This window comes from Dipodomys spectabilis, unplaced genomic scaffold, assembly GCF_019054845.1.
Source record: "Dipodomys spectabilis isolate Male_0828 unplaced genomic scaffold, ASM1905484v1 ptg000118l, whole genome shotgun sequence".
NCBI classification, from domain to species: Eukaryota; Metazoa; Chordata; class Mammalia; order Rodentia; family Heteromyidae; genus Dipodomys; species Dipodomys spectabilis.
In genome coordinates, this window is record NW_024870795.1 from 6,801,607 (window position 1) to 6,870,199 (window position 68,593).

The following is a 68,593-nucleotide window of genomic DNA, read 5'->3' on the forward strand; positions in this document are numbered from 1 at the left end:
ATGTGTTGCTGAGGAATGGAACTCAGGCATGCAAGGCAAGCATTCTACCACTGAGCCACCTTCCCACCCTTCTGGGAAGGTGTGTGTGTGTGTGTGTGTGTGTGTGTGTGTGTGTGTGTGTGTGTGTGTGTGTGTGTGTGTGTGTGTGTTGTTTCATTTTGTTTTGTTTTGTTCTGAGACATGGTCTTTGTTGTTCAAGCTCTCCTGGAACTCCTAGGCTCCAACCCCCTTGCCTCAGCCTCACAGAGCCTGGTAAGGAAGATCTCAAACTACAGTATTTCAGAAGCCCTGAAAAGCTTCTGATTCCAGGATGGAATCATCCTCCAGAATCCCAGGGAAGAGCAAGATGGAGCCCACCTCACACGGGGGTCTGGAATAAGAATGACAGCAGACTTCCTGAGAATACATGTGTTACTCTGGGGAAATGGAGCCTTGCCTTAGCACAACTTTATGGACTTTCCTACCCAGGCTAGCTTTGAACCGAGATCCTCAGATCTCAGCTTCCAGAGTAGCTAAGATTACAGGTGTGAGCCACCAGTGCCCTGCCTTATGTTAAATCTAGTTCTTTTATTTTTTTGGTCAGTCGTGGGGGCTGAACTCTGGACCTGGGCGCTGTATCTCAGCTCTTCAGCTCAAGGTTAGCACTCTACCACTTGAGCCATAGTGCCATTTCCAGTTTTCTCATAGCCTTTCCTGCATGGGCTGGCTATGAACTGTGATCCTCCGATTTCAGCTTTCTAAGTAGCTAGCGTTACAGGTGTGAGCCACCAGTACCTGGCCTCTTTTTTTTTTTTTTTGTCAGTTGTGGAGTTTGAACTCTGGACCTGGGCGCTGTCCCTGAGCTCTTCAGCTCAAGGGAGCATTCTACCACTTGAGCCACAGCGCCACTTCCAGTTTTCTGGTGGTTAATTGGAGATAAGTGTCTCACGGACTTTCCTGCCTGGGCTGGCTTTGAACCATGATCCTCAGATCTCAGCCTTCTGAGTGGCTAGGATTACAGGCGTGAACCACCAGCACCCAGCTTTTTTTTTTTTTCTTTCAGGTACTAGAGCTTGAACTCAGGCTCCATGCTTGCTCAGCTTTCTTGCTATATGTACCATTGAGCCACACCTTCAGTCTAGCTGGTTAATTGGAGATTGAGTCTCTTGGACTTTTCTGTCTGAGATGGTTTTGAACTATGATCCTCAGAATCTCAGATTCCTTTTTTTGTGGTGGGGTCCAGTCGTGGGGCCTGAACTCTGGGCCTAGGCACTGTCCCTCAGCTCTTCAGCTCAAGGCTAGTGCTCTACCACTTGAGCCACAGCGCCACTTCCAGCTTTTTTCTTTTTGCTTATGTAGTGCTGAGGAACCGAACCCAGGGCCTCATGCATGCAAGGCAAGCACTCTACCAGTGAGCCACCTTCCCAGCCCAGAATCTCAGATTCCTGAGTAGCTAGGATGACAGAGGTGAGCCACCAGCACCTGGCTGAGACTCTACATTGAATTCTTTTTTTGTTTTTTTTGTTTTTTTGGGTCCAGTCGTGGGGCCTGAACTCTGGGCCTGGGTGCTGTCCCTCAGCTCTTCAGCTCAAGGCTAGCGCTCTACCACTTGAGCCACAGCACCACTTCGGCTTTTTTCTTTTTGCTTATGTGGTGCTGAGGAATTGAACCCAGGGCCTCCTCAGGCATGCAAGGCAAGCACTCTACCACTGAGCCAACATTGAATTCTTTTGGGTACAAATGAATTACCAGGTATTATATTAATTCTATTTTTTAAATATTACTTTGAGACAGAATCTTCTCATGTAGCTTAGGCTGGCCTTGAACTCATGATCCTGCTGCTTCTCCTGTCCCCTCCCCCCCCCCCCATATGTGCTGGAATTATAGGTGTGCCCACCACAACTGGCCAAAAGGTAACATTTTATACCAGCAATACATATGACCTAATATCCAAAATATACAAGGAGTTTAAGAGACAAACCCCTCCCAAAGCTAAAAAATCCAATCACTGAATGGGCAAAGGAGCTAAGTAGAGACTTCTCAGAAGAAGAGGTAAGAATGACAAAGAGGGGCTGGGAAGTTGGCTCAGTGGTAGAGCGCTTGCCTTGCATGCATGAGGCCCTGGGTTTGATTCCTCAGCACCACATAAGCAAAAAGAAAAAAGCCGGAAGTGGCACTGTGGCTCAAGTGGTAGAGTGCTAGCCTTGAGCTGAAGAGCTGAGGGACAGCGCCCAGGCCCAGAGTTCAGTCCCCACGACTGGACCCAAAAAATAAAAATTAAAAAAAAAAAAAAAGAATGACAAAGAAACACATGAGGAAATGCTCATCATCCCTGGCCATAAAGGAAATGCAAATCAAAACAACTCTAAGATTCCATCTCACCCCAGATAGATTAATCCAAATTGTGAGTTTGAACAACAAACATTGCAAGGATATGAGGAAAAAGGAAGGAACCCTATAGCACCATTGGTGGGCATGTAAATTAGTATAACCACTCTGAATAGCTGTCTGGAAGTTCCTCAAAAACTAAACATGACTTTCCCTATGACCTAGTCTTACCATTCCTGGGCATCTGCTCAGAACATCACAAGTCAGGATACTGTAAAGTCACGTGCACATCTGTGTTCATTGCTGCTCTATACAATACCAAATTATGGAACAGTACAGATACCCTACAATAGATGAATGGATAAATAAAATGTGACATACATACATAACGGAATTTTACACATTCATTAGAAAGAATAAGAGTCTGTCATTTGCAGGGAAAGGGATGAACCTAGAACAAAAGCTAAGTGAGATAAGCCAAGCTCAGGGAGACAAACGGTGCATGTTTACTCTCGTTTGTGGAAGTTAGATCGAAAATGTATGAGTCATGATAAATCACAGGCTCTAGGCATTCACACACACAGGGAGGCCAAAGAGGATGATTTTTTTTTCTTTACTTTTTTTCTTTTTTTTGTTCGGTCATGGGGCTTGATCTCTGGGCCTGGGCGCTGTCCCTCAGCTATTCAGCCCAAGGCTAGTGCTCTACCACTTGAGCCACAGCGCCACTTCTGGTTTTCTGAGTGGTTTATTGGAGATAAGAATCTCACGGACTTTTCCTGCTCAGGCTGGCTTTGAACCGGGATCCTCAGATCTCAGACTCCTGAATAGCTAAGATTACAGGCATGAGCCACCAGCGCCCAGCTTCTTTTCTTTTCTTTTTTGTTGGTTATGGGGCTTGAACTCAGGGCCTGGGCTCTGTCCCTGAGCTTTTTTTGCTCAAGCTAGTACTCTACTTTGAGCCACAGCACCACTTCTGGTTTTCTAATGATAAATTGGAGATAAGAATCTCATATACTTTCCTGCCTGGGCTGGCTTTGAACCATGATCCTCAGATCTCAGCCTCCTGAGTAGCTAGAATTGTAGCCCAGCAGGAGGACACTCTTAGGAGAGGAACACAAAGGTGTAATGTCTCTGATCACAGAAAATACTATGTATTGAAACAAATTCCAGCAAATGGAAGCATAGGGATTTTTGTTGTTGCTGCTGCTGTTGGTGGAGATGGTATTGTTGTTTTTGCATTTTGTCCTTTCATTTATTTATTTTTGGTTGTGGGGCTTGAACTCTGGGCCTGAGCGCTGTCCCTCAGCTCTTCAGCTCAAGGCGAGCGCTCTACCACTTGAGCTACAGTGCCACTTCCGGTTTTCTAGTGGTTTATTGGAGATAAGAGTTTCACTGACTTTCCTGCCCAGGCTGGCTTTGAACCACGATCCTCAGATCTCAGCCTCCTGAGTAGCTAGGATTACAGGCGTGAGCCACCGGCACCCGGCTGTCCTTTTATTTTTTTTGCCTTGTTTGTTCTTTTATCTTTTGATGGGTTAAAGGGGAGTTGCAGATATGTAGGGAAGAAGGATGAACAAATGCATGGTCCTCAATAGACATTATGTGGAAAATGAACTCTCCAAGTTGTGGCAGGGATGGGAGGGAGAAACTGGAGAAAATGACAAAAGAATCATACTCATTACCTGACTTAAGAAACAGTAACTTGGGCCTGTAATCCTAGCTACTCAGGAGGCTGAGATCTGAGGATCACGGTTCAAAGCCAGCCCGGGCAGGAGAGACGTGAGACTCTTATCTCCAATAAACCACCAGAAAACTGGAAGTGGCGCTGTAGCTCAAGTGGTAGAGCGCTCGACTTGAGCTAAAGAGCTGAGGGACAGCGCCCAGGCCCAGAGTTCAAGCCCCACAACCGACAAAAAAAAAAAAAGAAAGAAAAGAAACAGTAACTTGGGCTGAGAAGGTGGCTCAGTGGTAAAGTGCTTGCCTTGCATGCATGAGGCCCTGGGTTCGATTCCTTAGCACCATATATGCAGGAAAAGCTGGAAGTGGTACGGCTCAAGTGATAGAGCGCTAGCCTTGAGCTGAAGAGCTGAGAGACGGCACCCAGGCCCAGAGTTCAAGCCCCAGGACCTACCAAAAAAAGAAAAGAAACGAAACAGTAACTCCTCTATACAACATCTTCGTAATGACTTTTTTTTTTTTGGGTGAGGTCAGTTGTAGAGCTTAAACTCAGGGCCTAGGTGCTGTCCCTGAACTCTTTTGATCAATATTAGCACTCTACCACGTTGAGCCACAGCTCTACTTTTGGTTTTCTGGTACTTAATTGGTGGTAGGAGAGCGGTCTCACAGATTTGCCTGCCCAGGCTGGCGTTGAACCGTGATTCTTAGCTCTCAGCCTCCTGAATAGCTAAGATTACACATGTGAGTCACCAGTGCCCGGGCCAATCATAACAATTTTTAAAAATTAAAAAAAAAGAAAGCATTTTTTTAAACCTCTGAGACTGAAACATCAACGCCAGCTGCTTCTCTAAAACTCAGAAATTACTTTTGTGGTATTAGGTGACAAAGACCACACGTCTCCCAGCAGCAGAGCTACTTCCTCCTCGGGGCTGCGTGACACATGCCTTCCTGACACATCTAACATGGCAAGAAGGCTTGTGACTGCCACTCAGCCTTCGGCAGGAAGTTCACAGCTGGCAAAAGCCCTCTGCAGTGGCTGAGCCCTTAGCTTCCATGAAAGGAACTGGCCTCCCATGTGTGAGGCCCTTGGTTTCATGACCAAAAAGGGAAGAAAATATTTTAAAAGCTGTGCCCTTTTACCAACTTTTCTAGGCCCAAAGTCTCTGATTTCACTTGGGTTAGGGCCCTGCCCCTCCCTCAGGGTCTGTCCCCTGGCCTGGGCCGGCTCTGGCTGGCTCTGCCAATCCCGCATCTGCAGGGTGTATGTCTTGAGGCCTTTGGTACTGACCCACCACACAGTATGCCAATCACCAAGAGGAGAAACCACTAGTACATAGATAATATTGATGTAAACGAAGAATGGAGCTACCTGTGCTAGCACATGCTGCACTGAGTGCTGAGTGGGAAGGCTGAGGCAGGAGGATCTCCAGTTGGAGGCCAGCCTGGGCTGCAGAGAAATACCTTCTTTTGCTTCTCTCTCTCTCTCTCTCTCTCTCTCTCTCTCTCTCTCTCTCTCTCTCTCTCTCTTCTTTGGAGCATAGTTGGTCCTGGGGTTCTTACTGCCCTTCAGCAGGAGATGGAGCAGGGCCTTGTCAGGGGAGACCAGGCCTTTTGGCATTGGTGTTGGAATGAGCATGCATGAAGCCTGGTCGCCATTCTGCATGCACTGGTGCTATGGCTCCTGGCACAGGAGCAAAAGGAGGCAAAAGCTGTTCCACTTAGAGGGATTTGTGCCAGAGCGCGGCGGGCGTAGACGGGTTCCATGTACTAGAATCTCATCCCAGTGAGCGTGGTTGCCTGATGAGGCAGCTGTGGCTCTGTGGGTGACATCAACTACATTCCAAATCCCGTGGGTGGAAGCCAGCTGTGGGGTCACGCCTGTAATCACAGCACTCCAACAAAACCCCTTGAGTTGAGGGCGTTGCTGAGGGTGGGGCTCAAGCAGCAGCACACATGCCCAGCAAGCACGAGTCCCGGAGTTCAAGCCCCATACTGCAAAAGAGAAAGTAGGATTCAAAGCAAGGACAGCCTTGGAAGCAACTCTGGGAGATGAGCTGTACAGAAAGCTGACACATAGGCTCTAAAAGTATGAGTCTACATCCCACCAAGATAGCCCCTTGCTCACTGTAGTGAAGACTAGCTAGGGTGTTTACCTACTCACCGAAGACTCACCTACCTGCCATGCAATCATTTATACTATGTCTAACTTTCCACGGCCCCAAGTGGATTCTGGTTTTATGTCCATTTTACAGATGTAAAAACTGAGGGGCTGGGAAGGTGGCTTCATGGTAGAGTGCTTGCCTAGCAGGCATGAAGCCCTGGGTTTGATTCCTCAGTACCACAGAAAAGGTCAGAAGTGGCATTGTGGTTCAAGTGGTAGAATGCTAGCCTTGAGCAAAAGAAGCTCAGGGACAGTGCCCAGACCCTGAGTTCAAGCCCCAGGACTGGCAATAATAATAACAATAATCCTGAGGCTCAGAGACAGTAAGCTTCCTATGAACTCCCTGTTGTGAAGTCAGGATTGAAACTACTCTGAATCTAGAGGCTGAACACAGGTTTCCAGAGACTGGGAAGACAGAAGGTCTGGTACCTGCCTGGTCTCTGGCTGTCATCCATTGTACTCAGATAGAGATATTAAAAATGTAGCTGGTATCTGTTGCTGAGTTTTTTGTTTGTTTCTTTGTTTATGCCAGTCCTTGGTGTTTGAATTCGGCCTGGGCATTGTCTGTGAGCTTTTTTGCTCAAGGCTAGCATTCTACCACTTGAGCCACAGCTCCACTTCTGGCTTGTTGGTGGTTAATTGGAGATAAGAGTCTCACGGACTTTCCTATACAGGCTGGCTTTGAACCACACCATGAGATCGCAGCCTCCTAAGTAGCTAGGATGACAAGCATGAGACACTGGTGCTACTACACAGCTCTGTGTGCGTGTGTGTGTGTGTGTGTGTGTGTGTGTGTGTGTGTGTGTGTGTGTGTGTGTGTGTACTGGGTCTTGAATGCAGGTGCTGGGCACCATTGGTTCCTGGCAGTTTCTTTCTCTTGAACAGCTAGTATTACAGGAGAGAGCCACCAGCTCAGGGAAAGATTCTGTTTTCCTCACAAGGGCAACAAGGCTCAGAAAACCAAAGAGCTGGGTGCCTGTGGCTTATGCCTGACTTCCTAACTACTCAGGAGGCTGAGATCTGAGGATCACAGTTCAAAGCCAGCCAGGGCAGGAAAGTCCTTGAAACTCTTATTTCCAATTAACCACCAGACAACAGTGGCACTGTGGCTCAAAGTGGCAGAGAGCTAGCCTTGAGGGAAAAAGCTCAGGGACAGCTCCCGCCCAGGTCCCACCCCAAGACCAACCAAAAAAGAAAAGAACAGAACAGAACAGAAAAGAAAGAAAACCAAAGTGATTGCTAAGGTCATGTAACAAGCCAACCTGTACTGGAGCAATGGAGAAGCCTTAGGCCATCCTGCGGGGTCTGACATGGTGGTCTGTCTCTTTAGGCGGGATAGAATTCTTAACTAGAGTTGTCTAAAGGTTATTACTAAAGGGAAGGGGCGTGGCCTCGGCCGGGTGTGGTCTGTGGGGGCGTGGCCGCAGCTGCTCGCCCGTGCTGCTGCGGGGCCCTGTGGGGCGTGGCTCGGGGGCGCGGTCTCTGTGGGCGTGGCCTCGGTGGGCGTGGCCTCGGGCTGCCTCTGCCCGGACCGGGGGCTCGGGCTCGCCAAACGCGAGCGGGTCATTCGTTCTGCGCACACCCGGCGGCGGCCACCATGGGCACCCGGGAGCCGGTGGCGCTGCAGGACTTCGTGCGGGACCTGGATCCTGCGTCGCTCCCACGCGTGCTGCGGGTCTGCTCCGGAGTCTACTTCGCGGGTAAGTGTGCTCGGCTCCCCTAGCCTGGGACACGGAGGCCACGGTCAGCTTCTCCGCGCCCCACATGGCCGAGGGGCCCCTGAGTGGTGTCCGGGTCAGTGAGTTCTGCGGGGAAGGCGGGCGGGACAGAGCTCAGCCCGGGTGGAAGCACGGTGGGCTTTGTTGGCAGTGGTGGGGATCGAACCCGGGATCTTGAGCGCTTCCGGGCGGAGGCCGTCCTCCCCTGGCTACGTCCTCCCTCTCCTCCCTACACCGCCCGCCTCGGCTCCTCCCACGGTCCGCCAGCCCACCTCGGTCCGCTGCTGGCCAGTGGGCAGTACTTGATCTGATGGTTGCTTTAGCTTAAATGACTCTTCCTCCAGGAAGCCTTCCCTGCCCCTTTGCTTACCTCCAGCCTCCCTGGGTCAAGCAGGGATGGTTCACAGCAGGGGCTCAGAGGCTCCTTATTGCTGGGTGGGGCTGGCAGGGCAAGGATGGGGGGATTGTACAGTGGAAGGAGGCCAGGGCTGCCCTGTGGGAGGAATGGTTCTTCAGGGAGGAAGTGTGGCTGTGGGTGAGAGAGAGAGGGGTGCAGGAGAAAGGGAACTGAGAGACTAGGAAGGAGGGTGTTGGCCTTTTCCTGCTCTATCCTCCTTCCTGGCTAGAGGAAGTCTTGCTGCCACCCAGGCTTCCAGCAGAAGTTTCTGAGGGTAAAGTGGCAGCTAGACCAAGTGGAAGACACAAGGAGGGCCACCCAGGGAGCCACCACTTCCCCAACGCCTCGCCAGGTCCGTTTGGAAGTCCGATGGGTCTGGGTTCAAGTTCTGACTGCCTCTAGGGTTTCCTGAAGGCAGGTACCTGGGATGGGCTTGCTCTCTCTCTGACAAAGGACCAAGACCCTCTGTCCTCCCAGCGTCCCTTGCCTGTCTGTCACAATACCAGAGTTTCCTCATTAGGCCAGTCTAGGGTGGTGGGAAGTCCAGAAGTTGGAGTGACATCACTAGGGCAGAACGTGCCAGGGTATGGGTGTCGAGATAGGGGGACGTGGAAGGGTAGAGGGCCACCCAGTGAGGCGGGCAGGGGACAGGGTGCTCTGGAATGGTAGGGCTCAGGGTTAGGTGCACATTTTGGAGGCCGGCACCATGGCTTGATCCCCTACTTCTGTTACCCAATCACTTTATTTATTTTTTCTTTGTCGTGTTAGTGATTGAATTTAGAGTCTTTTTTAGGCCAGGCAAGTGCTCCAGAGTCTACCACTGAGCAGTATCCCCTACCTTTTGCTTAAAAAATTTTTTTTTTTTTTTGTCAGTCATGGGGCTGAACGCTGTCCCTCAGCTCCTCAGCTCAAGGCTAGCGCTCTACCACTTGAGCCACAGCGCCACTTCTGGCTTTTTTCTTTTTGCTTATGTGGTGCTGAGGAATCAAACCCAGGGCCTCATGCATGCAAGGCAAGCACTCTACCACTGAGCCACCTTCCCAGCCCCTGTTGTTTTATTTTTGTGTCAGTCATGGGGCTTGAACTCTGAGACTGAGCGCTGTCCCTCAGCTCTTCAGCTCAAGGTTAGTGCTCTACCACTTGAGCTACAGTACTACTTCTGGCTTTTTCTGTTTATGTAGTACTGAAGAATCAAACCCAGAGCTTCATGCATGCTAGGCAAACACTCTACCACTAAGCTACATTCCCAGTCCTGACAAAGTTTTTGTTGTTGTTGTTCAAGGCTAGTGCTCTGCCACTTGAACTACAACTTTATTTCTAGCCTTGTTGATAACTAATTGGAGGTAAGAGTCTCACAGGCTTTCTTGCCCAGGCTGTCTTCAAACCACATGGTCCATATAACTCAGCTGCCTGAGTACCTAGGATTACAGGTGTGAGCCACCAGTGCCTGACCTTATACCTAATTGAACTCTCTGAGGCTGTATCATTTTTAGGAAAGAAAAAATGCAAAGTAGCATTTTCAAGAAACAGAAACTGTTCCAGAGCAGTCACAGGGCGTAAAGTCAAGGATGCGTGACGGCACTTGGCCCAGGGGCCCAGTATATAAAGTTCCACATATATATATATAATTTGCATATATTGTAGCCCAGCCTCCTCCAAGCCTAGGATACACCCACCCCAGTAACTCCCATCTCTGCCTCCTGAATGGAATGGAACTCACAGCCCCACACAGCCTCCCAGGCCTCGAGGGCATGTAGCGCTCAACTCCATCACACAGCTGGGAAATCAGCTTTCTCTGTGTGTGTGTGTGTGTGTGTGTGTGTGTGTGTATATGTTTATATATATATATATGAATATATATATGTATGTATGTATATATATACACACATATAGGGGCTGGGAAGTTGGCTCGGTGGTAGAGTGCTTGCCTTACATGCATGAGGTCCTGGATTCCATTCCTCAGCACCACATGAGCAGGGGGAAAAGAAAGCCGCAAGTAGCGTTGTGGCTCAAGTGGTAGAGTGCTAGCCTTGAACTGAAGAGCTGAGGGACAGCGCCCAGGCCCCATGACCGGACCCCCCCAAAAAAAATTACACACATATATATATATGTCATCCCCTCCACAGGTCCACATCCTGACCTTGTTGATAAAACTGTGCTTTATAAGCTGGGCATTAGTGTCTCAAGCTTGTAATCCTAGCTACTCAGGAGGCTGAGACCTGAGGATTGTAGTTTGAAGCCAACTCAGAAAGAAAAATCCATGAAACTCTTTTTTCTTTTTTTTTTTCCGGTTGGTTGTGGGGCCTGAACTCTGGGCCTGGGTGCTGTCCTTCAGCTCTTCAGCTCAATGCTAGTGTTCTACCACTTGATCCACAGCGCCACTTCCGGCTTTTTCTGCTTATGTGGTGTTGAGGAATCGAACCCAGGGCCTCATGCATGCAAGGCAAACACTCTACCACTGAGCCACCTTCCCAGCCCCAAAGTCCGTGAAACTTTCATCTCCAATTTACCACCAAGAAGCCAGGAATGGTGTTGTGGCTCAAGTGGTAGAGCACCAGCCTTGAGCAGAAAAAGCTAAGGAGCAGCTCCTAGGCCTGAGTTCAAATCCCAGCACCAGTAGCTTTATGAGCCTGTGCATTCTCCTGGGGTCAGAGGAGGTTTCCGTCAGTTTCTCAGGGTTGGTAGGAGAAGCCCTACTGAGACTCTTCCTGGGGTGGGGTCAGGTGACCCAAGGGCCCAAGGTCCTCCATCATGTGCGCCCTCTGTGGTGAATGATCTTTTTTTTTTTTTTCTTTTTCTTGCCAGTCCTGGGACTTGAACTCAGAGCCTGGGGACTGTCCCTGAGCTTCTTTTGCTCAAGGCTAGCACTCTACCACTTGAGCCACAGTGCCACTTCGGCTTTTTCTGTATATGTGGTACTGAGAAATGGAACCCAGGGCTTCATGCATGCTAGGCAAACACTCTACCACTCAGCCACCCTCCCAGCCCTGGTGAGCAATCTTTCCTGTGTACCTTCCATGTTCTGCGAGCAACTTCAGCTCTTTGAGCGAGGACAGTGGCTGATGAGCTTGGGGTGGTGCCCAGAAACACCCGGCCTCCCCCTGCTGGGACCCTCTTTTCCCTCCTGTGCTTCCTTGTAAAGCAGCACAACTCAAGGAGTGTGGAGGGCGTGGTACCCGCTGGCCCTGTGTGGCCAGCAGGGAGCCACTGACCCTCTCTGAGCCCTGTGATGGAGGAGTTGAGTAGTGCCACGCACTCCAGGCCTGCCCTGGGTGGCTGAGTGGGGCTTTGAGTTCCATTCAGGAGGCAGAGATGGGAAAGAGGCAGAGAAAGGAATGGAAGCGGCAGATGAATTGAGTCCCAGGCTCCCAAGAGGCCCTACAGGCAGGGCATTGGGCAGGAAGACAGTGTGCACCAAGCCGTGAGCAAGCAGAGCTTGTGGGAAGCAGAGCACTTAGCACTTGGCCCTTGCCAAAAGGAGAAACTGAGTCCATGTCTCTATAGGCTCCATCTACGAGATCTCAGGAAGCGAATGCTGCCTGTCCACGGGGGACCTGATCAAGGTTACTCAGGTTTGCCTCCAGAAGGTGATCTGTGAGAACCCGGCCACCGGTCAGACCATGGAACTCGATCCCACCTTTCCAGGTAAGGTGGACATCTGTACCCCCCCATGGGCCCAGTACCCTACAGGCCACCCTGGGGTGGCCTCTCCAGCACCAGCATCTACCCCTGCTCACAAGCATCACCCATACTGCTCTATAGCCTCCAGGTTGGGGATGTCTTCAGAGTGGTCCAATGACAGCCTGAGCCTGTAAGGCCACACCCTCCCCTGTCATCTTTGGCCACGCCAGCCTCTGCTCCAGCAGTTGGTCCAGGTGCCAGGCTCTGTGTTTGCTCACATGGTCATTCATCAAACACCAGTCTGCACCCATGTGTCCTAGGAGGCGCTGTGGAGCTCAGGATGAGCCAGCAGCTTCTGGAGTAGCAGCAAGAAGAGGGCAAAGGCCCAAGTAGTCTCTGCTTTAGGCTCTGGGTGGAGTAACCTGCTCATCAGGTCAGGAAGACTTCCAGGAGGCGGCAGCTTCTGAGCAGGAGGAAAAGACCTCAGTTCCAGGGAATGGTATGTGGGAATCTAGTGTAAAAGAAACCCCGTTGGGCACAGTGGGTCACACCTGTAGTCCTACCTACTCAGGAGGCTGAGGTCCAGAGGATTTGCAGTTTGAGGCCAGACTGGGCAGAAAAGTCCATGAGACTTCATGTCCAAAATAAATAGGAAAGAGCTTAGTGGAGACATGGCTCAGGTGGTACAGTGCCAGCTCAGTGAACAAGCATGCTGAACAGGCAGGAGGTCTGAGTTCAAAACACTGATACCAGCAGAGGGGGTGGAGGTGTAGAGGGAGAAGGGAGAAGGGAGAAGAAAGAAGAAGGAAGAGGAGCCGGGCGCCGGTGGCTCACGCCTGTAATCCTAGCTACTCAGGAGGCTGAGATCTGAGGATCGCGGTTCAAAGCCAGCCCGGGCAGGAGAGACCCTGAGACTCCTATCTCCAATAAACCACCAGAAAACCGGAAGTGGCGCTGTAGCTCAAGTGGTAGAGCGCTCGCCTTGAGCTGAAGAGCTGAGGGACAGCGCCCAGGCCCAGAGTTCAAGCCCCACGACCGACAAAAAAAAAAAAAAAAGAAGGAAGAGGAGGAGAAGGAAGGTAAAGAAGGGCTGGGAAGGTGGCTCAGTGGTAGAGCGCTTGTCTTGCATGCATGAGGCCCTGGGTTTGATTCCTCAGCACCACATAAGCAGAAAAAGCTGGAAGTGGCGCTGTGGCTCAAGTGGTAGTACTAGCCTTGAGCTGAAGAGCTGAGGGACAGTGCCCAGACCCAGAGTTCAAGCCCCACAACTGACCAAAAAAAGAAAAGAAATGAAAGGTAAAGAGGAAACTCAAGGAACTCATGATCACAAGAGTGTGTGTGGCTGTGCTTGGAAGCCAGTAGGCTGGCTGGGAACTCCAGCTCTCCCAGGTGCTAGCTGTGGCTCCGCTTCCTCCTCTGTAACAGGCATGGGTTCTGATGGAGGCATTCTAGGAGTTGATGTGCATAAGGAACACAGGGCCTGGGGCTGGGAAGGTGGCTCAGTGGTAAAAGCGCTTGCCTTGCATGCCTGAGGCCCTGGGTTCGATTCTCAGCACCACATAAGCAAAAAAAAAAAGCCAGAAGTGGCGCTGTGGCTCAAGTAGGTAGAGCGCTAGCCTTGAGCTGAAGAGCTGAGGGACAGTGCCCGGCCACGACCGGACCCAAAAAAAAAAAAAAAAAAAGGAACACAGGGCCTGCAGCGCAGGCGTGCTGGTGAGTGGGTGTGGCTTCCGGGTGAGGGACAGTTGGTGGAGGCCCTACAGCCCAACGTGCACTGATGGTATACACTGCTTTAAGGAGCCAGTGAGGTTTGGAAATTTATGAGGTATTTTACTTTATTTATTCATTTGTTTGTTTTTATGCCAATACTGGGGTTTGAACTCAGAGCTTTTTTTTTTTGTTGTTGGTTGTGGGGCTTGAACTCTGGGCCTGGGCGCTGTCCCTCAGCTCTTCAGCTCAAGGCTAGCGCTCTACCACTTGAGCCACAGCGCCACTTCCGGCTTTTTTCTTTTTGCTTATGTGATGCTGAGGAATCAAACCCAGGGTCTCAGGCATGCAAGGCAAGCGCTCTACCACTGAGCCACCTTCCCAGCCCCAATGAATCATGATCTTTCTGATCTCTGCCTCCCAAGTATCTGGAATTATAGATGTATACAACCACACCTGCGTCATGGACATACTTGAAGAATTCAGATCAGCACTGTGATTTTCAGTTTTTAGTGGGAATGTTGGGTGGGGATGAAGCCCAGGGCTTCTCACCTGATAGGAGGAAGATCTCTCACTGAGCTACACTCCCAGAGCCCTAGACTAGGACTTTCATTTTTCTTTTTTTCCAGTCCTGGGGCTTGAACTCTGGGTCTAGGTGCTACCATTTGCGCCACAGTGCTACTTTTGGTTTTCTAGTGGTTCATTGGAGAAAAGAGTCTCACAGATTTTCCTGCCTAGGTTGGCTTTGAATCATGAATCTCAGACATCAGACTCCTGAGTAACTAGGATTACAGGCATGAACCACTGGCGCCTGACTGTAGAGCAGAACTTTTGTAGAAGGCCCCTTAGGCCAGATTTTGTGATCTTCCCCTGAAACATTTGGGGTTGTGGGGTTTAGGCAGGAAACTATCACTTCTGGAAGTGGGGTGCTCAGTCCGATGGCAGAAAAATGGCCAATGGCCTGACATAACAGTCAGGAAGTGTTGGCCAACAAGGTAAGGGGCAGAGGGGTAACTAGTAGCTCCTGGGGCCCTAGTGTGCAGAGAAGAACCATGGTACCACCTCGGTGGGTGTGGCAGGAGATTTTTAAATTTGTCACTGGGGCTTGTACTTGGGGTCTTTAGCTCTCACTCAGCTTTTCCTCTCAAGGCTGGCACTCTACCACTTGAGCCACAGCTCCATTTCTGGCTTTTTGCTGGTTATTTGGAGATAAGAATCTCTTGGAGTTGTATACCTGTGCTGGCTTCAAACTTCAATCCTCAGACTTCAGCCTCCTGAATGGCAAGGATTACAGGCACGAGCCCTAACTGGCAGCAATCGATGTTGGGTGTGGGAGAGTGGAGTTGTAGGAGAGATGACAAGCAGGCAGAATTAGAGGCAGATAGGATTAGGAAGTAGGAAAGTATGGAGGTCACCCATGTGTCTGTGGGGACATGTCCCTTGTCCCCCTGTGTCCCTCAATCCCGTCCCTTCATGTACTCTGTGCCCCCATCTCTCAGCCCTGAAGTCATGGAGGGTTGGGGGGTTCTGGCTGGGTTTCCTGCAGGGCCGGGCAGCAAAGGCCTGGCCGGCCCTCACTCTGCCACCTTCCACTTACCTCCCAGGCCACTTCAGCCCTGTCATCAGCCGCAGGAGCTACGAGACCTTGGAGGAGATGGTCCCGCGTTGGAGCCCCTCACAGCTGCCCATTTACTTCATGTCACCCTACAGCATGGTCACAAAGGCCGGGGTGGTGTTTGAGGAACAGCTCTTCACGCTGGAGGCCGTGGAGGTGCACCTCGGGACTCCCTACGCACGCTGTATCCACAAACGGGGACCCCAGCAGGTTGTCCTGCATCTGCCTCTGTCCCAGAAAGGGCCTTTCTGGAAATTAGAGTCTGGAACCCTCCAAACCCTGCCCCAGATCCTGCAGGACCCGGCTCTGAAGGACAGCATGCTGATCTGCCCCAACCTACCGTGGCCCTCCTTGACCCTGAAACCCCAGTATGAAGTTCAGGCCATCATGCATAGTGAGTTGCCTGGGCAGGTGTGGGGGGGTGGGCACAGGATGGGGACCCCTGGGAGCTGCTCTGATGGAAGACATCTCCCATTCTGGGCATAGTTTTGGGGGTCTTATGCAATGGAACAGAATATAGCTGCCTAGTCCAGTGGGACTTTGGTGTGGAGGAGAGGAAAGAGAATGAACATGAGCAAGGTTAACCTGTTTGACAGAAGTGGCAAAGAGCCAGGCACCTGTAACCCTAGCTATTCAGGAGGCTGAAATCTGAGGATCATAGTTCAAAGCCAGCCTGGACAGAAAAGTCTATGAAACTCATCTCCAATTAACCCCAAAAAGCCAGAAGCAAAGCTGTGGCTTTCCTGAGCAAAAAAAGCTCAGGAAGTGTCCAGGCCTGGAGATCAAAGGTTGGGGCTGGGAATGTAGTTTCGTGGTAGAGTGCTTGCCTAGCGTGCATGAAGCTCTGGGTTCGATTCCTCATTGCCACAGAAACAGAAAAAAACTGGAAGTGGTGCTGTGGCTCAAGTAGTAGAGCACTAGCCTTGAGCACAGAGAGGCTCAGGGACAGAGCCTGGGCCTTGAGTTCAAGCCCCAGGCCTGGAAGAAAGAGAAAGAGAGAGAGAGCGAGAGCGAGAGAGCGAGAGCGAGAGCAAGAGAGAGAGAGAGAGAGAGAGAGGAAGAAAGAAAGAAAGAAAGAAAGAGGGGCTGGGAAGGTGGCTCAGTGGTAGAGCGCTTGCCTTGCATGCCTGAGGCCCTGGGTTCAATTCCTCAGCACCACATAAGCAAAAAGAAAAAAGCCGGAAGTGGCGCTGTGGCTCAAGTGGTAGAGGGCTAGCCTTGAGCTGAAGAGCTGAGGGACAGCGCTCAGGCCCAGAGTTCAGGCCCCACGACCGGACCCAAAAAGAAAGAAAGAAAGAAAGAAAGGATGGATTGGTAGGAAGGATTAGTAGGAAGGAAGGAAGATTGGTAGGAAAGAACAGATGGAAACAGGAAGCAGGCCAGCAGGCTGCTCTCTGCTCTCTAGCTGGGGCGAGGGTGTACAGTGGGGTGGCACAGGCCGCACCCCTACACTGACTTTGCTCTCACAGTGCGCAGGACCATCGTCAGGATCCCGTCCACCCTGGAGGTGGATGTGGAAGACATCACGGCCTCCTCCCAGCACATCCACTTCATCAAACCCATGCTGCTCAGCGAGGCCCTGGCCCAGGGCGGCCCCTTTCCCCTGCTCACGGAGATCCTGGAGGTTCCCGAGGGCCCCCCCCTCTTCCTCAGCCCATGGGTGGGCTCCTTGAGGAAAGGCCAGAGGCTGTGCATCTACGGTCCATCCTCAGCACCCTGGAGGCTTCTGGCCTCCAGCAAGGGCCGGAAGGTGCCCAGACACTTCATGGTATCCGCGGCCTATCAGGGCAAGCTGCGGCGGCGGCCCAGAGAGTTCCCCACGGCCTACGACCTCCTGGGTGCTTTCCAGCCAGGCCGGCCTCTCCGCGTGGTGGCTACAAGAGACTGTGAGGGCGCAGAGGAGAACGCTGAAATTGCCTCCCTGGCTGTGGGTGACCGGCTGGAAGTGTTGGGGTCCGTCCAGATGCTTGGGGAGCAGGGCCAGGACGTGGACATGTTGATGTGCCAGCGGCTGAGCGAGCAGGCTGCGGAGGACGAGGCGGGCACGGATGAGGAGGTGGAGGAGGACCAGGAGCAGATTCTGCTGCCGCTCTTCCTCCCTGGGGGCTTCGTGGAGGAGCTGAATGATGGCCGGCGCTACAGCCTCGCCGACCTCATGGCCCAGTTCTCGCTGCCCTGTGAGGTCAAGGTGGTAGCCAAGGACCCCAGGCAAACAGATGACCCTCTGGTCTCCTTCGGGGCCCTGCGGCTGGAGGAGAAGATCACAGAGCCCTTCATGATGGTAGGGCTGGACGCGCAGCCGGGCCTGTGCTTTGAGATCCCTCCACGGTGGCTGGACCTGACTGTGGTGGAGGCCGAGGGGCAGCCCGGCCAGCCGGCTGAGCCTCTGCTCGTGGAAGAGCTGACGGACGCCTTCTACTACAGCCTTCGCAAGTTACCAGCTAGTAAGAGCCAAGCCCCACCGCCCAGGCCCCCCAAAAGACAGAGCCTCCGTGAGCAGAAAAAAACAAGCAGCAAAGAGAGTATGGTAAAGGTAAGGTGTGGGGCCCTGCATGGCTCTGTGTGTGTGCGCGTGCGTGTGTGATGGGGCTTGAACTCAGGGCCTCACAGTCTCACTGGCTTTTTCTTTTCTTTGTTGTTGGTCTTGGGGCTTGAACTCAGGGCCCAGGCACTCTCCCTGAGCCTCTTTTTTTTTTTTGGGTCCGGTCGTTGGGCCTGAACTCTGCGCCTGGGCGCTGTCCCTCAGCTCTTCAGCTCAAGGCTAGCGCTCTACCACTTGAGCCACAGCGCCACTTCCGGCTTTTTTCTTTTTGCTTATGTGGTGCTGAGGAATCGAACCCAGGGCCTCGAGCATGCAAGGCAAGCACTCTACCACTGAGCCACCTTCCCAGCCCCGTCCCTGAGCCTCTTGGTACTAAGGTTGGGTGGGCTGTGGATGTGCTGGAGAGAATGACAGCTGAAGCTGGGCACCGATGGCGCACACCTATAATCCTAGCTACTCAGGAGGCTGAGATCTGAGGATCACAGTTCAAACCCAGCCCAGGCAGGGAAGTCTGTGAGAACCATCTCCAATAAACCACCAGAAAACCAGAAGTGGCACTGTGGCCCGAGTGGTAGAGCACTAGCCTTGAGCTGAAGAGTGCAGGGACAGCGCCCAGGCTGAGTTCAAGACCCACAACTGATTAAAAAAGAGAGAGAGAATGATGGCTGAGACCCGAGACTTACCCCGTGGCCCAGTTCATAAGTAGGAGGCTGAATGTGAGCGCGAGTAGTCCTGCTTTTCCCTCTGCCATCCTGCAGTCACTCCTGAGCTGTCTCATTATTTGTCACCTAAACTCAGTCTCTGGTTAATGCCTCCACCCCCTTCCTGGACAGCTGCCAAAATGGCTTCGAAGCCAGGCCAGGGCAGGAGTCCAGGTTTACATTCGTCATGGGGTAGCTTGGATAAGGCCATCCACTCTGCAGGAACCTTTTCTTGCGGACCCTGGGGTTTGGTGCTTCCTATTAGGCGCTGACTGAAAGGCCCCTCAGCCACTGTGCCATCTACTGGAGGGCACCATGTATTCTTGCAGCTAAAAATACAAGCATCAGCCGGGGGCTGGTGGCTCATGTTACTTGCTACTCAAAAGACTGAAATCTGAGGATCAAGGTTCAAAGGCAGTCTAGACAGACAAATCCAGGAGTCTCTCATCGCCAATTAACCAGCAAAAAGCCAGAAGTAGAGCTGTGCTAGCCTTGAGCAAAAAAAAACCTCAGGCAACTCTTAGTCCCTGAGTTCAAGTCCCAAGACTGGCACAAAACAACAAAAACTAGGAACCCAGGGCTGGGAAGGTGGCTCAGTAGTAGAGTGCTTGCCTAAAATGAATGAAGCCCTGGGTTCAATTCCTCAGTACCACATACATAGAAAAAGCCAGAAGTGGTGACTCATGTGGTAGAGTGCTAGCCTTGAGCCAAAGAAGCTCAGGGATAGTGTCCAGGCCCCGAGTTCAAGCCCCAGGACTGGCAAAACAAAAACCAAAACCAAAAAACCAAAACAAACATACACAAAAAAAACTTAGGTACCCAGTGTTAGAATGCTAACCTTGAGCCAAAAGACTCAGGGAGAGTGCCCTGGCCGAGTTCAAGCCCCACAACTAACAACAAAAAGGCATCCACAAGGAGTTTGGCTGAGTTACACAGGTACATGGCAGGGCTGGAACCAGACTTTGCGAAGTGTAGCAAGCATACTTTTGGGGAGCAGGGAGACTTGCGTTTAGTGATATGCAGGCAGTGGAATGGTAGAGTCTTGAGCGCCTGAGTTCTCAGGGAGCTCCTATGGGGGGAGGGGGGCATACACAGGCCAGGGAGGCACTGGAAAGCACAGCACAGGATTTGGAGTCCTCAGTCCCAGCCTGGACTTCAGGCTGGTAACTTTGGGCCCAGTCACTGCTGTTACCCTTGGGTGGTGCCTGGTCCTTCACATCCCCTGCTGTTAGCAGAGGTGGTACCAAGTTTCCTAGAGCACAGAGCACAGAAAGGCCTTTGTCTTCACAGGTCAGTTGTAGTTCTAGGACCAAACTTGGCTCAGCTGATCCTCCCTCCATGGCGGAGTAGACTACTAGTAAATTAGAATTGGGGGGGGGGGAACTGGGGCAGGTAGGATTCCATGAGCAGACACACATAGCACGTGGCGGGAGTTGAATAGAAGTCCTCTTCCTTCTGGCATTCCTTTCTGAGGCTTTGTGACATGCATGTGTGTGTGTATATGAGAGAGGAGGGAGGGAGGGAAAGGGAGAGGGAGAAAGAATGTGTGTGTGTATACTGATCCTGGGGCTTGAAACTCAACCTGAGTCCTGTGCCTGAGCTTTTTCTCAAGGCTAGTGCTCTACCACTTGAGCCAGTGCCACTTCTGGCTTTTTAGTAATCTATTGGAGATAAGAATCTCACAGACTTTGCTGCCAGAGCTGGCTTCAACCCTCAGATCTCAGCCTCCTGAGTACCTAGGACTACAAGCATGAACCACAGGTGCCTGGTTGTGATTTTTTTTTTTTTCAACGCTAGGATTTGAAATCCGGGTAGGCAGGTGCTCTACCATCTGAGCCATAGTACTAGCCTTTTGCTTTATTTTTCGAATAAGGTCTTATGATCCTTCTTATGCCTCCCAAGTAGTTGGTATCACATTCCACCACATCCAGCTGTTGGCTGGGATGGGGAGGGGGGTCTCACTCTTTGTCTAGGCTGGCTGCACTACAGCTCCTATCTCTACTTCTCAATAGTTGGGATTACAGTGTAAGTAAGCCACAGCACCCAGCCTGTGACTGCTTTTTTTGCTTGTGCTGGTACTTGAACTCAGAGCCTGGGCACTGTCCCTTAGCTTTTTTGTTCAAGGCTGGTACTCTACCACTTGAGCCACAGTTCTACTTCAGCCTTTTTGCTGGCTAACTGAAGGTAAGTCTCATGGACTTGTGTCCAGGCTGGCTTCCAACTGTAACTTAGATCTCAGCTCCTGGATAGCTAGGACTACAGGCATGAGCTTCTGTGACTACTTTCTTGATTTATCCCTTCATCCCACCCCCTATCCTTAGCATGACCAGGACACTGTCTGTAGCCATTAACCCTATCTTCACCCCGCCCACCCCCGAGTCTTTATTCCTCTGCCAGATACTTTACATGCTTGTAGTAAAAGTACTCAGGATCCTGAAAAACATACGCACAGGGAAGTGAGAAATTATATTTCATAGCTTCTGTGGCCATGTCTTGGGACTTGGGTGATTCCTGTTTTTCTTCCCAATCTTCTCAAATCTTGGAAAACCAGCAGACTCCTGCACTGTGCAGACCCAAGGCAAACACCATGCCAGATACTTCCAAGGACAAATCAAGTTTATATAGCAAGATTGATACCTTGGTCTCCAAGAGCCTCAAACCCAAGGTCTTGCCACAGGACAGAGGTAAGTGTCCCTTCAATGTAGCTCTGTTCTCTTCCCACCCTGCCCCAATGATGCTCTTTGCCTCCGATGGCCCTGCATACCAGATCCTTTGAGTTGTTGGACAAGCCTCTGTAGGGTGGGTCAGGGGAAAGGCCCTCAGTCTGTGCTTATGGGCTCCAGAGCCCTATGTGGACCAAGTTCAGTTCCAGCACACTCTCCTGCCCATACCACATGACAATTAAATGGCTGGGAGTTGAGAGAAAAAATTGTGGTTTCTGCATTGGCAAAGGCCTTAGAGCACTAGGTTACCCACTTCCCCACACAGGCGAGGAAACCACAAAAGGGAAGGAATTTGCTCAACACCCAAGAGCCTCACCAACCCTGATGTTTTTTTCTTCAGGGAAAAGGATGGAACCTAAGGCCTCCAGCATGCCACGCAAGCACTGTACTTCTGAGCGAGAGCCCGCGCCCGACCAGGACCCTTTTCTAGATGTGGATGCCCACAACTATGAAGAAATAGTTGAGAACTTTCGGAAAACCATCTAGATGCCAGAGAAGCCGTGCCTCTCAGCTGCTGCTCTAAACACCTGGGGTAGTCACCCAGAAATGAGAGCGAGATTGGAACAGAAATGGATACTGCTCCAGCTTCCTTCAGACTCTAGGGTCCTGCCCTTGGAGGCTGGTTTGTTTGAACCCTGCATGCCACCCTTTACTCCCTGAGCTTCAGACCCTTGGTATCCAGAACAAGCTGGCCCCACGAGCTGTTACTTCACTGGATGAAGAGTCTGAGGCCAATGGAGCTGGCTCAATGATCATCACACAGCCTGTCACCCCTGGCCTTAAATCCTGCTTCATCCCAGGCTCTGTGTGGGAGACCAGGACTGTTTCTTCATTTTAGGAACCTCTAGCACAGAAATGGGGGTTGCATAAGTAATGGTGGCTATTTGGCTTCAAGAGCAGTCTCTGGGGTTTAGGTCTCAAAAGCTAATGTTGGAGCTCAAGGAGCCAGTTTAACCTTAGCAAGGCCCAAAGCAGCGGGAAACTGGCAGGTTGTCAGATGGTGCTAAGATATCGTTAAAGTTGTAAATGATTATCCAAGATTATTTCATTGTAAAGCCACAGAATAAAAATGACATTTGAGCTTCTGTATGAGTATCATTTAGTTCTGCCTGTGTGCTAGAACCATCCGAGAGGCTTAGGGACAGTGTGCCTATACCCTGAGTTCAAGCCCCAGGACTGGTTTAAAAAAAAACAAAACAGGGGCTGGGAAGGTGGCTCAGTGGTAAAGTGCTTGCCTTGCATGCATGAGGCCCTGGGTTCGATTCCTCAACACCACATAAGCAGAAAAAGCTGGAAGTGATGCTGTGGCTCAAGTGGTAGAGCACTAGCCTTGAGCTGAAGAGCTGAGGGACAGCGCCCAGGCACAGAGTTCAGGCCCATGACCACCACCAGCAACAACAAGCTCCAGGACTGGCAAAGAAAGTCTCATCTAAGCTGGGAGCCGGTGGCTCATGCTCATAATCCTAGCTACTCAGGAGACTGAGATCTGAGGATCAAGGTTCAAAGCTAGCGTGGGCAGGAAAGCCTGTGAGACTCTTATCTCCAGTTAACCACCAGAAAACTGGAAGTGGCGCTGCAGCTCAAGTAGGGCCCAGGCCCAAAGTTCAAAGCCCCATGACTGACTGCCCCCCTCCCAAAAAAAATTTCAACCTGAGATCAAATGGTACTCAATTTAGTTATATGATCACACACCATAAAAAAAGTCAACAGTAAGGTCCACGTTTCAGTCACTCATTTACTCAGTAATGATGGGGACTGAACTCCTAACATATGCCAATCAAGTGTTCTACCACTGAACTATAGCTACATACCTTTCGCCATTTTAATCTTTACCACAAATCTCAGAGGAAAAAAAATTTTCTCTATAAATGTAGAAATGTAGGCTCCACAGGTGACTTAAAATCAAGATCCTAATTAAAAAGTAGAAGCCAGGATTCAAATCCAAGTTTTATTATAATTATGCTACACTGTCTTAGATGACAAAGTGGCAATTGCATCAGCTCAGAAAAAGGGAAAACATTTCACTCACAAGCTATTGCAATAACAGAACAGTTCATTAAACATTTGGATGTACTCTTTTCTTTTAATAATACAAAACATAGTAACATTTCTTCCTTTCCTCTGGCCCTTGAGGCCACCCCAATCAAGAACCTCATGTTTACACAAACCTCCTTTACAGCAGCATGGAAGGCAAGAAAGGAAGGAAAGTGCAATTTTGAAAAGTAATGTTACAGAACCAGAGTAACAAAAATAGGGCAGAAGGTAGTGGGTCCCTCAGTAGATTCTCTGCCCACAGGTCGGTCCTGATCAGGCTCATGTCTTCAAAAGGAATATGTTTTAAGAATAAACCCTGACATTAATACTGCCCTATTGTCTCTGTAGCATTCCTCTTATAAATCTTTTTTATTCTGTAAGCTTATGTGGAACTTCTTTAACGAACCCCACCTTGGTTTACCTCCCTGTCAAGTGCTCATTTTCCTTTCAGTTTCTAAACAACAAAAACAAAAACAAGAGAGCAGGAAGCCATCAGCACAAAACCTCCTTCCTAGAAATCACCTGGCCAAACACGCACAGCTGGAGCAAACAGATTGTGAAATCTCTCAGATACTCAAGGAGATCCAGTTATTCTGCATCTGTGGACTTAAAGTGATCATCATCCACAGTAGAATAAATATGTCCCTCGTTGCTAAGAAAATCCACAGCTTGCCTAGAAAGAATAAATAAAAGAAGGGTCATTTTCAAACTAGTAAGGGAAGGAAATTGCCTTCTGGATGCTGTTTTTATCCTAGCTCAGAAAATTCAGTCATTTCTTCATAGAAGGCACTAACAAAAGTGCAAAATTGATAATGGCTACTAGGGCTGGCTTGAATTCCTCTCCCAATTCAAGAACATACGGCCTTATTTAAATAAGCAAAGTGAAACAAGAATCTAAAGCTACAGTCCAGATTGCCTATGAAATCTCCTAGCACATGAAAGTTCTACACGAGACTCTTATCTTCAAACACCACTAAAAACCACAAGTGGTGCTGTGAGCACTTGCCTTGAGCTAAAGAGCGCAGGGACAGTGCCCAAGCCCAGAGTTCAAGCCCCACGACAGACCCCCACTCCTTCCCCCCCCCCCCCCGCAAAAAAACAAACAAACCAGAAATGGCTCTGTCGCTCAAGTGGTAGAGTGCTAGCCTTGAGCAAAAGAAGCTCAGGGACAGTACCCAGGCCTAGAGTTCAAGCCCCACAAAAAAAAAAAAAGGCTTTCCACAAAGAGTATGTTGCCATCAATCGTTGAGGTCCTTTGGGTCATGCCAGTAACATGTTTAGTAATAGCCCAAACTTATAAAGAACCTACTACATGATAGCAATTCTGTATCTTACCATTATGGGTTGAAGTTGACAGCTTATGTGTATGTTGGGATTTGAACTCAGGGTCTGGGTGTTGTCCATGAGCTTCTTTTTGCTCAAGGTTAAGTGCTCTATTATTTGAATCACAGCTCCACTTCAGGCTTTTTTTGGTAATTAACAGAGAGCCAGACTTTCCCACCTGGGTTGGCTTTGAACCAAGATCCTCTGATCTCAAGCTAGGATTACAGGTGTGAATCACCAGTGGCCAGCTAACTACTACTTCTTTTTTTTTTTGCCAGCTAGTCCCAGGATTTGAACTCAGGACCTGGGCGTCCCTAAACTCCTTTTGCTCAAGGCTAGCATTCTACCACTTGAACCACACAGCACCACTTCTGTTTATTTCTGTGTATGTGGTACTGAGGAATTGAACCCAGGGCTTCATGCATGTTAGGCAAGCACTCTACCACTAATCCACATTCCCAGCCCCAACTAACTTCTTGTTTTTGTTTTTTAAATGCTGGTACTGGGGCTTGAATTTAGGGCCTTGTGTTCTTCCCTGGCTTTTCTTTTCTTTTGTACTGGGCTTGGGACTTGAATTCAGCTTGGGCACTGTCCCTGAGTTGTTTTTTGCTCGAGGCTAGTGCTCTACCACTTGAGCCACAGCTCTACCTCTGGCTTTTTGAGGTTAGTTGGAGATAGTTTCACAGACTTTCCTGCTCAGGCTGGCTTTAAACTGTACTAATCCTCACCCTTCTAGTAGATATGAGTCACAGGACCCCCCCCCATAGTCAGCTTTACTTTATAAACTTACTTTTGTTAGTAGAAACTATGAAGAGGTTAAAGATAGAAATGGCCCACGAAGGACAAAAAAAAAAAAAAAAAAAAGATAGAAATGGCTCACAGAAAGCACTCACTCACTTAATTGTGGCTATAGGCATATGCTGGAGCTGGTTCCGGAGATCCTGAAAGTTCAATCCTTCAGGTCTTGGGCAAGCCTTAATCAAGTTCAGCACCTGAAATTCAGATTAGAAAGATTTTAATTAGTTTACCTTTATAAACAAACAAAAAACCAGGATCCAGGCCTAGGTTAGCCTTAGATCATTAAAGTAAGAGAACTTCAGGCCTGTGTTTTGCATTTCTGGAGTCACACAGGCAATTTACCTGATTCTGAACCACAGTGAGGCCATTGGAGGGCATGAAGCTATTCCCACTGAAGCTCCCTGCATCGCTCATTCCTGGGTTGCTGAGAGAGGGTCTTCCTGCCATGGGCTGAATTGAAAAATAAGTAACATCAGAAAATTCACCATGTTAAACTTTTTTGCTGTTTTAAATAAATTGTTAATAAGCAGCTAAGAATTTAAGTGTGTTCCAGTAACAATTGCTTACGTGAGAAAGCTATTATATAATGAGAATATCAGAGGGAGGTAAAAGAATCGTTTGAAGCACATATTAAAAATAAACATATGCATAATGACTAGTTTCTTCTTCAAAGCTGCTTCCGTGTTACAGTTCATCTTAGTTAGTAAATCCAGGCTCCAGCCCAGCTTTGTAGACCTGACTCATCTGTCATGTCTCCATTCCCTCCCAAAATCTACTAATCCCCACAGCCCATGAATCCAGTTATCTTTCTCATTCTAGTCTCCTAACTGGTATCTCCTCTACCTCAGCTCTTGAATGCTAATCAAGCCTCCCCTCATTGCTTCAAGTGGTAAGTCCTTATAATTATGCCACTCCTATATTTAAAAGCTTTCAAGTGGCTCCCTCTACCTGTGAAAACATTATACAACACCTAGATATTCAACACACACAACTAGAAGTCCAAATCTGTATTCTCTTTATTTTTTTATTGTGAAAATACCGTACAGAGGGGTTACAATTACATGAGCAAGGTAATGAGTACATTTCTTATCAAGCATTATTGCCTCCTCCTTTGTTTCCCCTTACCATCCCTGCCCTCCCATCTCCCTGCCCCCCCCCCCCCCCATTTAATTTTTTGTGCATCACATTGGAGCTTGTACTTAAGGCCTGAAAACAGTCCTTGGCTTTTGTACTCAAAGCTAGCACTCTACCAATTGACCAATCTCACTCCCCCTGCCCTTTTTTTTGGAGGTGGGAAGGGATTATTAATTGGAAACAAGAATCTCATGGACTTTCCTGCCCTGGCTGTCTTCAATCTGAGACTCTCCAATCTCAGCCTCTTGAGTACTTAGGATTACAAGCATTAGCCACTGGGGCCCAACATGTGTTTTTTCTATTTTTCTTTTGGCAGTCCTGGGACTCCAATTTTGAGCCTGGGCTCTGTCCCTGAGTTCTTTTGCTCAAGGCTAGCACTCTACCACTTCGAGCCACAGCACCACTTTTGGTGGTTAGTTGGGTCTCACAGCCAGGCACTAGTGGCTCACACCTATAATCCTAGCTACTCAGAAGGGTGTGATCTGAGGACTGCAGTTCAAAGACAGCCTGGGCAGGAAAGTCCATGAGACACTTGTCTCTAATAAACTACTCAGAAAAAGCCAGAAGTGGCACCATGGCTCTAGTGCTAGAGTGCTAGGCTTGAGTCAAAGAAGCTAAGGAACAGCACTCAGACCCAGAGTTTAAGGCCCATGACTGACAAAAACAAAAAACAAAAACCGGAAGTAGAACTATAGCTCCAGTGGTAAACACTAGGCTTGAACCAAAGAAACTCAGGGACAACTCCCAGGCCCTTGAGTTCAACCTCAAGGACTGGCAAACGAACAGCTAGGCTCATGGAGAAATTGTGAACTTCTTGTGGTTTACCCTTTAAAATGTTAAAGAAATCAAAGGCAGAACACAAAAGCAGCCATGTGGGGGAAGGTCAGGGAAGCTGCTTACCTGGCTATTGGACTTGGTCAGCAACATGTGTGCGTTGACCACTTCAAGAATATGTGTGGTGAACTCATTCATGTCCTCCAAGGGCATGATCTTAAACGCCACAAGGCTCTTTTTGTTCTATTAAAATAAACAGGAAAATATAAAGGATAAGCAGGTTAAAGCTAACACTCTTTACATGGCTATAGTATTTGCTAATGCGTTAATATAGTTAAAAACTAACACTGGAGCTGGGTGCCAGTGGCCCATGCATATAATCCTTGCTGAGATATGAGGATCGTGGTTCAAAGCCAGCCCAGGCTGGAAAAATCTGAGACTTATCTCCAGTTAACTACCAGGAAACTGGAAGTGGTGTTGTGGTATAGCACTTGCCTTGAGCTGCAGAGCTCAAGGTGCAGGGATAGCACCTAAGCCCAGAGTATAGGCCCCACAACCGACAAAACAAAAAAAACACTGGAGTAATTAAAATATAATCTACAATGAAGGGACAAACAAAACTAATTCATAGATGTTATTTTTCCAAAGTTACAATGTTTTCCATTCTCATGGAGCTTGAACTTTGGGCTTGGCGCTCTGTCCCTCAGCTCTTCAGCTCAAGGAGAGCACTACCACTTGAGCCACAACATCACTTCCTGTTTTCTGGTGGTTATTGGAGATGAGAGTCTCGTGGACTTTCCTGTCTGGGTTGGCTTTGAACCGTGATCCTCAGATCTCAGTCTCCAGAGTAGCTAGGATTATAGGCGTTAGCTACCAACGCCTGACCAGTGTTTTCCATTCTTTATCTAATGGATGTTACTCTGTAGCACTCTGGTATTTCTATATTAAGGCAAAAACTAGTTATTTCCTCTTAAGAGAATGACAATAACATCCCATCAAACATGGAGTCCTACAGCTAAGTAAAACCTACACATAAATCCAGAAATCTCTTCACTCAAGTACATTTAAACTGCGCCATTTTTCTTCTGACTTTACCTGAAAAGATCTGAGGTGGCCAGCCACTTTCACGTATGTTTCTGGAGGAACCACAGTGTTTTCACTGCTGGCATCCTAAAAGATAAACACATACATACACGTAAGGTTTTAGTGATGCTGGTGAGAGTCTCTTCAAATTTCTAAATTACAGAAAGAGAAAGATATACAGTAGATGCACGAAACCCTCATGTGGCATTATCTAGTTTGTCCTGACTTTTAGAATCCACAGTGTGTATGTATGTGTACTAAAAGATGCAATAAGTCCTTGGGGCTTGAACTCAGGGCATGGGTGCTGTCCTGAGTTGTGCTCAAGGCTGTGTTCTACCATTTGAGCAACAGCTCTACTACAGGTTTTTGGAGATTAACTGGAAATAAGGGTCTCATGGATTTGAACCAGGCTTGCTTTGAACCTCCATCTTCAGGTCTCCGTCTCTTGTAGCTAGGATTATAGATGTACGCCATCAGTGCCTAGCTTCTATTTTTGTTTGTTTGCTGGTCCTGGAGCTTGAACTCAGGGCCTGAGTGCTGTCCCTGAACCTTTTTGTGCTCATGGCTAATGTATCACTTGAGCCACAGCCCCACTTCTGGTTTTTTCTGAGTAGTTTACTGGAGATAAGAGTCTCATGGACTTTTCTGCCTGGGCTGGCTTTGAACTGTGATCTTCAGATCTGAGTAGTTAGGATTACAGGCATGAGTTACTGGTGCCTGGGCTGCTTCTAGGCACCAGCCAGGCAAAAAACAAACAAAAAACAAAAACCCTAACAATTTCCTTCAGTGTTCTAAGGCAAACATTTTTTCCAGCTAACTTTAATTAATTAATTAATTAATTGGTCAAGCCTCACAACTGGCAAAAAAAAAAATTTACATTAAAAGCTGGGCGCAGGTGGCTCATGCCTATAATCCTAACTACTCAGGAGGCTGAAATATGAGGATGGAGGTTCAAAATCAGCCTAGTTCAAATTCCATGAGCCCCTTATCTCCAATTAATCTCCAAAAAGCTGGAAGTATAGAGGTGTGACTCAAGTAGTAGAGCATGAGCCTTGAGCACAAAAGCTCAGGGAGACCAACTAGGCCCAAAGTTCAAGCCCCAGAACCACCCCCCCCCAAAATAATGACATTAATCCCAGTGTAGTTTAGAATAGTAAATGAGTGTCAAGCAGGGCGCCTGTGGCTCATGCCTGTAATCCCAGTTACTCAGGAGGCTGAGATCTGAGGATCGAGGTTCAAAGCCAGCCTGCGCAAGAAAGTCTGTGAAACTCTTTATCTCTAATAAACCACCAGAGAACCAGAAATGGCGCTGTAGCTCAAGTGGCAGAGCGCTAGCCTTGAGCTGAAGAGCTGAGGGATGGTGCCCAAGCCCAGAGTTCAAGCCCCACGACCAACACTAAAATAAAAATAAAAATAAAATTAGTGTCAAATCATATAAATATGTAATGCTCGAGTAGGCAAAAAGCTAATGTGAACTCCACCTTAGATATGTAAATGGTTCAAATATCAGAACAAGAGCCCAGGCTGTTATGTAACTAAAACCCCTCTGTACATCACCTTTATAAGAAGAATTAAAAAAAAAAAAAAAAGTCCAAGCTGGACAGGGCAAAAAGGCAAGCTCCTGTTTAGGTGCTCGGACTCATACTTATAATCCTAGTTACTCTGGAGTTCTTGTTTGAAGCCAACACAGACAAATCTGGAAGACTCTTATCTCTCTCTTTATTTTGTTGGTGCTGGGGCTTGAACTCTGGGCTTGGGGCACTCTTCAGCTTAAGGCTAGCACTCTACTGCTTGAGCCACAGCACCACTTCTGGTTTTCTCGTGGTTTATTGGAGATAAGAGTCTCTCAGTTTCTTGCCCAGGCTGGCTTGAACTGCAATCCTCAGATCTCAGCCTCTTGAGTAGCTAGGATTATAGGCGTGGGCCACTGGCAATATAGGGCTTCAGACTCTTATCTCTAGTTAACCAGCAAACAGTAAGAGTGGGATACTCTGAGTTCAAACTCCAGTACTGGCAAACACACACACACAAAGATTCTGTCACTGGCACTGTTCTAGATATCAGAGATACAGTGGTTAACAAAATAAAAATTATTCTTGTGGAATTTAAATTCTATTTCCTTTCAGTTTTATAGTATTTTGTAAAATTTATAAACATTTATGCAAAGAATTAAAGACATAATAAAAGTTTAAAAATAAACTGGGGGCTGGGAATGTGGCTTAGTGGCAGAGTGCTTGCCTTTCATGCATGATGCTCTGGGTTCAATTCCTCAGTACCACATAAGCTGAAAAAGCTAGAAGTGGTACTGTGGCTTAAGTGGTAGAGTACAAGCCTTGAGCAAAAGAAGCTCAGGATGGATGCCAGTAGTTCATGCCTGTAATCCTAGCCACTAAGGTTGAGACATGAGGATTGTGGTTCAAAGCCAGCAGGGCAGGAAAGTCCATGAAACTTTTTTTTTTGGTCAGTTGTGGGGCTTGAACTCTGGGCTTAGTCGCTGCCTTGCGCTCTTCAGCTCAGGCCAAGGCTCTACTGCTTGAGCCATAGCACACTTCCAGTTTTGGGGTAGTTTATTGGAGATAAGAATCTCACGGACTTTCTTGCCCAGGCTGGCTTTGAATGGCAATCATCAGATCTCAGGCTCCTGAGTAGCTAGGATTACAGGCGTGAGCCACCAGCGCCTGGCTTCCATGAGACTTTTATCTCCAGTTAAACACCAGAAAACCAGAAGTGGCCTGCGACTGAACTAGTAGAACACTAGACCTTGAGCTGAAGAGCTCAGGGACAGCGTCCAGGCACAGAGCCCCACAAATGACAAGGAAAAAAAACAACAACTCAGGGACAGTGCCCAGGACCTGAATTCAAGCCCTAGGACTGGCAAAAAATAAAAACTAAATAAATAAAAATAAAAGTAAGCTGGGCAGTGCTGGCTCATGCTTATAATTCTAGCTACTCAGAGGCTGAGATATGAGGATTGTGGTTCAAAGGCAGCTCTGGTGAAAAAATCCAAGAGACTCTTTTGTTGTTGTTGTTGTTTATTTTTTTGGGTCCAGTCGTGGGGCTTGAACTTTGGGCCTGGGCACTGTCCCTCAGCTCTTCAGCTCAAGGCTAGCGCTCTACCACTTGAGCCACAGCGCCACTTTCGGCTTTTTTCCTTTTGCTTATGTGGTGCTGAGGAATCGAACTCAGGGCCTCAGGAATGCAAGGCAAGTGCTCTACCACTGAGCCACCTTCCCAGCCCCCCAAGAGACTCTTATCTCCAATTAGCCACAAAAAAAGGCAGAAGTAGAGCTATGGCTCAAGTTGTAGCATACTAACTAGTCTTGAGGAAAAGAATTCAGGGACAGTGCCCAGACCCTGAGTTCCAGAACTAGCACCAAAAAGAAATGTTTAAAGGTTAAGATTAGAAGATTCCATCATCTACAAAGTCCAAAAGTAATTCCACCCTAATCCAGAGTCACTTACATCTGTGTCAACCCACTGACGAACATCCATGGGTGAAGCAGTCATGTCATCTACTTTGTAAACAATATTGGTTGGAGCCTTTTCTGCATGTCTGATTATTCCCACAATAGTGACCTAGGTTATAGATAGAAAAAAAAATTAAAAGTTAGTTTTCCAGGAAACCAAAGTAATATTTATGCACTTTAAAATGAAGCCTCCACCATGCACTAATATTATTTCAAAGTGGATCAAAGAACTCAACATCAGACCCCAAACTCTGAAATTACTGCGAGAGAGTAGAAGAAACATTAGAACTTATAGGTATAGGTAAAAGTTCTTGAAGAGTCCGAGGGGCACAAGTAGGATATCAAAATAAAATTTCAGCACAGCTAAGGACATAGTTTCTAAACTAGAAAGACAGCCACAACTATAAAGGCTGGTAGAAAATCTTTTAGAAGCCGGGCACTGGTATCTCATGCCTGTAATCCTAGCTACTCAGGAGGCTGAGATCTGAGGATCACGGTTCAAAGCCAGCCCGGGCAGGAAAGTCTGTGAGACTCTTATCTCTAATAAACCTCTAGAAAACCAGAAGTGGTGCTGTGGCTTAAGTGGTAGAGCACTAGCCTTGAGCTGAAGAGCACAGGGACAGCGCCCAGGCCCAGAGTTCAAGCCCCACAACCAACCAAAAAAAAAAAAAAAAGAAAAGAAAGAAAGAAAATCTTTACAGACAAAGGCCTAATATCCAATATATACAATGAACCCAAGAAACTAACTCCCTACTTCCCCCCCCTCAAATCTAATATCACTAAATCAGCAAGGAAGCTAAGAAGAAACTTCTCAGAAGAAGAGATAAGAATGACAAAGAAACACAAGCAGAAATGCTCATCATCCCTGGCCATAAAGGAAATGCAAATCAAAGTAACTCTGAGATTACATCTCACTCCAGTTATATTAGCCAACATTGTGAATTTGAACAAATGTTGGCAGGGATGTGGGGGAAAAAAAGAGCCCTACTGAACTGTTGGTGGGAGGGAATATAAACTAGCAAAACCACTATAGATAGCAGACCAGAGATTCCTCAAAAAAATGAAACCTAGCTGGGCGCCCTAGGCGCCAGTGGCTCACGCCTGTAATCCTAGCTACTCGGGAGGCTAAGATCTGAGAATAATGGCTCAAAGCTAGCCCAAGCTGGAAAGTCCTTGAGACTCATTTCCAATTAACCATCAGAAAACCAGAAGTAGTCCTGTGGCTTAAGTGGTAGAGCGCTCTCCTTGAGCTGAAGAGCTCAGGGACAGCATCCAGGCCCAAAGTTCAAGCCCCAGGACCAAAAAGAAAAAGAAAAAAGAAACATAGACCTTCCCTATAACGCAGCCATACCACTCTTGGGCATCTACCCTGAACATCATGAGCCAGGATACGATGAGGACACTTGTACATCCAAGTTTACTGTCCCACTATTCACAATAGCCAAGATACGGAAACAGCCCAAATGCCCCACAATAGATGAGTGGATACAAAAAAATGTGGTACCTTTATACAATGAAATTTTTTTTTTTTTTGTCGGCCGTGGGGTTTGAACTCTGGGCCTAGGCGCTGTCCCTCAGCTCTTCAGCTCAAGGCGAGCGCCACTTCCGGTTTTCTGGTGGTTTATTGGAGACAGGAGTCTCACGGTCTCTCATGCCCGGGCTGGCTTTGAACCGTGATCCTCAGATCTCAGCCTCCTGAGTAGCGAGGATTACAGGCGTGAGCCACCAGCGCCCAGCTATACAATGAAATTTTACATCACCATTAGAAAGAATAATGTCATCTGCCTGGAAATGGATAGAACTAGAACAAATCATGTTAAGTGGTATAAGCAATGCTCAGCAACAAATGGTGCATGTTCTCTTGATATGTAGAAATTAAATCTGAAAGACACTGGGATGTGATAAATTATACAGGATTCCAGATACTCTAAATACAGTGAGTTTCTATTAGGAGAGAACAAAAAGCAGCAATGTCTACATGGCTTTTCATATATGTGTGTATGTGTGTGAACAAACTCCAAGATATAGGAACAAGAGATGTCTCTTTTTATTTTAATTATTTGATGATTTTATTTTATGCATGGTGTATTCGAGTGTATATCTCAGGGAGAGTGGAGAGAAGGCACAAACTGAGGAAAAAAAGGGTGAAAAAAGATGCAGCAGTGGAACTCACTGGACATAGATGAAAATGAACTGTACAACTCATGGGTAGAGACAGGAGGGAGGGATTGAGAATGAGGGAACAGAATTCACTGTAAGAAAGGAACTGTAAGCCAGGCACCAGTGGCTCATGCCTGTAATCCTAGCTACTTAGGAACCTGAGATCTGAGGATCTCACTTCAAAGCCAGCCTAAGCAGGAAAGTTTGTGAGACTCATATCCAATTAACCACCAGAAAAGCGGAAGTGGCACTGTGGCTCAAGTGGTAGAGTGCTAGCCTTGAGCTGAAGAGCCGAGGGACAGCACCCAGGCCCTGAGTTCAGGACACATAACCAACAAAAACAACAACAACAAAAGGAACTGAACCGGGCGCCGGTGGCTCCCGCCTGTAATCCTAGCTACTCAGGAGGCCAAGATCTGAGGATCGAGGTTCAAAGCCAGCCCAGGCAGGAAAGTTCGTGAGACTCTTATCTCCAATAAACCACTAGAAAACCAGAAGTGGTGCTGTGGCTCAAGCAGTAGAGTGCTCGCCTTGACCTGAAGAGCTGAGGGACAGCGCCCAAGCCCAGAGTTCAAGCCCCAAGACCGACCAAAAAAAAAAGGAACTGTACTCATTATACCTGACTCAAGTAATTGTAATCCTTCTGTACATCACCTTTACAATAACAATAAAGTAAATCAATCAAAATAAAATGAAGTCTCATTTCATTCTTCTGTTGAGTAAGTGTCCCTTCTTTTTTTTTTTGCCAGTCCTGGGACTTGAACTCTGGGCCTTGGCACTGTACTTGAGCTCTTTTGGTCAAGGCTAGCACTCTATCACTTGAGCCACAGCATCACTTCAGACTTTTTCTGTGATTAATTGGAGATAAAAAGTCTCACAGACTTTCCTGCCTAGGCTGGCTCTGAACTGTGATCCTCAGATCTCAGCCTCTTGAGTAGCTAAGATTATAGGTATGAGCCACTGGTAACCAGCTTAAATGGTTCTTCTATAAACTCTTTTACATACCTGTGAAATTTCAACATTCCCAATTTTGAATACTTCATCTGTGAGAGTGGCAGAAAGCAACTGAGATATAGTACAGGGTACAATGTGCTGGGCTCGGGTTCTCTAAAGAGAAAAAAAGTTGTGTGAATAAATTCAACTGAAAACAACCATCATTCATTTAATACTTGCCATGTGAGGAGCACTTTGAATATATTTCAGCCTTAAAATTTCAAGACAAACCTTGTTGTCCTCACTAGAGATAGAGAATAAGGTCACAAAGCTAATGAATGCCATACTTTTCAGTTCAAACCCAGCTTCATAAGACTCCAAAGTTCCTGCTAAATGGGTAAATTTGTGTAGCACTGTGGCTTAACCAAATGCCAGAGTGGAGAAGGGATAAGGTGGGAAGACCTACTGCCATAGCAGACCTTTAGAGGGAATCCCAGCTTCAAGGTGAAGCAGACTGCTCAAAACTCTGCAGAGGTAACATGGTATTAGAAAAGGGTTTGAGAAATGGTCAGCAGAGACAGGACTCCCATTGCTCTATGTTTCTAGATAACATATTACAAAAAACTAGTACACAGTTTCCTTTAATACAAATGTTCTGACGGTAAAATGCAGCCCCATGAACACCTGAAAAATGGGATTTGATCTGTAATGTTATCTTAAAAGTATAGGAGGGCCAGGCGCTGGTGGCTCATGCCTGTAATCGTAGCTACTCAGGAGGCTGAGATCTCAGGATCATGGTTCAAAGCCAGACCAGGCCCAGAGTTCAAGCCCACGACAAGTGTGGGGGGGTGGCAAGGCGATATAGGAGGAAGTGGCTCATGCCTGTTATTCTAGGTATTCAGGAGGATGAGCTCTGAGGATCACAGTTCAAAGCCAACCCAGGAAGTAAAATCTGTGATACTTTTTTAAATTTTTTTGTCAGTTGTGGGGCCTGAGCTCTGTCCCTGAGCTCTTCACCTCAAGGCTAGCGCTCTACCACTTGAGCCACAGCACCACTTCCAGCTTTTTCTGCTTCTGTGGTACTGAGGAGTCGAACCCAGGGACACATGCATGCAAGGCAAGCACTCTACCACTGAGCCACCTTCCCAGCCCCACTGTGATACTTCGTTTCCAACAGAAAGCAAGAAGTGGAGCTGTAGCTCAAGTGGTAAGGCGCTAACCTTGAGCAGAAGAAAAGCTCTGGGACAGTGCCCAGGCTCTGGCTTTGGAGCATTGGTACCAGCACAAAAAAGAGGGGGGGAGAAAGTGAGTGACTTGTAGATAGAAGAAACATAAAGTAGCTTTTGCAGGAAGACAAATGCAGAGTTTGACAAGACTGACTCGTTAGCTACTAGCAATGACCGAGGACAAGGAAGGAGGGCTCGTTTTTAAAATGGAAAATTAGCCGGGCGCCTGTAATCCTAGCTACTCAGGAGGCTGAGATCTGACGATCGAGGTTCAAAGCCGACAAAATAAAACAAAGTGGAAAATAACGGCCTTTAATAACTCCGTCCTGGCTTCACCCCTTCCCCCTTGCAAGCCCCTCGGGGCCGGCCAGGGGCTCCCAGCCAGGGACGGACGCGCCGCGCCGCGGAACTTACTGACTTCCTCTCGGCCTGCGTCGGGGTGGGCGACCCGAAGCCCCCAGGGGACTGAGTGTAACCACCCGCTCCGCCGTAGCTCGTGCCGCCGAAGCTTTCAAACCCACCTGGTGTTGAACAAGCGCGGGTTATGGGGGCCGCGGCCCGAGCCTACGAGCCCGGTCCCTCCCCCACACCGCCCGTCTGCCCGCGTTCGCCGCCGCCCCTCCGACCCCCCAGCCCGGCCCGCGCTGGGTCCCCCGCCGCTTTCCTCCTTCCCCTCCTTTGTTCCCTTAACATTACTATTCCACATCTTTTTTGCCGGTCCGTCAGGCAAGGGGCCAGAAAGTTCGGTCTGGTGAGTTCTCCGAACACCTCAGAACCCGGCTACGGCCAGTCGTGTCTACTTTGCCCACGCGCCACAAACTCCTTCCCGCGATTGGCTGAGCCAATCAGCGCGCTTGAGACTTCACGCTCCAGCCAATCAACGGCCGTGTAGCGTACGCTTTTGCCCGCCTCCTCAGGCCAAGCTTTTGAACAGGCGCACTACCCCAGGTGGGCACCGAAGCCTCTGCGGCCACTTTTACTAAGGGCAAACCCCTGCGCCACCGATAGGGGAAGAGAGAGGAGAGAAGCGAAAGACAGAGGTGCTGATTGGGCAGGATCTCAAGAACGTAACCAATCAAAAAATACTTCTACAGGCTGGACTAAGCGTCGCTTTACGTCACTGTCGTTAGTCGACGGTCTCCTTTTCCCGCCAAACTAACGCCAGTCGGTCCACGTTTAGGGCGTTGTGGTAAAATCCTTACCTCAGAGCCATTTTGTGTTTCTTTTTTTTTTCTTTTCTTTTTTCTTTTTTGTCGGTCGTGGGGCTTGAACTCTGGGCCTGGACACTGTCCCTGCGCTCTTCAGCTCGAGGCGAGCGCTCTACCGCTTGAGCCACAGCGCCACTTCCGGCTTTTTGGTGGCCTATTGGAGATAGGAGTCTCACGGACTTTCCTGCCCAGGCTGGCTTTGAACCGCGATCCTCAGATCTCAGCCTCCTGAGTAGCTAGGATTACAGGCGTGAGCCACCAGCGCCCGGTTTCCTTTTGTTTTTTTGAGACAGCATTTCCTCCCACCTCAGCATGGCATCACCGTAAAGGTCTTATTTCCTTTTTCAAAAACTGCAGGCACTGAGTCAGGCGCCGGTGGCTCACGCCTGTAATCCTAGCTACTCAGGAGCCTGAGATCTGAGGATCACAGTTCAAAGCCAGCCCGGGCAGGAAAGTCCGTGAGAGCCCAATTCACCTTACGTTCAGTGAGTAACCAGCCCATGAAAGCTTAGGTGTCTGATAAGGTATGACCTTGACAGTGATTGCTTCCTCTTCCTCCCCTGCCATGCCACCCGCTCTTTTTTGCTTTAAAAAGCGCTGCTCTGTGTTAATAAATGAGTTTCTAGGCTGGGAAGGTGGCTCAGTGGTAGAGCGCTTGCCTTGAGCTGAAGAGCTGAGGGACAGTGCCCAGGCCCAGAGTTCAGGCCCCACGACCGGACCAAAAAAAATAAAAAATAAATGAGTTTCTTCCTGCTTGACTTGACTCCTGGCTGTGTCTGATTGTCTCCCGGGCTGAGGGAGGCAATAATAATAATTTCTTTTTTTTTTTTTTTTTTTTTGGGTCCGGTCGTGGGGCCTGAACTCTGGGCCTGGGCGCTGTCCCTCAGCTCTTCATCTCAAGGCTAGCGCTCTACCACTTGAGCCACAGCGCCACTTCCGGCTTTTTTCTTTTTGCTTATGTGGTGCTGAGGAATCGAACCCAGGGCCTCAGGCATGCAAGGCAAGCGCTCTACCACTGAGCCACCTTCCTAGCCCTAATTTCTCTTTTTTTAAGAAAATAATTTCCTTCCTTCTTCCTTCCTTCCTTCTATTGTAAGGTGAATCATCCCAGAAGTCACATTTTAAAATATAGAATATTGGAGTCTTTATTATACAGTTAACAGGCTGCAGGCCGCCAGTTGTTACAAAGGCCTGCAGCACTCAAATACACATAACACAGCTAGGAAACATGCTAAAGAGGAAAAAAATAACAAAATACCAACAAGCCAATTCAGAGCTGAATTGGGATGCCATGATGACTGGAGATGAGCCGGGAGACAGGTGGCATGGAGTCTTGGCTGGTAAGCTGGTCTGGGCCTAAATAGGTCAGCGCAGAGGGCAGATCTTCAGGAAATTCCCAGTCCCAGGCACTGGACTGACAGATTCAGTAACTTATCAGCCAAGTTTCCACCTTGGTCTCCAGGGATCCGGGCACACCCATCACCTGGGAGGCAGGTGATATCAGGGGCATTTCCTTCCCCCAGCATGAAGACAAGATGCCAGACCCTATCATCCACCACGTGGCCAATATGGCACCAGCCAGACCTGACCTCCTTCCTTCATTTCCTCCCTCCCTCCCTCCCTCCCTCTCTCCCTCCCTCCCTTCCTTCCTTCTGTCCTTCCTTTCTGTCTTTCTTCTTTCCTGGGGCTTGAATTCCAGGCCTGGGCACTATCCCTGAGCTTTGTTGCTCAAGTCTAGCACTCTACCACACAGCAGCCTCCTGTGTAGCTAGGATTACAAGCTTGAACCAAGGGTGCCCAGCTTTCCATCCCCCTGCCCCTGCTTGGTGCTGATATTAGGCTTGACCTCAGAACCTAGCTAATCTTTTTCATTCAAGGCTGGCTGGCACTCTCCCACTTGAGGTACAGCCAAACTTTCTGCTTATTGTTTGTTTGTTTGTTTTTGTGTTTTGTTTTGTTGGTCGTGGGGCTTGAACTCTGGGCCTGGGCGCTGTCCCTCAGCTCTTCAGCTCAAGGCGAGCGCTCTACCATTTGAGCTACAGCGCCACTTCCGGTTTTCTGGTGGTTTATTGGAGATAGGAGTCTCATGGTCTTTCCTGCCCGGGCTGGCTTTGAACTGCGATCCTCAGATCTCAGCCTCCTGAGTAGCTAGGATTACAGGCGTGAGCCACCAGCACCCGGCTCAGTGACTGAAGTTTAGTGAGTTCCCTGGGGCTTATAGTTGCTGGTTTCACAAAATGGCCTCCAGTTCTATTCCATTATTTTAAAGCAAATAACAGAGGTTGTGTCATTTGACCAAAATATCTCTAAAGGATTAGACTCTTGGCCAATCATATCATGCATGCCTGTAATTCCAGAGGCCTGGGGAAAAATTAGTGAGATCCCATCTCAATCCATAAACTGGGTCTGGTATCCTCATTCCAGATTTGTGGGAGGTGTACATGGAGATTGCTGGTTTTGACCAACCTGATTCCAAAACTGGAAGACTTGATTTAAAAAAAAATAACTAGGGGGGGCTGGGAAGGTGGCTCAGTGGTAGAGCTCTTGCCTTGCATGCCTGAGGCCCTGGGTTCGATTCCTCAGCACCTCATAAGCAAAAACAAATAGCTGGGAGTGGCGCTGTGGCTCAAGTGATAGAGCGCTAACCTTAAGCTGAAGAACTGAGTGACAGTGCCCAGGCCCAGAGTTCAGGCCCCATGACTGGACCCCCCCCCCCAAAAAAAAAAATATATATACTAGGGGCTGGGAAGGTGGCTCAGTGGTAGAGTGCTTGCCTTGCATGCATGAGGCCCTAGATTCAATTCCTCAGTACCACATAAGCAGAAAAAGCCAGAAGTGGTGCTGTGGCTCAATTTATATAGTGCTAGCCTTGAGCTGCAAAGCTGGGGCACAGTGCCTAGGCCCAGAGTTCAGGCCCCACTACTGGCAAAAACAACAACAACAAAAAAAAAACTAAAGGCAAAGCCCCACTACTGGCAAAAACAACAACAACAAAAAAAAAACTAAAGGCAAAAATACCTGGAGGTGTGGCTCTGTTACAGCAAAAAATAAAAGATCTCACAGGGGAATTAAGCACCAAAAAAATGCCATTAGTGGAGGAGCTGTGGTTCAAGTGGTAGAGCGCCAGACTTGAGCAAAAAAAAGCTCAAGTACAGTGCTCAGGCCTTGAGTTAAAGCCCCAGAACCAGCACAAGTACAACAGTTTTTTTGGGAGGCTGGGAATGTGGCTTGATGGTAGAGTACTTGCCAACTATGCACAAAGCCCTGGGTTCAAGTCCTCAGTACCACATAAACAGAAAAGGTCAGAAGTGGCACTGTGGCTCAAGTGGTAGAGGGCTAGCCTTGAGCAAAAGATGCTCAGGGACAGTGCCCAGGTCCTGAATTCTGGGCCCAGGACTGGCAAACAAAAACAAAACAAAACTGTTAGACACAAAACACAAAGAAAAGTTTTTTATTGCCAGTAAAGGGACGGCCAAGCCCTCTTCTCACAAGAGAGAAGTATGGGCTATTGTCTGAGGTGACCTATATAATCTAAGAGGTTTAGGAGGTGGAGACCCTGGTGTGGACGTGAGGATCAGAGCTTCATCATGGTGGACTAGCATTTATGGGTGCTGCCCAAGTAGTAGATGATAAGGGGTTCTGCAGCTGCCCAGACCTGAAGGTCACTCTAAGGGGCTCTTGCTGCCTTCTATGGTGATAGCTGCCCCAGAGGAGTGCCATCCCAAGGGAAAGGGGGTTGATTATTTACTGCCTTTACTACATGGGCCTAGTGTTGCCTAGGAAAGGAGCATGCTAAGCTATGGGCTAACAAAAACAAAACAGAGATGTCTTATTTTCCTAACCCACAGCATCTGGCTAGACAGGTGTGGCTTCTATCAAAGAGGGCAAAGACCTCCCTCTAGTGCTGACTGGCACCTAATCTGGGCCCGGCCCAGGTCACACCCTGCTGGGCAAAAGAGGAAAAGCAAGAGATGCCAGAAGCCCTAGACAATCCGGAGCCGGGAGCAGAGGGGAAGTTCTCAGACACGTGGCCAGCTACAGATACAGAGAGGCCTGCTGTAAACACCTCTGGGGAACCCGTGGCATCTGGGAGCCCAGGATGAGGCTGTTCCCATGGCTGATTTTTCTGGCCCACTGGGGAGTCACCACGGCTGAAACAGGTAGGGCCCCAGGAACACCGGAGGTATCTTTGTTTTGTCCTGTGAACTCAGGTTGGAGCTGGAGCTGCTCCCAGAGGGAGCCGCAGAGACAGAGGGAACAGCTTAGGCAGGCTGCGTGAGTCTTTCCTAGAGTTTAAGTAGGGGCCACACTGGGCCAGGGTTGTCATAGCATTTGTTAATTGAAATAACATTTGAATAATGAAATATCATTTGAATCCTGAAACATAGCTAATAAGAAAACTATACTGGGGCTGGGATGTAGCTCAGTGGCAAAGCACTTGCCTAGCAAGTACTAGGGATCTGATCCCCAGTTTAAAAACAAAAAGAGCTATATCTGAATAAGATATAGCTAGACAATACACAAAATGAGGAGCAAGAAAAAGAACACTTAGAATGTGCCAGATACTGCCAGTAGTTATCATCCCTTATCTCATCTCCATTGTGTATAGGAAAATAAAGCATCAGGGAAACAGCTATGTACTGAGGCAGGAAATGATCCCCAGCTGTTCAACTATATTCTGTTTATAACAGAATGCTCACTGCTAGGTGCCGGTGGCTCATGCCTGTAATCCTAACTGCTGTGGAGGCTGAGATCTGGGGATCAGGGTTCAAAGCCAGCCCAAGGAGACAAATCTGAGAGATTCTAATTTCCAGTTAGCCACCAAATAGCCAGAAATGGGGCCGTGGCTCAAGTGATACAATGCTAGCCTTGAGTGAAAAAACTAAGGAATAGTGCCCAGGCCCTGAATTTAAGCCCCAGGACCAGCACAACCCCCGTTCTCACACATACACACAAAAGAAAGTGGAGGGCTGGGAAGGTGGCTCAGTGGTAGAGCGCTTGCCTTGCATGCTCAAGGCCCTGGGTTCGATTCCTCAGCCCACATAAGAAAAAAGCTGGAAGTGGCGCTGTGGCTCAAGTGGTAGAGCACTAGCCTTGAGCTGAAGAGCTGAGGGACAGCGCCCAGGCACTGAGTTCAGGCCCCACGACTGGATCCAAAAAAAAAAAAAAGTGAAAGTGGAGGTTGTAAGGTTTTAGGCCAGGAAAGAGCACGCAGAAGGAGGTAAAGGTGAAGAAAGAAAAGTTTATTGGGGTATATTTCCCGGCGAACTCCCTGGTCTGGATCAGAGAGGTTGTGCAGAGTCTGGTTGTAGCAGGGTTTATATGGCCGGGGTCAGCAGGAACTTTTAGCCCATAACTTGTTTTGCGAGTTTGAGCAGTTTTGGGCTAGTGCCCCCAAAGGATGATTGGGAAAGGTGGTGTCTAATTGGGACAGGTGTATAAGGAAGTGGCTTTCTCGGTTGCCTCTGCCCTCCACTTGTTAGAGATGTGGCTCAAGTGGTAGAGTACCAGCCTTGAACAGAAACGCAAGCCAGAGTGTGATACCTTGAGTTCAAGGTCAAATACTAACAGACACACACACACACACACACACACACACACACACACACAGAGTAATTTTTTTTTGGGGGGGGTCCGGTTGTGGGGCCTGAAGTCTGGGCCTGGGCTCTGTCCCTAAGCTCTTCAGCTCAAGGCTAGCGCTCTACCACTTGAGCCACAGCGCCACTTCCGGCTTTTTTTTTTTTTGGGTCCGGTCATGGGCTTGAACTCTGGGTCTGGGCACTGTCCCTCAGCTCTTCAGCTCAAGACTAGCGCTCTACCACTTGAGCCACAGTGCCACTTCCGGCTTTTTTCTTTTTGCTTATGTGGTGCTGAGGAATCGAATCCAGGGCCTCAGGCATGCAAGGCAAGCTCTCTACCACTGGGCCACCTTCCCAGCCCACTTCCGGCTTTTTTTCATTTTGCTTATGTGGTGCTGAGGAATGGAACCCAGGGCCTCAGGCATGCAAGGCAAGTGCTCTACCACTGAGCCATCTTTCCAGCCCCAGTAATTTAATTTTTTAAATTTAATTTAATTTCATGTTTAGATTTAGGCTCTCCTGTGTTGCCCAGGCTGGCTTTGAATTTCTGGACTGAAATGTCCTCTGGCCATAGCTTCTTGAGTTGCTGGGACTAGAGGCAGGCTCTACCAGCCTGGCTTCATTTGATTTGGTAGTCCCTGTAAAACAGGTACTATGGTCATGATGCCCATTTTGAGGATGAACACGAGACCATGGCTGGGAAGTGGCCTTTGTCTGCTGCTGTGAGATCTATGTCCCTCCACATGTCTTCTTGGAATGGTGGGGGTTATAGGTGCTAACTTTTCTCTTTTCCTCCAAGCTTGCTGGAATGTTTGCACATCTATACTTTTAAAGCTGAGGTAAATTTATTTATTCATTTATTTAGTGGGTCATGGGGGCTGAACTCTGGGCCTGGGCTCTGACCCTCAGCTCTTCAGCTCAAGGCTAGTGCCGTAGACTTAAGTAACAGCGCTTCTTCTGGCTTTTTTTCTGCTTATGTGGTGCTGAGGAATCGAACCCAGGGCCTCATGCATGCAAGGCAAGCGCTCTACCACTGAGCCACCTTCCCAGCCCACCTGTACATGTTTTTCAGATCCCAAGTCTTCCCTGGCTAGCCTTACTATGCTGGATTTTGCTCTACAGTCCAGTCCAGGATGGCCTTGAATTTTGATCCTCCTGCCTCAGCCTCCCAACCATGGTTCAAAGTCAGATTTTAGTTTTGGTGATACTGGAGTTTGAACTTAGTACCTTGTACTTGAACTCAATGGCTCAGCTATATTTCAGCCCTTTCTGTGTTAGGCTATTTTTCAGTTAGGGTCTTACATTTTTTATCTGGACCAGACTGGGACTGTGATCTTTCTATTTATGCTTCTTCTTCTTCTTTTTTTTTTTTTTGCCAGTCCTGGGGCTTGAACTCAGTGCCTGGGCACTGTCCCTCAGCTCTTCAGCTCAAGGCTAGTGCTCTACCACTTGAGCCACAATGCCACTTCCAGCTTTTTTTTCTGCTTATGTGGTACTGAGGAATCGAACCCAGGGCCTCATGCATGCAAGGCAAGTGCTCTACCACTGAGCCACCTTCCCAGCCCCTACTTCCATCTTTTTTTTTTTTTTGGTCTGGTCGTGGGGCCTGAACTATGGGCCTGGGCGCTGTCCCTCAGCTCTTCAGCTCAAGGCTAGCGCTTTACCACTTGAGCCACAGAACCACTTCTGGCTTTTTTCTTTTTGCTTATGTGATGCTGAGGACTTGAACCCAGGGCCTCGTGCTTACAAGGCGAATGCTCTACCACTGAGCCACCTTCCCAGCCCTACTTCCATCCTTTTTAAGTAGTTTATTGGACCTTCCCTGCCCGGCTGGCTTTGAACCACGAACCTCAGATCTTAGCCCCCTGAGTAGCTAGGATTGCAGTGCTGAACCACGAACACTCAGCTAATCCTCACAATTTACTCCTCTCCCTCCCACAAGTAGCGTTGATTACAGATGTGAGACACAGCATCTGCCCTTCAGATCAGATTTTCCTATATTTCACTAGTGTATGATAGAGTCTGGCTTTAGAGATGGGCTCAGGGAGTGATGTAGTTCACACAACTCGTATGGATCTAAAGAAGTGATTCACCTCTACAGGTCTCTTGTCTTTGCTTGAAACCAAGAACATCAAGACTCAAAGAGTCTTGAGACTCCTGAGGCTCCATGCCTCGTGCTGCTGCTGGGGAGCTGTCCTGGGCAATAGAAAGGGCATAGCCAAAGGTCTTGGTTTTCCCTGGACAATGCCTCGTTCCCAGCCCAGGATCCTCCAGATCCACTCCTCATGCAGGCTGAGGGGCACCAGCACTGACTGTTTCTTTTCCCTCCAGGGAAGTTCTGGCACATCTCTGACTTACACCTGGACCCCAACTACACAGTGACCAAAGATCCGCTCCAGGTGTGCCCATCAGCCGGCTCCCAGCCTGTGCCCAGTGCGGGGCCCTGGGGTGATTATCTCTGTGACTCTCCCTGGACCCTCATCAACTCCTCCATCTATGCCATGAAGGAGATTGAGCCGAAGCCAGACTTCATTCTCTGGACGGGGTAAGAGCAGCCCTTACTGAAGTCCTTCTTCCCTGGTGACCTGCTGTGCCATGCACCAGCCAGGCTGTAACTCATGTGTCTCCCGACTCTCACATCGGCCCTTTGTCACTTGTCCAGGCATCCCTGGTGAGTCTCCAAGATGGCCTGTGACCTGTGTCTACTGGCTGCAGCAGCCATGGCCAGGGATGCTGGGGATGTGAGCGAGCAGAGGGCTTGAAGGTTTAATTAAGCTGGGAATGGACCCTGAGCCACTTGCCCAGCCTGAGAGGTCTAAATGCAGGCAGGGAAGAAGGAACCAGAAGCAACATGGTCCAGCGTGCACTCAGTGTCCCTCTGGACAGCTGCTAGCCACTCCTGGGCTGCACAATAGCCCTAAAGAGTATTCATGGTTTGGTGCTGCTAGCACTGCCTGGCCTCAGAGACTCAGTTTCTGCTTCTCCAAGGATACTGGGGACCTTTACCTTTCCCAAGTACTTGCTTCCTCCCGTCACAGGCTACCACTGGGTTAGAGGATGCAGAGGTGCAGACTTGCCTTCAAGAAGGCCATAGAGACCAGGTGCTGGTGGTGCATGCCTGTTGCAATCCTAGCTACTCAGGAGGCTGAGGTCTGAGCATCGCAGTTCAAAGCCCAGGCAGGAAAGTCCATGAGACTCTTAGTTCCAATTAACCACCCGAAAACTGGAAGTAGATGTATCACTGTGGCTCAAAGTGGTAGAGGACTATCCTTGAGCAAAAAAAGCTCAGAGACCACAGTCAGGCCCTGAGTTCAAGCCCCATGACCCAAAGAAAAAAGGTAATAGAGACAAGTCTTTGGCCATTGGGTCAGAGATTTTGACCTGTGCAGCAGGAAGTTGTGAGCCAAAGGATCTGATGAGGAAGACTGGAAGGTGCTCAGACTAGGGAGCCACCAGGAATAGCACTCCAAGGGCCATGGGGGGAGGGGAAAGACTAACTACTAAGGAAAGTGATGATGATTGATTCCATGAGGGCCCTAGACGGCCCTGGCTGAGCTCCCTGGGGTGCAGATGAGACTGGAGCTTCCTTTCCCAAATAATAACAACAATAATAATAATACTAGAGAGATATGTGCACACTTCTACTATGATGTGCTTCAACCAAGAGGGCCCTCACCAGAAACCATACCATGTGCCTTCGACTTCTAGCCTTCAAAACCATGAACTAAATAGTTTATGTCCAACAAAAAAGCTGGAAGTGGAGCTGTGGCTCAAGTGGAAGAGTGTTAGCCTAGAGCAAAAGAGCTCAAGGACAAGACCCAGAACCAGTACACACACACACACACACACACGCACGCACGCACGCACGCACGCACGCACGCACGCACGCACGCACGCACGCACATTAGCTTCTTTACCAAGTTAAAAATAAAGAGGGTCTGGGCGAAGGCTCTGCTGGTATCATGTTCGACCACGAAGGTGGCAAAAAGAAGCCCCTGAAGCAGCCCAAGAAGCAGGCCAAGGAGATGGATGAAGAAGAGAAGGCCTTCAAGCAGAAACAGACAGAGGAGCAGAAGAAACTCGAGGAACTGAAAGCAAAGGCCGCGGGGAAGGGGCCCCTCGCCACAGGTGGAATTAAGAAGTCTGGCAAACAGCCCAGGCAGGAAAGACCGTGAGACTCCTATCTCCAATAAACCACCAGAAAACTGGAAGTGGCGCTGTAGCTCAAGTGGTAGAGCGCTCGCCTTGAGCTGAAGAGCTGAGGGACAGCGCCCAGGCCCAGAGTTCAAGCCACGACCGACAAAAAAAAAAAAAAAAGAAGTCTGGCAAAAAGTAAGCTGTTCCTTGTCCCTGAGATGATGGTGACCCTTGATTCCATTCCCACTCAACATCTGGATTTCCTGTCGTAACATTTCTGCCACCTATAGGTAGAATAAAGTTTTGTCTAGGACTCTGAACATTAAGAACAACCTTTAAAAAAAAATCCTACAGTGGCTCAGTCTCTAGTTTGTCAGCCATTGTGTCAGCCATTGCTACCTCAGCTGTAAATATCAAGTAAATCCAGCCTAGGTTCCTGCCAGAGTCTGCTATTTGTTCTACTCTTGCATTCTGTATCATCTTGAAAGTAAACCACTCATTTAAAAAATTAAAATAAAAATTAAAGGCACACCAGCTGCTGGTGGCTCATGCCTATAATCCTAGTTTGAACCACCAAAAAAATGGAAGTGGCACTGTGGCTCAAGTGGTAGAATGCTGGCTTTGTAGGAATAGCGCCCCAGCACCCAGTTCATAACTAACAAAGAAAAAAAAATGGAAGTCAAGTGCCAATGGCTCATATCTATTATCTTAGCTACTTAAGAGGCTGAGATCTGAGAATTGCAGTTTGAAACCAGCCCAGGCAGAATAGTCCATGAGACTCTTATCCCCAGTTAACCCCAAAAGCCAGAAATAAAGCTATGGTTCAAGTGCTTGAGAACTAGCTTTAAGTATAAAAGTCTAGTGAGAGGGCAAGCCCTGTGTTTAAGCCCCAGTACTGGTACACACACAGACACACACAGGGCTGGTGGCCTGGCTCAAGTGGTAATACTCATATCTAGCAAGTATAGGCCTTTGAGTTTAATTCACCATACCATCAAGGAAAAAAAAAGTTATGCCATCGTACGCTCATACATACCCACACACATGCCCATTGTAGGCCTTGAACACGTGGTGCTGTCCTTAAGCTTTTTGCTCAAAAGCTCAAGGTTAAATTTTTTTTTTTTGCTGGTTATGGGGCCTGAACTCTGGGCCTGGGTGCTGTCCCTCAGCTCTTCAGTTCAAGGTTAGCGTTCTACTACTTCAGCCACTGCGCCACTTCTGGCTTTTTCTGCTTATGTGGTACTGAGGAGTTGAACCCAGAGCCTCATGCATACAAGGCAAGCACTCTACCACTGATCCACCTTCCCAGCCCCCTCAAGGTTAAAATTCTGACACTTGAACTACAACTTCACTTCTCGCTTTTTGCAGTTAGTTGGAGATAAGAGTTTCACAGAAGCCAGGTGTTGGTGGCTAGGATTACATGCCTGTAATCCTAGCTACTCAGGAGGCTGAGATCTGAGGATTGCTGTTCAAAGCTAGCCCGGGCAGGAATGTCCGGACTTTTTTTTTTTTTTTTTGTCGGTCATAGGGCTTGAACTCTGCGCCTGAGCGCTGTCCCTCAGCTCTTCAGCTTAAAGCTAGCACTCTACCACTTGAGCTACAGCGCCAGTTCTGGTTTTCTGGTGGTTTATTTGAGATAAGAGTTTCACGGACTTTCCTGCCTGGTCTGGCTTTGAACCATAATCCTCAGATCTCAGCCTCCTGAGTAGCTAGGATTACAGGAGCCACCAATGCCCGGTTTCCATGAGACTCGTTTTTTTTTTTTGGGTCCGGTCGTGGGGCCTGAACTCTGGGCCTGGGCGCTGTCCCTCAGCTCTTCAGCTCAAGGCTAGTACTCTACCACTTGAGCCACAGCGCCACTTCCGGCTTTTTTCTTATGTGGTGCTGAGGAATCGAACCCAGGGCCTCGAGCATGCAAGGCAAGTGCTCTACCACTGAGCCACCTTCCCAGCCCCTTCCATGAGACTCTTATCTCCAATTAACCACCAGAAAAACTAAAAGTAGCACTGTGGCTCAAGTGGTAGAACACCTGCCTTGAGCTGAAGAGCTCAGGGACAGTGCCCAGGCCCAGAGTTCAAGCCCCACAACCACCAACAACCAAAAAAAAACCCTCCAAAAAACCACCCCCCTACTACCACCTGAAAGAAAAAGCAATAATATTAATAATGATTACTATTACTATATTATATACATATATAAATATGTATATATAATATGTATAATATATGTATATATATAAATATATATACATATATATTTTTTTTCTCCTTTATAGGACGTTTTACAAATTCTCTAGCTGTAGGTACATATTATTTCCTGTTTTACAGATGAGTGTATAGAGACTTAGTCAAGGAGCCCCACAGCAGGCAGATAGTTGGCAGAAGCTGGGTTTGAACTCTCTGGTCTGACTCCAGTCCAGTCTCTCCATGCCCACACATGTGGGCTTGCGAGGCCCAGGTCTCCAGCGCCTCTCTGCGGAGCTGTCCCTTCCTGCCTTGCCCATTCCAATGGGCATGGTGGTGTTTTGCAGGGATGACACACCTCATGTGCCCAACGAGAGCCTGGGAGAGGAGGCGGTGCTGAGGATTGTGCAGCTCCTGACTGCCCTCATCAGGGAGGTGTTTCCGGGTAAGTCTGCACCTGTCCCTGAACTCGTGGGCCTGGCTTGTGCCAGCAGGGTGACTGGAGTCCACACTCCATCCATTGACAAGGATGGCTGCTACCCAGGTCTCAGATGTGGTACAGCTGATTCCTTTTCTTTTTGTTTTGTTGGTCATGGGGCTTGAACTCTGGGCCTGGGCGCTGTCTTGAGCTCTTCAGCTCAAGGCAAGCACTCTACCACTTTGGTCACAGTGCCATTGCCAGTTTTCTCATGGTTTATTGGCAATGAGTCTCATGAACTTTCCTGCCCGGGCTGGCTTTGAACCTCGATCCTTAGATCTCAGCTTCCTGAGTAGCTAGGATTAAACATAAACCACTGGTGCCCGGCTGGTTCCTTACTTTTCTGACGACCCCCTTGGGGCCACAACAGCTCACAGGCCTGTGGACACTAGACTTCCACCAGAGGCAATGCTGTTTCAATGTCTTCTGTTTACCACCTTTCCCACAGAGTCTGTCAATACACCCAGGCGTCCCCAGATGCACAGAGGTGCACACATAGTGCTTGTGTACTGGTTTAGCACAAGCTGTCCTCAAACCATCCTGACTGCCAGGGCCTCTGGGAGATTCTGCCTTCCAGCCGAGGCTGCCAGGGCCTCTGGGCAGGGCTCAGGAGGGTGCTGTTCTGTGGGAGACAACATGGAGAGGACGGTTGTGTCCATCTGATGGTCTTTTGTGTATGTGTGTGCTGGTCCTGGGGCTTGGACTCAGGGCCTGGGCACTGTTCCTGAGCTTCTATGCTCAAGGCTGGCGTTTTACCACTTGGGCCACTGTTCTACTTGGTGCTTTATTTGATTAATTGGAGTGTCTTGGACTTTCCTGCCCCAGCTGGTTTTGAACTCAATCCTCAGATCTCAGCCTCCAGAGTACCTAGGATTTTAACTATGAGCCACCAGTGCCTGGCTGAATATAGTTTTAAGTGGGCTGGGCCAAACACAAAGTGGGAGATGCCAGCCGGGGACCGAAAGAGCTCCCATCAGCCCCCACACACACTTCAGTTCTAGTATATCTGTTAAAAGACCATAGTTGTGAAGTAATAGCAGTAAAAATAATAGCAACATGAATAACTGTAAATATAAAGTGCTGTGTCGTGGGCACAGCTCTTAAGTTCATTCTTTGTCATGAAAATTACAGGGGAGGGGCTGGGAAGGTGGCTCAGTGGTAGAGCGCTTGCCTTGCATGCATGAGGCCCTGGGTTCAATTCCCCAGCAACACATAAGCAAAAAGAAAAAAGCCGGAAGTGGCGCTGTGGCTCAAGTGGTAGAGCGCTAGCCTTGAGCTGAAGAGCTGAGGGACAGCACCCAGGCCCAGAGTTCAGGCCCTATGACCGGACTCAAAAAAAAAAGAAAAAAAGAAAATTACAGGGGAGAGAGAGGGGGAGAGTGTAGTTGTGGAGATGGAAGGGAAGGGATGGTAGGAGAAAAACAAAGGAGGAGGCAACAATGAAATGCTTGATAAGAAATGTACTCATTACATTGCTCATGTAATTGTCACCCCTCTGTATGGTATTTTCACAATAAAAAATTTTATTTGAAAAAGAAAGAAAGAAAGAAAATTACAGACGAGCTGTAACCAGTTAGGTGGTTTAGGTCAGGTGGCCAATGTAGAATACTGACTCCTGGTTTGAGCTTGGTTCTTACCCACGGTCCCTACCACCCCACCTGCAATGGAAATCAATGTATGAAAAGGATTCCAGGAGGCTCCCTGAAGCACCAACTCTGCCAGCATGTCCCACCCACTTAGTCTCATTCCTTCTTTCTCCAGCAGAGGGCGCCAGGCCTCGTGCTCATCCTTATTATCACCTACAAAGTATAGACAAGGAGCCAGGCCACAATGGCTCACACTTTATAATCCTAGCTACTCAGGAGGCTGAGATCTGAGGATCTTGGTTCAAAGCCAGCCCAGGCAGGAAAATCCGTGAGACTCTTATCTCGAATTAGCCACCAGAAAACTGGGAGTGGTGCTGTGGCTCAAGTGGTAGAGTGCTCACCTTGAGCTGAAGAGCTCAGGGACAGTGGCCAGGCCCAGAGTTCAAGACCCCAAGACCAAAGAAAAAGATGAGGAACTACAGCTCCCAGACAGTCACTTCCTAGGGAGGGATTCAAACCCAGATCTAGCTTGGAGCTTCTTTCCTCTGCTCTACACAGGGTTTCTGGAATTAAAGTGACATAGTCGGTAGGAAAATGCTTTATTCACCATGACTGTACACATACATGTGAATGATAAGGTTTTGTAGTCTGTGACATGTTGACACATTTATTTCCCAATAGCCAAGAATTTCCCAATAGCCAAGATGCCATTGGCTGTAAGATGTATCATTGTTTTATGTACTGCTAAGACAAAAATGGACAAATACATAATACACAGTGCTTTCCCACTTAGGTAGAGATTGCAAAATTCCCAGTTCTTGTAGTTTGTACAACACAGAGGGCTTGTTAGAACGAATTCTCTGCTGGAAACTTGGCTCCAGCCTCCAGCCTCCAGCCTTCCATACTGGTTCAGTTACTCTCTGGGATGTGCCACTCTGCTCCCCTCCTTTCCCCTCCCCTCCCCTTCCCTCCTTTCCCTTGCATACCAGGCTGTAACATCACAGCGTAGTACTGGTTTGGCCTGCTTGCTTCACTAGTACTACCATTTGATCCATGTCTCCAGCCATGCTTTTTTTGGTCAGTCACAGGGCATGAACTCAAGGTCTGGGTGGTATCCCTGAGTTCTTTTTCTCTCAAGATTAGTGCTAGCACTTTGAGCCACAGCTCCACTTCTGGCTTTCTGACGGTTAATTGGAAATATGAGTCTCATGGACCTTCTGCCCGTTCTAGCTTTGAACTGCAATTCTCAGATCTCAGCCTCCTGAGTAGCTTGGATTACAGCCGAGCCACCAGCACCTGGCTTAGCCATGTTTTTTGTTTTTGTTTTTTTTGTATTTTGGGTGCGGTCGTGGGGCCTGAACTCTGGGTGTGGGCGCTGTCCCTCAGCTCTTCAGCTCAAGGCTAGCGCTCTACCACTTGAGCCACAGCGCCACTTCTGGCTTTTTTTTTCTTTTTGCTTATGTGGTGCTGAGGAATCGAACCCAGGGCCACAGGCATCAAGGCAAGTGCTCTACCACTGAGCCACCTTCCCAGCCCTGCCATGTTTTTTTTGATGGTTATTTTGGAGAGTCTTATAGACTTTTCTGCCCTGGCTGGCTTCAACCATGATCCTCTAGAGCTCAGTCTCCTGAGTAGCTAGGATTACAGGCATGTAATCTTTGTTGGCAAGATATTTTTGTTTATTGTCCATTATTTATTGACCATCTACTACCTGCCAGACACAGAGGCTAAAATGAAAGCAGGAATGAAGTGGTTCACAAAGAGGCAGTCGGCTGGGTTCCCCTGTACTTTGTGGTCTCAGACACAGGCTGCTTCCTCAGGGAGCCCTCCCCTGATACCCATACTCCACAGGAAACAGCCCTTCCCTTCTTGTGACAGCCCTTACCTCTGATCACCCACTACCTGACAACCTAGTATACTGCCACACCCCTGGAACTGGGCCTGCAAACCTGGTTCCAAGCTCTATGCACTGGCACACAGTAGGTGTTCAGTAGACAATATTTACTGGCTATAGGCATGAATAAAACTGGGGCTGGGAAGGTGGCTCAGTGGTAGACTGCTTGCCTTGCATGCATGAGGACCTGGGTTCGATTCCTCAGCACCCACATAAGCAGAAAAAGCTAGAAGTGGCACTGTGGCTCAAGTGGTAGAGCAAAAGGCTTGAGCTGAAGAGCTGAGGGATAGTGCACAGGCCCAGAGTTCAAGCCCCATGACCCCCCTGCCAAAAAAAAAAAAAAGAATGAAACTCAAGAATGAGCCAGACACACCAACCCCAGAAGATGGATCTATTTTTGTTGTTGTTTTTCTTTTTGTTATTGTTGTTTTGCCAGTCCAGGGGCTTGAACTCAGGGCCTGGGTGCTGTACCTGAGCTTTCTTGCTCAAGGCTAGCATTCTACCACTTGAGCCACAGTGCCACTTCTGGCCTTTTCTGTTTATGTGGGACTGAGGAATTGAACCCAGAGCCTCATGCATGCTAGGCAAGCACTCTACCACTAAGTCACCTTCCCAGTCCAGAAGATGCATGTGCAATTGACAAAAGTAGAGGACCCTGAATTACCAAATGGCTGAAATGCCAACAAATCCCTAGTTTCCTTATCACAAGCTGAGGTCTCCTCTCTGACCAGGAAATTTCTTGCTAGGAAAGGGGTTAGGGGCCAGAGCAGGCAACTCACTGCTCTTCCTCCCCAGGCAAAGCTCAGCCAGACAGATGCAATCAGATGTGGTTTTGTACTTACTGCATTTCCCTCATCTGATTTATTGCTCTTCCCCGCTGGCTGTGCTGGTCGGCTGCAAGAGAACGTGACACCTACCAAGTGCTTTGGAATCGTTTCTGAATATTTCTTCTTTTCTTCCCAGACACTAAAGTCTATGCTGCTTTGGGAAACCACGACTTTCACCCTAAAAACCAGTTCCCAGCAGGGAGCAACAATATCTACAATCAAGTAGCAGAACTATGGCGACCGTGGCTTAGTAATGAATCCATTGCTCTCTTCAAAGAAGGTATCACTGACACTGGAGCACATACTATGTGTCAGATTTTGATCTCATTTTCCCAACCCCTTAACATCAGTACAGATATTTATTTCCAGTTCACACATTAGCAGACTGAGACACAGTCACTTGGCAAAGGCAGGCTTGAGAACAGAATCTAGGACAGAATCTGAGGCTTATGTTCTGAACCCTGAGCACTGTTAAGGAATAGAAACCAGTGAGTGTAAAGTTATGCCAGTACTGGGGCTTGAACTTGGAGCCATGGGCTCCTACTTAGATTTCTCTGCTCAAGGGCCAGTGCTCTACCAATTGAGGCATGCCTCTACTTCTAACTCCGCCCCCCTCCCCAACCCCAGTCCTGAGGTTTGAACTCAGGGCCTGGGCACTGTCCCTGAACTTCTTTTGCTCAAGTCTAGCACTCTACCACTTGAGCCACAGCGCCACTTCTGGCTTTTTCTATTTATGTGGTACTGAGGAATTGAACCCAGGGCTTCGTGAATGCTAGGGAAGCACTCTACCACTAAGCCACATTCCCAGCCCCTATTTCTAACTTTTTGCTGGTTATTTGGATATGAGTGTCATAGTCTTCTTCTGTGTGGGCAGGCTTGGAACCATGATCCTCAGATCTCAGCCTCCTGAGTAACTAGGATTACAGATATGAGTCACCAGTGCCTAGCTTCCCAAAACAGTATCTATTGAGCCGTTACTGTGTGCCAGGCACTGTCCTCAGCGTGACAGCAGACTGCAGCAGTCCTAGGGAAAAGCAGGAGCCTTCATCTCAAGCCAGCTTGAATCTCACTGCTACTGATCATCCAATGTGGTAATTGTTTTCTCCTGGGAGCCCCTATGTGTTATAGTAAGCTTGCATCATCTCAGGTCTCTTTTCATTAGATGCCAGTGTAACACTTCCTATTGTGATGACAACAACAACAAAAAAATCCCAGCTAGACACCAGTGACTTATGCTCATGCCTAGCTACTCAGGAGGCTGAGATCTGAGGATTGTGGTTTGAAGCTAGCCTGGGTATGAAAATCTATGAATCGGGGCTGGGAAGGTGGCTCAGTGGTAGAGCGCTTGCCTGAGGCCCTGGGTTCAATTCCTCAGCACAACATAAGCAAAAAGAAAAAAGCCGGAAGTGGCTCTGTGGCTCAAGTGGTAGAGCGCTAGCCTTGAGCTAAAGAAATGAGGGACAGCGCCCAGGCCCAGAGTTCAGGCCCCACAACTGGATCCAAAAAAAAAAAAAAAAAATCTATGAATCTTATTTCCTACTAAGCATCAGAAAAGCCAGACGTAGAACTGTGGCTCAAGTAGTAGAGTGCTAACCTTGAGGGAAAATAAAAAGCTCAAGAGACTGTTTCCAGGCCCTGAGTTCTAGCCTCAGGCCCCACATGCACTACACACACACACACACACACACACACACACACACACACACACACACACACACACTTCTCTACACATTGTCAAATACTCCTATTTAACAACTACTAGTCTACTGAGTGCCGGTGGCTCATGCCTGTAAGCCTAGCTACTCAGGAGGCTGAGATCTGAGGATCGCGATTCAAAGCTAGCCCAGGCAGAAAAGTTCATGAGAGTCTTATCTCCAATAAACCACCAGAAAACCAGAAGTAAAACCAGAAAACCAGAGCTCTGTGGCTCAAGTGGTAGAGTGCTCACCTTGAGCTGAAGAGCTCAGGGACAGTGCCCAGGCCCATAGTTCAAGTCCCATGATAAAAAAACAAAACAAAACAAAAAACTCTGAAAAAATGGCTAGTCTAAGCTGGGTGCTAAAGACCTGATTCATACCTGTAATCCTAGCTACTCAGGTTTCTGAGATCTGAGGATCTTGGTTCAAAGCTAGACCTAGCAGAAAAATCTGTGAGACTCTTATCTCCAATTAACTATAAAAAGCTAGAAGTGGAGCTGTGGTTTAAGTGATAGAGTGCTAGCCTCGATCCCTAAAGCTTAAGGACAGCACCCCCAAGTCCAGGGTTCAAGCCCTAAGACTGCCAAAAATAAAAATAAAAAACACCTCAATGGTCTAGAGGCATAGCCAGCCCCAGGCATACCTGACTCTTCTCTTCACACACCCCGGACTATGACCTAAATAGGTCAGTTCCTGGGCCAGTTCCTGCATGGAGGGCGGTTCACCATGGGCCTGGATATACAAACACATTCCATTCTTATTTCCATTATACAGATGAGGAAATAGCATGGTGTAGTGAAGTCACTTTTCCAAGGACACAGCTAAAGAGCAATGGAGCCAGGACTTGAACCCAGGAAGCCTGGCAGCCTTCCTGTGGGAAGGAAGGGGAGGAAGGCTGTGGGGTTGGCGGGGAGGTGGAGAGAGGTGGACAGGACAAAGACCACCTTCAGGCTCTCTCTGGTTGTGCCATCACAGGTGCCTTCTATTCTGAGAAGCTGTCGGGTCTCAGCAGGGCAGGGAGAGTTGTGGTTCTCAATACCAATCTATACTACAGCAACAACCAACAGACAGCCGGCATGGCTGACCCGGCCCTGCAGTTCCAGTGGCTGGAAGAGGTGTTGAGCAATGCATCCCAAGCTGGGGAGATGGTGAGGGCGCCTGCTTCTTCCTCCTCCCTTTCTGGGTACTTTGAGGACAAGTCTCCATTCAGCACGAACACATCCACTCCCTCGCCCCTGCTCACATCCTCCAGGGTTCTACAGGGCCAGGCAGAGGAGCACTGGGAGCACGAGGATCACTGGGAGTGGCTCCTTCCCTTCTAAGATCCCTATGAAAGTCAGGCATCGGTGGCTCATGCCTGTAATCCTAGCCACTCTGGAAGGTCAGGTCTGAGGATGGAGGTTTGAAGCCAGCCAGGGCAGGAATGTCTGTGAGATGCCTATCTCCAATTAGACGTGAGGAGGAAAAAAAGCGCCAGGTGCCAGTGACTCCTGCCTGTAATCCTAGCTACTCAGGAGCCTGAGATCTGAGGATCATGGTTCAAAGCCAGCCCGTGGAGTTAATGAACCATCAGAAAAACTGGAAGAGGTTCTGTGGCTCAGAGTACTAGAATGCTACCCTGGAGTGAAAATGCTCAGAGAGACAGTGCCTAGGCTTTGAGTTCAAGCCCCACAGCTGCCTTAAAAAAAAAAAAATCTAGCCAAGTATGGTGGCTCACACCTGTAATCCCAGCTACTCAGGAGGCTGAGAGCTAAGGATTGTGGTTTAAAGCCAGCTTGGGCAGGAAAGACCAGGTATGAGCCACCAGTGTGCAGATGAGCTCATACTTCAAATCCCACTCTGTTCTGCCTTCTGCAATGTGGCCAAGTGCCTGGTCCTGCTAGCCAAGTGACTCAGGGAATGTAAGGCAAGATCATGTGATCACAGCTTATGCTCCACAACCATGCAAGAACGACCTGCGCTCTCCAAGCCCGGTCTTTGAGGGGTCAGGAAGGCTTCATGGAGGAGGTGCTGTTAGATCTGGGTTTGGAGGGAGGAGATGATTTGAGCCTGCGGGAAGGAACATGGCCAGGCTTTGAGAGCAGGGAGGAGGGAGGACATCTCTGAGCTCTGCTCCTTTGTCCCGTTTCCTGTCAGGTGTACATTATTGGCCACGTGCCTCCAGGCTTCTTTGAGAAGACACGGAACAAGGCCTGGTTCCGGGAGGACTTCAATGTGGCCTACCTGCAGCTAGTCCGCAGGTTCCACCGCGTCATAGCTGGACAGTTCTTTGGGCACCACCACACCGACAGCTTTCGGATGTTCTATGATGATGCAGGTAGGAGATGGAGGGCGCCTGGCTCCTGCTGGCCTCCAATGCCCAGCCTCCCTGAGCCTTGCTACCTTTCTCCTTAAAGGTGCTCCCGTGAGCGTCATGTTCCTCACACCTGGGGTCACTCCGTGGAAAACCACGTTACCTGGAGTTGTCAATGGGGCCAACAATCCAGGCATCCGGGTGATCGAGTACGACCGAGACACACTAAATGTGCAGGTCAGGAGCCTGGGTCCCCTGGGGCCAGAGGAGAAGGGAAGGAGCTAAAGGTGTCACCCCCCCTTCCTGAACTCTCAGCTGATGATGGAGCCAGGCCACGTTCCTTCCACCTTGCTCAGGCTCAGGCTCAGAGCCACCGGTTACCACATCGGACAGTTCTTCCCCCAAACCATGTACCTGCATCATTGCCACAGCCTCCTACTTGGTCTCCTACCTCCACCTGCCCTGCTGTGGCCCCTGTGCTACACCCTACAGAGGGCTGGATCTTTAGAAAGCCCTGCTCTCATCTTGCCTCTCTCCTGTGCTCCAACCTTCAGTGCCTTCCCCGTGCCCCCAGGTAAAGTCCCATCTCCTTGGACCACAAGTCAAGGCTCCTGAGAGTTTGACCTTAAATTTCTTTTTTTCTTTTTTTTTGTCAGTCGTGGGCCTTGAACTCTGGGCCTGGGCGCTGTCCCTCAGCTCTTTGGCTCAAGGCTAGCGCTCTACCACTTGAGCTCCAGCGCCACTTTCGGTTTTCTGGTGGTTTATTGGAGATTAGAGTTTCACGGGCTTTCCTGCCTGGGCTGGCTTTGAACTGCAATCCTCAGATCTCAGCCTCCTGAGTAGCTAGGATTACAGGTGTGAGCCACCGGTGCCCAGCTGACCTTAAATTTCTTTTTTTTTTTTTTGGTCCAGTTGTGGGGTCTGAACTCTGGGCCTGGGCACTGTCCCTCATTTCTTCAGCTCAAGGAAGTGCTCTATCATTTGAGCCACAGCTCCACTTCTGGCCTTTTTTTTTTCTGCTTATGTGGTGCTGAGGAATCGAACCCAGGGCCTCATACATGCAAGGCAAGCACTCTACCAGTGAGCCACCTTCCCAGCCCCCAGACCTTAAATTTCTTATCTAGTTCTTTCCATCCACTGACTAGGCTCAAACCGCCAACTCACAGAGCAATTGCTTGCCTCCCAGGATGTGCTGTGGTTGTCAAAATTACATTTTTTCCCTTTTTTTTTCTTTTGCCAGTCCTGGGGCTTGAACTCAGAACCTAGGCACTGTCACTGAGCATTTTATTCAAGGCTAGCACTCTATTACTTGAACCACAGCGCTACTTTCAGCCTTTTCTTTTCTCTCTCTTTTTTTTTTTTTTGGGTCCAGTCGTGGGGCCTGAACTCTGGGCCTGGGCGCTGTCCCTCAGCTCTTCAGCTCAAGGCTAGCACTCTATCACTTGAGCCACAGTGCCACTTCCGGCTTTTTTCTTTTTGCTTATGTGGTGCTGAGGAATCGAACCCAGGGCCTCAGGCATGCAAGGCAAGCGCTCTACCACTGAGCCACCTTCCCAGTCCTGGACCTTCCATTCTTACAGGAGAGACACTAAACAAATAAGCAAAATCAAATGTGGAACAAAGAGAGGGGTTAAGGAGAAAGAGCAGAGTGGAAAGACAGGTTGGTGATGAGTAAGGGATGTGTGCTATGTGGGACAGGGACAGTCCCAGACAGGGAAGGAGACACTTGGTTCTGAGCTAGGCTGATGGGTGTCTGGGGAAGGTGGAGGGAAGTGCAAGTCAAAGGACCCAGTGGCTGAGTGACCACATGGAAAGCACATGGAAAGCAAGTGGGTGGAACAAGGTCAGCACATGCGCGCTGTGGGGGAGGACTCTGGATTTGGAGGGTTTGGGACAGAAGCAGGACATATTCTGACACAGTTGTATAAAATCACCATTATCTGCTGTGCTGCTAGGGCAGAGGGACAGGTGCAGCGTGGCAGTAAACTAGCTTTGAGGTGATGGCGGTTTAGAATAGAGTGGTGGTGAGAAGTGTTTGGTCCTGGAGGTGTTTCAGGGGCAGAGTAGCCAGGGTTTGCTGGTACCCTGGTGTGGGAATGGGGGTGTGTGTGACAGGAAGAGAAGGAAGAAGGAGGATACTACGGCTGTACTCTTGCTCTTAATTGGCTTTCTTTCTTTTTTTGTCGGTTGTGTGACTTGAACTCTGGACCTGGGCGCTGTCCTTCAGCTCTTTAGCTCAAGACAAGCGCTCTTCCACTTGAGTCACAGCGCCACTTCTGGTTTTCTGGTGGTTCATTGGAGATGAGAGTCTCATGGTCTTTCCTGCCCAGGCTGGCTTTGAACTATGATCCTCAGATCTCAGGCTCCTGAGTAGCTAGGATTACAGGCCTGAGCCATTGGCGCCTGGCCTTATTTGGCTTTCTTATTCATGACTGGCATTCTACCACTTGAGCATAATCTCTAGTCTCCCATTGCTGGTTAGTTGGCAATGGAATTTCACAGACTTCTCTGTTTAGGCTGGCTTTGAACCTGTGGTGATGAGGGAATCTAGCTCAAGTGGTAGAGTCTCTGCCTGGCAAATGTGAGGCCCTGAGTTCAAATCTGAGACAAATGTAGGTACAGGATTTGGTGTGGGACAGCAGCTAACTTGTGGCTGGCTTCCTGTGTCTGCTGTAGGATATGGTGACCTACTTCATGAACTTGAGCCTGGCCAACACACAGCCGACCCCGAGCTGGGAGCTTGAGTACCGGCTGACAGAGGCCTACCAGGTGCCCGATGCCAGTGCTCGCTCCATGCAAGAGGCGCTGAGCCGAATCGGCAGTGACCAGGACATGCTACAGCGCTACTACGTCTACAACTCTGTCAGCTATGACACCGCGCCCTGCGAGGGGGGCTGCCGCACGGAGCACGTGTGTGCCATGCAGCAGGTGGCCTTCCCCGCCTACACCTCCTGCCTGCGTGCCTCAGGGGCCGCCCTTGCGCCAGGGCTGGCAGTGCTGGTGAGCCTGGCGGTGGCCTGGGGCGCCTTCGCCCGGCACTCATCTTCCTCTTGGTAAGATGAGGCCGGGTCAACCCACTGAGAGCTGGTCTTAACTCCCCGAAGCTGGGCTGCGACCGCTGGAGCAGGCGATGATGTCCCAACCTCTTTTTACCCACAATGCCTAGGGTACTTCTTGCATTACTCCTTTTAATACGTACATGATGGCAAAAGAACTCATTTCCCATTACAAAACGTCCTTCCTCCCCACATGGGTGTGCGCCTGCTGCTCACTGCCCGCGTAGTGAAAGGAACTTGCGATGCGTCTGTAAACCCGGTGCTCTGGGTGTTATGTCCCCTCGGAGCCACCGTTGGTCCGGAGGTGTCTGATCTTCAGCCCATTCTCTCCAGGGGCCTCGGGGGCTTGGGAGTAAAGTTAGGCCCGTGGAAGCCTGCGGGCCTCCGAGGCGCCGTTGGCTGGATCAGGAGCTCCCAGGGGCAGGTGGCAGGGCCACCTCCTGGGGACTAGGACCCAGCCTCCTAATCGCTGGAGTGGGGGGCCGGGCACTGGGGCGACTCCGCTCCTCCCGAGGCCGCGCGGGGCAGGCAAGTCCGGCTCTTGCAGGTCCCGCCCCTCCCCGGCGGCCCCGCCCCCTTCCTGCCCCGCCCCTCCCCGGCTGCTCCCGCCCATTTCCTACCTCGCGGCTCCCGGCTGCTCCCGCCCCCTTCCTGCCCCGCCCCTCCCCGGCGGCCCCGCCCCCTTCCTGCCCCGCCCCTCCCCGGCTGCTCCCGCCCATTTCCTACCTCGCGGCTCCCGGCTGCTCCCGCCCCCTTCCTGCCCCGCCCCTCCCCGGCTGCTCCCGCCTCCTTCCTGCCCCGCCCCTCCCCGGCTGCTCCCGCCCATTTCCTACCTCGTGGCTCCCGGCTGCTCCCGCCCCCTTCCTGCCCCGCCCCTCCTCGGCTGCTCCCGCCCCCTTCCCGCCCGGGCGACCCCCGGCTCGAGGGCGGGCCCGAGGCACGGAGGGGAAGCCTGGGGCCTCTCGGAGGACCTGACGGGCCATGCCCTGGTCCCCCCGGGCCGCTCTCCTGCGGGACCTGGTGCTGGGCGTGCTGGGCATTGCCGCCTTCCTGCTGGATCTGGGCGCCGACCTGTGGGCCGCGGGTCAGTACGCGCGGCACGGCCGCTACCTGTGGGCGGCGCTGGTGCTGGCGCTGCTCGGCCTGGCCTCGGGCGCCCTGCAGCTCTTCAGCTGGCTCTGGCTGCGCGCCGACCCCGCCGGCCTGCACGGCCCGCAGCCCCCCGGCCGCTGCCTGGCGCTGCTGCACCTCCTCCAGCTCGGCTACCTGTACAGGTGAGGGGGGGCGCCGCCCCGCGCCTGGGCCCCGGGACCGGGGAGGCGCGGGACTGACACCTACCTGGCAGGCGTGGCATGGAGCTGGCTGCCGAGAAAACCTAGCCCTAGGGCATCGCACCTCCTCCCAGTGGTGTCCCGACCTTTGCCCCAAGAGAATCCCAGGGGAAGAGACTGAGGCCCAGAGAAGGAAGAGGAGTTTAGGGACTTTGATGTGAGACTTCTCAGATCCAACCCTAGCTTTGTCATTTTTGATCGTTCTACAATTGTCCCAGCCTTGTCCCCCCCCCCCCCCCCCGTATAAAACATCTGTAGAGCCAGGCACCTGTAGCTCACCCCTGTAATCCTGGCTTCTCAGAGGACTGAGATCCGAGAATCACCTTTCCCAGCCAACCTGAGCAGGAAAGTCTATGAGACCTGGATTTCCAATTAGCCAGCAAAAAGCTGCAAGCAGAGTTGTGGCTCATGTGGTAGAGTGCCAGTCCTGAGCAAAAAAAGCTAAGGGATATGTCCAGGCCCTAGTTCAAGCCCCAGTACTGGGACACACACATCAAAAAGCCATGTAGAGGGCTGGGAGTGTGGCTTGGTGGTAGAATGTTTGCCTAGCATGCACGAAGCCCTGGGTTTGATTCTTCAGTACCACATAAGCAGAAAAAAAGAAGAAAAAAAAAAAGCCAGAAGTAGCACTGTGGATGAAGTGGTAGAGTGCTAGCCTTGAGCAAACGCAGCTCAGGGACAGTGTCCAGGCCCTGAGTTCAAGCCCCAGGACTGGCAGGAAAAAAAAAAAAAGTCATGTAGAGCAGGGAGAAGGACAGAGTGAGAAAGTGTCCACACACAGTGTTGGTGGAGGACTGTCCCCACTGGAGCTTTTAGTCCTGGGTAGGGCCTTGGGTAAGTCATTGACCCCTCCAGCTCTCAGTTTCCTCAGGGCTCCAGTGGGGTTAGTAATAGTCTGGGCTTCTATTGAGTAGCTAAAGAAAATGACTTTAAATTGTCAGTCACAGAGTAGACATTCAACAAATGTGTGCCCACTTCATGATTACCTGGGCTTTCAAGCCATGACCCCAGGACAGGGCTCTTCCTTTTGTAGTTATGTTCTTCTCACTATAGCCATGATTCCCATCCCCAGACAGCAAGAGGATGGAGAGAGACCGCGTGACAGTGCTCCTTTCAGAACTAGCAGGGTCCTGCAGGGAGGAGGGAGCTGAAAGCAAGGGCCATAGTTCTGTGGACTGGTATGGGAAACCGGAGCCAGAATCTGCTATGGAGCTTTTCCTCTTTTCTTTTTTCCTTTTGTTCTATTATTATTGTTATTGTTATTATTATCATTGTTTTGTATGCCAATCATGGGGCTTTAACTCAGGGCCTGGGCTGTCCCTGAGCTTTTGTGCTCAAGGCCCATTTGGGCCACCTCTCCGCTTCTAGCTTTTTGGTGGTTAATTGGAGGTAAGAGTCTCATGGACTTTCCTGCCTGGGCTGACTTCAGTCTTCCGTCCTCAGATCTTAGCCTCTTCAGTAGCTAGGATTACAACTAGAATTATAGGTGTAAGCCACTGGTGCCCGGAATGGAACCTACCTTTGTGTGTGTGTATGTTTGTGCACATGCCTGCATCCATGCATGCCAATACTGGGGCTTGAACTCAGGGGCCCTGTGTTCTTGTTTGGTTTTGTTCAAGGCTCTTGCTGTACCACTTGAGTTACACTTCCACTTTTGGCTTTTTGCTGGATAATTGGAGGGAACAGTATCTTGGATTTGACTGCCTAGGCTGGCTTTGAACCTGGGTCTACAGGTCTCATCCACTTGAGCCCAGCTGGAACTCATCTTTTCAAACTTTCCAGATCTGGCCTTGACAAGGTTCTGTAGAGTCTCTAGCAGTGGGAAGAGGAGCTTTCATGTTGCCATTTGCTTGAGAGGCTGTGCAGATATCACTAAAATCCAGATGAGGGTGAGAGACACAGTTGTGAGAGTTTGGAAAAGCCTCTGTGGGCCTTGCGTCTTCCCTTATGTTTCTGCTGGGCCTTGGGTTGGAAAAACATGGTCTCTGTTCTTGCATTTGACTGGTCCCTGTTGGGGGACCCTGTTGGGAAAAAGAGCTTCATCAAAGGAAAGTCCCTGATAAGAAATATACTCATTATCTTGCCCATGTAATTGTAACCCCTCTGTACAGTATTTTCACAATAAAAAATAAAAAAGAAAAGTCCCAATGGGACTCTATTATTAGGCCATCCCTAATAGGGAAGTGACAGTCAGTGATGAATGACTGAGTGACCAGGCTTTCCTCCTAAGAGCCAAGTGATGTCATTTCTTGGGGGTGGGGGACATGGCGCCTCCACCACTACTTGGACCCCCTCCACAAGCCTGCCCTGCTCAACCTCCAGGCTCCCCTCTCTCTGTACAGTCTCCATCTTCATCTTTCTGGGGCAGGTTCTCATTCTCCCAAGGCTCTTCCCTCACCCTCTTTGCTTTGGCAGTACTAGGATTTGAACTCAGGGCTTCATGTTTGCTATGGAGACACTCTATCCCTGAGCCATGCCTCTCTCTGGCTCTTTTAGCTCTAGATGTTTTTTTTGCTATTGTTTTTTGTTTTGGTTGGTCATGGGGCTTGAACTCGGCCTGGGCGCTGTCCCTCAGCTCTTCAACTCAAGGCTAGCGCTCTACCACTTGAGCCACAGTGCCACTTCTGGCTTTTTCTATTTATGTGGTGCTGAGGAATCGAACCCAGGGCCTCTTGCATACGAGGCAAGCGCTCTCCCACTGAGGCATAATCCCAGCCCCCTCTAGCTGTTTTTGAGATAAGGTCTTGCTTGGTTTTTGTCTGGTCCATCTGGACGGTGATCCTCCTATTTATGCTTCCCTCTGGGGATGACAGGTACACACACCCCTTCCCCACTCCCAGCTTTTTCAGTTCAGATGGAATCTCATGAAGCTTTTTGATTGGAACCTAGAACTGCAATCTTCCTGATCTCAGCCTCCCAATGGATATGAGCCACTGGTGCCTGAATTCAGCAGCCTCCTAATGGAACCTCTGCCTCTGTCTTGTCCAAACACAGTCCGACCCCCCACTTGCCTGAGTTCAGAGGCATCCATGGCTCCCTCTGTCCATGGGTTCCCAGGAAAATCTCAGGCATGCATGGTAAAATAGCAACTACTGCAGGCCAGCTTTGTGGCCTGCCTTTGGGCTCAGTCCTCAGCCCCCACTAGCTTCCAGTGCCTTTCCCCTAAGTGTAAAATGAATGGACCAGGGTTATGAGGGCTTGGGACAGTGCTGGATCAGCAGGAGAAGCAGGTGGATTTGCCCCACTTTATAGATGAGGGAACAGCAAGGTGAGGCAGCTTGCCCAAGGCCCCATTGCCGTGTGGGTAAGCTGGGATGGTAGCTGGTCGGCTCCATGCCGTGAGGCAGGCCCTCAGCCGTCTCCTGGGCATGTGTGCTGCCTAGGTGCCTGCAAGGGCTGCGGCAGGGGCTGCTGGCATGGCGGCAGGAGGTGCCCTCCGAGTTCGACCTGGCCTACTCCGACTTCCTCTCCCTGGACATCAGCATGCTGCGCCTCTTCGAGACCTTCCTGGAATCTACCCCACAGCTTACGCTGGTGCTGGCCATCGTGCTGCAGAGTGGCCGAGCTGAGTACTACCAGTGTGAGTGCCCCCTCCCGGGCCAGCTGCTTCCTGCTAACATTGTGTGTGTGTGTGTGTCTGTGTGTGTGTGTGTGCTGGTCCTGGGACTTGAACTCAGGGCCCGAGTGCTGTGCCTTCACTTTTACACCAGTATCCACTTGAGATGCTTAGGTTTTATCGAGCATCTTTTCTTTGCTGGTGGCTGTGCTGGGGACGTGGCAGGGACTGAGGGCTCCTGCCCTGCCTGATGGCTTCCTGGAAATCCAGTAGTTTTAGTAAGTGTGCTCACAGGGAGGGGCAGAGGCAGCGGCTTGCAGGACCTCAGACACCACAGGGGAGGTTTGCACGGTGAGGAGGCTCGGCTCCAGAGGGGTTTCTGGGAAAGAGGAGTTAAGTGACTTTTAGAGGCCGAGCGAGGCTCTCCCTCACTCCTGATTCAGGGTTCAGAAGAGTTTTGCTATGCTCAGCCTTGTTGACCTCAAGCCCTCTGCTGTCAACACTCCAGCCTCCACCCTGTCCTCTGTCAGTGGGACCCAGGCTGGAGTGTCCTCCACTGCACGTTAAGCGGAGCTGTAGGAAGTGGAGCTGCTGGAACCCACTGGGTACTTGCTTCTGAGCTGTTAGGGAAGCACGTGTCCATACTACAGTGGCCCAGGGAGACCTCAGTGGGTTTTCTGGGCACTACTGGGATTTTTGCTCAGGATTTGGCAGGGGCTCTATCACCTGAGTCCCACCCTCAGCCCTTCTTCATTGTTTTTTTTGTAGGTCCTGAGGCTTGAACTCAGGGCATGAGCACTGTCCCTGAGCTTTTTCACTCAGGGCTGGCACTCTACCACTTTGGCCCACAGCACTTCTTCCAGTTGTCTGGTGGTTAATTGGAGAGGAGTCTGGGCTGGATTTGAACCACAATCCCCAGATCTCAGCCTCCTGAGAAGCTTCAAATTTTGTGTTGGTACTGGGGCTTGAACTCAGGGCCTTGAGCTCTCACTTGGCTTTTTTTGCTCAAGACTGGCACTCTTCCACTTGAGACATGCCTGCTGGTTAATCGGAGGTAAGAGTTTCATGGATCCTTCTGCCTGGGGTGGCTTCAAACCCTGATCCTCAGATCTCAGCCTGCTGAGTAGCTAGGATGACGGGCGTACAGCTTCAATGTTGTGGATTTTTTTTTTTTTTTTTTTAGCAGACATTTACTACCAGGTACTGGGCTGCCAGGGGACCCCAGGTGAGCAGAATCTTGTGTTCTAGCATCCTGGAGCCCAGAGGATTACTGTGTGGTGAGACTCGAGGTGGAACGGAGGAGGCGTTACAGGAACACCCTGGCACCGTGGAGTGGATGTGGTGGGGTCAGGATGGGGAGGCTTGCGGGGTGGCGCTCAGGGACGGGGCACGTGAGCTTCTGGCTGACCTCACAGTTCTGGCAAAAGTTGTTAAGTCCAGAAACTTCAGCCTGCTGGGAAGGCTGGGACACCAGCCTTGTCACCTAGAGAGTAGAGGTGGTTAAGAGAGGGTGGTGGCCATAGGAAAGAAATCAGGATGGGAGTGGGCCATGGGGGCGCAACAGGACACCTCTGTTGGATGGATGGGCAGGGAAGATGCACGTTAGAGTCACTCCAGTGCCGTGTCCATCCTCCCTGAGGCGTCTTCTAGTCCAGGTGGACATCCCGGAGGGAGGGATGAGACCCATCATAGCCTGGAGTCAGTGGCTCACACCTGCAATTCTAGTTACTCATGAGGCTGATACCTGAGGATTGAGAGGCAAAGCCAATCCAAGCAGACACATCCATGGAACTCCTAGCTCCAGTTAACCAGCAGAAGGCCAGAACTGGATGGGTGGCTGGAGTGGTAAAGGACTAGCCTTGAGCAAGAAAGCTAAGCAAGGGGACCAAGCCCCGAGTTCAAGCCCCAGTGCTGGCACCTCCCACCCCCTCTCACTTCTGGATCTTGGAAAGTCAGGACCATGGGTCAGGCTGACGGGGATGGGGGAGAGGGGGTGACACAGGGCAGGGCCGTCATCCCTCCTAACCCCAGGACAGCCCGCGGCTGGAGACCTGCGCCTCCCGCGGGATCGCGCGTCTCCTTTTTGACACGAAGAGAACCCAGACGGCTGCTTTTCAGACCTGAGGAAGCTTGGGCTTTCCTGGGAAAGGAAAAATTATGGGGCCTTAAGACTCAACTCTGTCGTCTTCTTGTAGGGGTTGGCATTTGCACCTCCTTTGTGGGCATCTCCTGGGCACTGCTGGACTACCACCGGGCCCTGCGCACCTGCCTTCCCGCCAAGCCCCGCCTGGGCGTGGGCTCCTCTGCCGTCTACTTCGTGTGGAATCTGCTGCTGCTGTGGCCCCGAGTCCTGGCCGTGGCCCTGTTTTCCGCCCTCTTCCCCCACTACGTGGCGCTGCACTTCCTGGGCCTGTGGCTGGTGCTGCTGCTCTGGGTCTGGCTCCAGGGCACAGACTTCATGCCAGACCCCAGCTCTGAGTGGCTGTACCGGGCCACTGTGGCCACCATCCTCTATTTCTCCTGGTTCAACGTGTCCGAGGGCCACACCCGGGGCCGGGCCACCATCCACCTGACGTTCCTCCTGAGTGACAGTGTCCTGCTGGTGGTCACCTGGGTGACCCAGAGCGCCTGGCTGCCCGGTGCGGCCGCCCTGCAGCTGTGGCTGCC

At 49.7% G+C, this 68,593-nt stretch overlaps 4 protein-coding genes across 6 annotated transcripts in view; 3 read left to right on the plus strand and 1 right to left on the minus strand.

The window, feature by feature from the left end:
* Window positions 1-7,688: 7,688 nt before the first annotated feature.
* Themis2 (thymocyte selection associated family member 2) lies at window positions 7,689-22,254 on the plus strand. 3 transcript variants are annotated; one of them, XM_042688725.1, is made up of 6 exons: window positions 7,689-7,845; window positions 11,765-11,905; window positions 15,193-15,597; window positions 16,673-17,736; window positions 20,974-21,130; window positions 21,510-22,254. In XM_042688725.1, exons 1-6 carry the CDS (start codon window positions 7,743-7,745, stop codon window positions 21,653-21,655), a joined length of 2,016 nt encoding a protein of 671 aa, XP_042544659.1. In that variant the 5' UTR covers window positions 7,689-7,742; the 3' UTR covers window positions 21,656-22,254. The 3 variants fall into 3 exon arrangements, with proteins under 3 accessions (XP_042544659.1, XP_042544660.1, XP_042544662.1); XM_042688726.1 differs by having other exon boundaries at window positions 20,998-21,130; XM_042688728.1 differs by having other exon boundaries at window positions 21,001-21,130.
* An 849-nt stretch (window positions 22,255-23,103) lies between these two features.
* On the minus strand, window positions 23,104-36,932 carry Rpa2 (replication protein A2). Its single transcript, XM_042688724.1, has 9 exons — window positions 36,798-36,932; window positions 36,516-36,622; window positions 34,948-35,049; window positions 31,778-31,891; window positions 28,328-28,402; window positions 27,359-27,475; window positions 25,667-25,774; window positions 25,424-25,518; window positions 23,104-23,876 (listed from the first exon to the last, which is right to left on the minus strand). The coding sequence occupies exons 1-9, from the start codon at window positions 36,805-36,807 to the stop codon at window positions 23,792-23,794; spliced, it is 813 nt and encodes a 270-aa protein (XP_042544658.1). The 5' UTR covers window positions 36,808-36,932; the 3' UTR covers window positions 23,104-23,791.
* Window positions 36,933-41,350: 4,418 nt separating this feature from the next.
* Smpdl3b (sphingomyelin phosphodiesterase acid like 3B) lies at window positions 41,351-61,422 on the plus strand. The gene is made up of 8 exons (XM_042688723.1): window positions 41,351-41,469; window positions 45,220-45,433; window positions 49,556-49,653; window positions 54,130-54,273; window positions 56,666-56,838; window positions 57,827-58,007; window positions 58,087-58,220; window positions 60,660-61,422. Exons 1-8 carry the CDS (start codon window positions 41,409-41,411, stop codon window positions 61,038-61,040), a joined length of 1,386 nt encoding a protein of 461 aa, XP_042544657.1. The 5' UTR covers window positions 41,351-41,408; the 3' UTR covers window positions 61,041-61,422.
* A 545-nt stretch (window positions 61,423-61,967) lies between these two features.
* The window catches only part of Xkr8 (XK related 8), a 7,525-nt gene continuing 899 nt past the window's right edge, over window positions 61,968-68,593 (plus strand). The window contains exons 1-3 of the mRNA XM_042688634.1: window positions 61,968-62,313; window positions 65,754-65,950; window positions 68,122-68,593. The exon at window positions 68,122-68,593 is cut by the window's right edge and continues 899 nt beyond it. Coding sequence (XP_042544568.1) covers window positions 62,021-62,313; window positions 65,754-65,950; window positions 68,122-68,593 — 962 coding nt within the window. The 5' untranslated portion in view covers window positions 61,968-62,020. The remainder of the gene's footprint in view (window positions 62,314-65,753; window positions 65,951-68,121) is intronic.

Excerpts from the sequence above, each read along its gene's own strand:
- Themis2 (XM_042688725.1), top strand. The coding sequence starts at position 7,743 with ATGGGCACCCGGGAGCCGGTGGCGCTGCAGGACTTCGTGCGGGACCTG. Across the intron at positions 15,598-16,672 it reads AGTTCAGGCCATCATGCATA|TGCGCAGGACCATCGTCAGG; the intron begins GTGAGTTGCCTG and ends TTGCTCTCACAG. Across the intron at positions 21,131-21,509 it reads GGTCTTGCCACAGGACAGAG|GGAAAAGGATGGAACCTAAG; the intron begins GTAAGTGTCCCT and ends TTTTTTCTTCAG.
- Rpa2 (XM_042688724.1), bottom strand. Across the intron at positions 28,403-31,777 it reads GTCAGTGGGTTGACACAGAT|GATGCCAGCAGTGAAAACAC; the intron begins GTAAGTGACTCT and ends TTTATCTTTTAG. Across the intron at positions 23,877-25,423 it reads ATGCCTATAGCCACAATTAA|GCAAGCTGTGGATTTTCTTA; the intron begins GTGAGTGAGTGC and ends TATTCTTTCTAG.
- Smpdl3b (XM_042688723.1), top strand. The coding sequence starts at position 41,409 with ATGAGGCTGTTCCCATGGCTGATTTTTCTGGCCCACTGGGGAGTCACC. Across the intron at positions 54,274-56,665 it reads CATTGCTCTCTTCAAAGAAG|GTGCCTTCTATTCTGAGAAG; the intron begins GTATCACTGACA and ends GTGCCATCACAG. Across the intron at positions 56,839-57,826 it reads CATCCCAAGCTGGGGAGATG|GTGTACATTATTGGCCACGT; the intron begins GTGAGGGCGCCT and ends GTTTCCTGTCAG.